This window comes from Blennius ocellaris, assembly GCF_963422515.1.
Source record: "Blennius ocellaris genome assembly, chromosome: 17".
In the NCBI taxonomy this organism is placed as follows: Eukaryota; Metazoa; Chordata; class Actinopteri; order Blenniiformes; family Blenniidae; genus Blennius; species Blennius ocellaris.
The window spans coordinates 13135963-13208051 of NC_137666.1; the positions used below are offsets into that span (position 1 = coordinate 13135963).

Genomic DNA, 72089 nt, shown 5'->3' on the forward strand with positions numbered 1-72089 from the left:
GACACCGATTTGACTTGCTACACAAACACTGCTGAATTTCTGTAATGTCAGTTAATACATGAAATGATATAACTTTAAATCTTTTTAATGCACTTTGAGGTAGAAATGACAACATTTAATTCAGATTTTGCAAATAGAAAGTGCAGTGAAACAATGGGTCAAAGTCTGATGGGTTACCAATCAGACTGTAAAAACATGTTGCTTAAAGTTAATCAAGAGACAACTTCCAGGTTTTTCTGAACTTGCTGAAGGCGTTCCTCACCACACGGTTGACCTGCAGGAGTTTTTACCTGAGCTGCAGTCTTTGATCGCATACTTCCACCTGCCCTACGACACAGACAAACTCAGGACCTCTGCAGATGAGACAGAGTTATTCAGCATGGTAAATCTGTTGAACTCCACTGTAAATCAAATGTTTTGAAAAAAAAAAAAAAAAAAAGTCCACCAGCCTGAATCTCTGCTGCGCTTGGATCAGGTGTGGAAGGAGTTCAGAGTGATCTTCAAGCGTCAGGAGCAGATGGGGATGTTTCCTCAGTACGATGCGACAGACATCAGGGAGAGTGAGTGGGGGAGGAAGAGCGCCGACATGGCTCTGAAGAAGGAGGCAAACTGGATCCCCTTCATCCAGGTAAGAGGTCGTATAAAGGAAAACGGAAAAAGTAGGATTTCATTCATGAGACAAAATATATTTGTTGTCATTTGTACATCGCAGCTAAAATAAGTCTCTCTCTGTTTCCATCCTTTGTGTGATTATTATTGGGCAGCAGAGCAGTTCATATTGACAATGATGTGTCTTGTAGGTGAAACCCAGACGAGACCCGTGGCAGCAGAAACTCCTCACGAAGCTCAAGGAAAGCAAATCTGTCGAGGCGCTGCTCAAAATGCACTGCAGGTTTCTTCAGGTAGCAAATACTCTACCCTTAATCAGCATCTTTTCTCCCACATACCAACATGTAGGTCACCTTTCAATCCAGAGTGTGGTGATTTGGGTCCCCGTCTTCCTCTGTCTTTAGGATGTATGATATTAATTGTTTGAGGTTGACTCTGAACACGATGGGTTTAATTCCTCAATGCAGATGAGTAATTTCCCCACGAGGATCATATGGTTTCTTTATAAACACCAAACAGAAACGTTCAGGGGTCAAAGGAGTGACAAACCGCTTTCTTGGAGAGTACTGATTCTTTTGAAAAGTGTCCTGATCTTAACTGTTGAATCAAAAAAAGCTGACCCCAGTTTACTTTCTCACCTTGTCATCTTCATCAGGTCTCTCAACTGCTCCATGTGGCTGCAGCCCTCAAACAACACGCCTCTCATGTTTGTGACCCACAGTCCACGTCCGTGTCACACTGCAGCAAAGCTCAGCGACAGACGATCTCTGAGATCTGGAGCAGTTTTTACAACACTGCCATGCTCGCTCAGGTGTGTGTCAACCGGACTGTGTTGCTCAGGTCAATGTGGAAAATATCTCAGTTGTCTAAAGTTGAATAAAAATGGTATTTGGCTCAATAGGAAACACACAATCAGTCATGTAGATCCAGACACACTGGAGGCAGCGAGAGGGTGAGGAGTCGACCCTCAACGTCAGCAAATGAAAGGTGAGTGTTATTTGTAGAAATATAAATGCCATTATTTGATGGCAGGGTTTTGTTTTTTTTAAAGCTTTAATTCATTCAATGATTTTATGATTATTTATCAGTAAAGATGGAATATGTCTCGTTTTGTATCTGTTCGGCTGTTGTGATGTGAAGACGACATTTTATAATGTTCTCTCTAAAGAAGCTAAATGATGAAGTGTATCATGCTACGTCAATTTTACCATGTGTGTTGCTTGGTGTCGACTGAGGATTTTAGCAAATTGTACCATATCGCAGAGTTTCACAGCTTTAGCATCTCTCTGCTCTGCTTCTTCTATAAATGCCTCCTTGGATTGCAGTCTGCAGGTTTTGGGTCTCGATGATGGTTTGGAAGAGGTCAGCTCAGATCCGGTCATGACCAGAGGAGCTTACCTGTCTCTGATTTTTCTGCAGCATCTGAAACTCAGAGAGCTTCAGGTGAGTAGAATTTGTGTCCCGATGTGGAAGATCTCATCTGCATGATGTTTACTCAAAATGTTTTCTGAAATACGGTTGAAAATCTCACTGCCACTGTGCTCCGTTATCTTCTTTGCCCGTCTGCAGCGTGTCTCTTTGGGGTTGCTGAACTACCTGCGATCTGTGGAGAGGACTTTGACATTTGACCTTGCAGGCCTGCGGCTGGAGGAACAGGAGCTGTGCAGCACGGCGGAGGACACGAGCTGGATGAATGCAGCCAGAGGAGGAGACGGGGAGCCGGGAGGCCTCAGCTCGCTCCAACACATTCACAACTCTCCTGTTGATTACAAGGTAAACCAGACCCAAGAGGCCGCTGGAGAAAGATACTCCTTTCCCATCATGCATTTCCTTGAAGCCATATTTGTGTAGCTGTTAGCAGAAATTATAGATTGCAGTAACACTTAATGGAAACTTTGGCTCGGAAACAAGACAGCCATCTTTCTTCAGGCTGAGAAATCTTTAATATGATTATTACTGACTGACTTTTAGAATTTTCTTCCTCTCCCCTCGCTCCTATAAGTACTTTAATTCAAAGACAGGTGCCGCCGAGTTGATTTGACACTGGGATAGAGGCAGAGCACACTGGACATTCTATAACGGGGTGAACATAAAGACGCACATAATTCACATTCACTCCAACAGTGTTTATTACCAGTGCAGCCAATTTCTCTGCCATTGGAAGTCCTTAAAGTCATCAAATGATGTTACACAGACAAAAGGTGAGTCAAAAATCATACTTAATACATTTAAAAGTACAACGTTCCCCCTGGTTGTTGGCTATGGTGGAAACATTAATGCTTTCAAACACATTATATTAATAAAAGCATGAAACATGAAGTCCAGGAATAAAAAATAGTCTTGAATTGAACAACTGATGTCTTCTTAAAACTAATGTAGCCTGATGCCTTTTAATCATCTCTCAAAAGCTGGAATCCATCATTCTTCATATAGCTTTATCCATTTTGGGGTGATGGAGCTGATCCAGCTGATCCAGCAGTAAAAGTAGGGTCCAGTCACAGCGGAGGCTTTGAGCTTGATAGATTAACTTGTGACTTGGTGCACAAGTACAGTGATTCTCACTTAAAGAGAACCCAACTGCCTTCCTAAAATGTGTGAAAACTGTTTATCTTTAAGGTACATTGCTCCGAGTTCATGGAGTTCCCAGACGTGGAGAACCTTCATGATTTCTACAGCTCAGAGGATCGTTTCGTCCACACCCAGGACCGGAGGGGTTTTTACATCATGTACGACGCTGCTCTCAAGGACCTGGAGGACCTGAAAGACGAGCTTCTCCTCTTCGGCTCGCACATCATCCAGAGGAGCCGAATAAAGATGACAGGAAAAGCTGAAGCAACAGGAGTGGATCATGTTGCTGTGCTTCTCGACTTGTGGACCAGTGAGGCTGAGTTTCTGGAAAGCAAAGTACAGGTAGAGTGATGAACGAGAACATGAGGTTTTCTTCTCGTTCCCTCGTCTCGCGCCCATCAAGAACATGCATTGAAAGCCATTTCGTGTGCTGTACCCGTGTGCTTTCTGAAATTTTGTGCAGCTCTTGAACTGTTACTTTGAGGCCTACCAGCATGCAACAGGGACTGAGGAGAGGTTCGCGTTGGCTCGAGTAATCACTGACATCATGTACAGGAGGCCACAGCTGGATCTGAACCAGGGTTACTTTGTCCGAGCCTACAGAGCGGAGATCGCCTGTCTGCAGAGCCACCAGCAACTCATCCAAAATATTCTGAACCATCAGGTAAAAGATCTGGATCGACTTGCAGCTACAATTTGGGACAAAAACGCTTTATCTATTAATCAAATATTTCACAATTTTGACTAAACGAGAGAACAAAGGCTTGTAAAGTGTTGTAATGACTTTTATCATCATAGGAAATGTTTAATCTACAATAGTTTGTCGGTTTATAATAAATATAATGTTTATATCTCTCAAAACATGATTTATTCATGTATGTATGTATGTATGTATGTATGTATTTATTTATTTAGCCTAGTAGAAAAACAAGACACAGGTGGAGATTTGAAATTTTAACTGTAAAAAAAACAAAACTGATCTAAACATTTGAAGCCTTCATTTACGTTCATGGTGCTTTTAGTCAATCAAGTCAATCGATCAAATGCATAGGGGAATGTTTGTCAGTTAATTAAATGTGTTTGGATTTAACATTTTCTGCCTCTGCAGATCGAGACACAGCGGCAGTATCTGGAGCGTATTTGGAGAGGCGAACGCGAAGGCTCCTCGCCCGACTTCGGCCTTCCACCAAACTACGTTTCCAAACATCTGGTCTCACTTGGCGGCAGCAGGCAAATAAACCCAGCTGTTTTTCAGCTTTTGTCCTGCAGAATTTCATTATTTTGTCCTCCCCATTCTTGTCTACATTCCCCTCTGCTGTTTGTTTGCAGCCCCGCGCTGATGAACACGTTCCTCCTGGAGGTTCACCCGTCCCTCTGTCTGGCCTCTGCAGTCTATCGGGGCTTAGTTCAGGCTCACGCTGAGCTCTCTCAGCTGCGCCGAGCCACGAGCGTCGCTGACAAAGTCGCCCTGCAGCAGAAGCTCCTGAAGCAGGCTTTGCAGAGCTGGAACAACATGGCTTCACCGGGAGCCTCCTACAGCCCCGAAATACAGAGAGATGTCAGTCGTCTCATTCATTCGACTCAGATTACGTCACACAAAGAAATGGAACACTAAAATCCAGTTTTATTCCTGCAGTTGTTCTCAGGTGTGTTTTTTGATGACCCACTTTTGGTCCAGAGTGTGGGCCTGACCACAGTGGAGTCTGCAGAGGGGAGTGAAGTGAAGCAGGAACCAGAGAAACAGCTGCATGCTGTGCAAACTTTTTCCAAGCTGCTGGAGCTCGTCACCCTCCGCCATCGCCTGCTGGAAGCAGCCGCAGAGACTGCACATCTGGCACTGTAAATTTAACTCTCACAGCAGGGTGGAAGGGCTATTTGCACAGTGTTCTGTACATTTGTTTTGACATACTCTGACTCACGCATCTAAGAATACAGAAAAAAACAAAAACAAAGAGGCACTCCACCATCCAACAAAGACATTTTTGTTTCTGTTCCTGGAAGTTCAGATTTTGCATCTGTGAGAAACATTTTATCATATTTTGTTTACTTCAACACATTCATGGAGTGTTCCTGCCATTTGCTTTATTCCCTATATCAACATTAACCGTGGAAAAATGGCAGTCAACTCAATTAAAAGCCAAGGCAGTGACGACACGTTTACATGATGTTTTTCTATTTTTGATAGTAACTTTACACATTTTACGAACATAACACAATAAGACATCATTGTAACCTTCAGACTTTTTTTTTTTTTACAGATTGTATAAAAATGTTGCCTTGGAGCTTGGCTTTGATGAGTGTCACCTGTATCTGCGCCCGCTGCAGTTTGAGGTTGCTGAACAGAAAGAGCGAGTCCAGCAGAGGCCTGCTTTTATCACAACAATACAGGATGATGATAGCTCTGTGGACAGGTGAGAAACAATAGAGTATACCTCATTTATGTCACCTAGTATTCTTTTATGTGTGGGGAATGTTCTTGGGTTTCATTTCTTACAACTTTCCAGGTGTAAAACTGTGATTCTCCTTGTATATCAAACTCAGATTCTATTAAACTAAGTCGGTTTAGTTTGATGTTGAACAGATGTTTGGGTTTGTTTTATACAGTATGCAATCCACTATGATATAAAAGAAATGAAAGTGCTCTGTCTGCTGCAGGTTCACCCCGTCTCACCTCCCTCTGAGCATCCAGGAACTGGACGAGAACCAGATCGGGAGGTTCAGCTTCAACTCAGAAGATTCAGTTATCCAGGTACGATCAAATCAAACAAGAGCAGTCATTAGCTAACGATGTACAACAAACGAAGTCTCTGAGCTGAATCCTCACTGGAGGATTTCTTCCAATTCACTGTGCAGCTCATGAACAAGCAGAGTGTAGAGAACCTACAGGTAACTCTGGCCTGTCAGGTGGTGCAGAAGAACGCCTTGATGAGTGCAGTGAAACTGGCTTGTCTTTGTTGCTGGGCAGGAAGTGGCTCTTCTTCAGACGAGGAGTGCCAGGTACAGTAGTGAAATCCACATTGGCACACTTACAGTTGTAAAGAAGTTGTACTTCAGTTCAATATGATCATATTTATTGTAATCTACCACATCTAAAATGCCTCCAATAAAAACACCCATTCATGCATTCTGTTATAGTTTGCTCACGTTAAAGTGCATATTTACACACTATTTTGGAGATTGGACCTAATGGTGGAAGATCCTACATTGCAACACCAGATCCACCTCTGGGGGCACTGTATGCTGTGAAAACCTATTTTTGAAATGTTGTAATCTCTCAATGTAAATTTTCAAAACCTTTTTACCACAGCTGCAGACAAAATGGCTGAAATTTGCTCCACGTTGACCAGACTCAATCAAATACCACTTCCACAATGATTACTAACTGAAATGAAACACCTGGGTGCTCACAGTGTATTTTGTAGTTCCACATATATTAGGTAGAATTTTCTGTTTCATTTTTAGAGCGTGGACAAAGATTTAACATCTCCAACACAGTTTTCTGATAAGACCGAAGGCCTGAAGGGACATTCTTCACTCCCCAAATCCCCAAGAAGAGCTTCCATCTCCTCAAAGAAGAGGCAAGTTGGTGACCTGAGGAACAAAACACCCTGGTGGTGATTAACGACTATATTTAATAAATACTGTCTAAATGGTGTTCATTTCTCCAGGCTGGCCGAGGCTTTTGTGTCCATCCAGCTGGAAAAAGTGGGTCTGCGGGACGAGATGCTGAATTCATTTCTGAAGAAGAAAAAACAAGCAGTGGGGGTTTTCATAAAAACTCCAGTGAGTGGACTCCCAGGTGATGAATGTGATCAGCTGCTCAAAAAGTAACCAAATCTGCCTTTTTCTGCAGGAGGAAGCGGCAAAAATCAAAAGGGAGCTCATATTGGACTTTCTCAGGAAGTATGTTCCTCAAAACACTGAAAACCAGAAACTCGGCAACATGCAATCTCACAGGTGCTTTACATAAAATCATATTGGCTGTATAACGGACTTATACTTCCACAGGTTCAGCACACATACATCCCTGCATTGTGTCAGAGCACAGATTGTTACATATTACTACAGCCTAACTTCACTTTTGAATGACATCCCCTCCATTCGTCGGTCCCACTTCACGACTGGTCAAGAGAGAAAGCCTGAAGTAAATTTGGTTTCAGGCGGTGACCTCAGGTCTGACCACAGGTAACACTGGCTTTCATTCAGTGTCAGGAGCTTCATGTACATGCAGATTTAACATAATCTTAAGCAAGCTGTACAACAATTTACAGATATGAAATGTCCTATGACAAAAGATAAGTATTACAACCTGTAAATTCCAGAATAAAATACCTTCAATACAACTTTTTATAAACTTCTCTTCAACTTACATGTTTGGATCAGCTTTCATTTACAATTTGATGCTAATAATTCCTATTTTAACAGTTAGTAACATAATAACTGCCAACAATTCATTAAAATAGTGAAAGAAAATGTCATAACCACGAGTCAGTGTCTTGCTGAGATTGTATTTTAAATGAATGAATATGACCAATATATCCAATCCTGGCTTTATTACATTGAAAAATGTCCAAATTATTATAACATGGAGGTGGAAAATACGTTGTTGGCCATTATTACACTTGTAAAATCAGTAAAAGGCATAAACTGTTTAATTATTGCTTCATTTTGAAACTGATTATTTCCTGAAATCAAACTTTCTCATTCACAGGCTCTTTCAGCGTCGACCGCCGCAGCTGTCATGTGCAGACGGTAAAACTCTCCTCAACCTGTGGTACATCCCCTACTTCACTGAAGTGCTCCACATGTTTAAAACGCTGGATGTTTCGGTGAGACTCTTAAATGCATCATTTAGACTCTCACAGGCCGTGCTTGATGTCACAAGTTGCTTTAATTTTCCGGGTTATCTTGAGCCTTTCAGGCATATTTAAAAGAAATGTTGCATCACAGGGCTGAGAAAATCTGTGTTTTATTTTGCACATATTTCACCAACTTGTTTTATTGTGTTTGTTTCCAGCTGGTGGAGAACAATTTGTCTTCATTTTTGCAGTTTAACTACCACATGTTTATTTTCTCACACATTTATTTTCAGTTATTTCTCATGTCACCAGGCATGTGTTGAAGCTCTCAATCACACGCTGCAGATCGCCTCGGCGCTTCACGACAATATTTATTATCTGTTGAGTTTCTCCGAACTGGGGAGTGGAGACGACTGGCGCAGGAGACGAGGGGACGCAGCAGGTTCACATCTGGCTGCTGACTGGGGAGGCCCTGAAGGCATCGGTAGGTTTGATTTACAAATGAAGCGTCACAGTCTTCCGAAAGGTTAAACTTTAGCTATATCAGTAAAAAGACGAGGCACCAGTCATCCATTTGTTTGTGTGAAATACCTTAATCTGTCTGCTTAAACTTTGCTTCTTGGTATAAAAGTTTTTAAATATGGTCTGGCTGCAATTCAGAGAAATACAATGAAAGCAATGTCCTCCACAAACTTTAAAGTGTAAAACCAAGACTTTAGGAAGTTTTATATCACTGTTTATGCAGAAAATTCAATATCACACTATCAATAATCTGACAGTGTGCTGTTACGAAGCCATAAAATGTATCACAAATAGCAGGTGAATATAGTCTGTTTTGAGAAACAAGCATGAACCTCCGTTGAAACATTATTTTCTGCCTCCTCTTCCTCTTCGTCTCTGGGTGCTGCACAGCGACAGAGCTGCAGGAGATCCAGCGGCAGGTTGAACAACTGTCTGATCCCAGCAGTCTGCAGACGGTCGGCCGTCTGCTGCAGCTGCGCAGGCAGGTGGTCCTGCTGCAGTTTGACACGGCCATCAGAAGCCTCATCAGGTCAGTCGCTACGGTTAAAACAACTCTCCAACCCTCATATTACTTTACCATTAATGAGGACAATTAGAAGAGTTGGAATAATGCTGTTTATCTCCCCCACGTGTTCAGGGAGGCCTTGCTGTCCTCTGGTGACGTTGCTTCTTACCACAGTGTGAGTGACAACATGGCGAACGCTCTCCCACTGCTGAGCAACAGCCTGCAGGAGGATGCGTTCAGCCTCATGTTGCCGGTTCCTCGACCTCTGGACACTCGGGGTTGTGAGGTACTGACAGCCAATCTCAGCGGACTGTTGAAAGTGTTAAAGGACACGTTAGTGTGAGGAGGATAGAGATTCTGTACTTCTGGCACAATGCAGGCGCAGAGGATGTTTGCATGGAGGAGTTTCCTCGCCTGTCACGGGCTGCTCCCTCTGCGTGTTTGGGACGTCCCACCGATTCAATACTGCATGCAGGTGCAGCACGAAACATGTCTTGCTTCTGCACTTCCGTTGGCGGTGATGCTGCCCGGTAACCGTGTGTCATAATGAAATGCCGTGTTTGTTACTGGTTCGCAGCTCTGTCTGAGTGGTCTGAGTAGTCGCAGCAGACTTCAGGCCAACGCCGCCATCCTGGGTGTGTCCCTGCTCATGGAGGACGTCCTGAACAGTGGACAAGAGGCTGAGCCGCTTTCTCTCCGGGGCAAAAATGACCACGACGTCCTGCCCAGCGGCAAAGCGCATGAAGTAAAAGTTGTTGCGGCTCTGCTTGCAGATGCACCGGTGATGATTGACAAACACAAGTTTTCATTATGCTGTGTGTTTGCTGCAGGAGGCTGAAAAAGCCTCAGCTTCTCCATTGGATCCCATCAGAGTCCAATCTGTGCTGAAAGGTTTCCTCCTGCTCACCAAGCAGCTAGAGGTCTTCAAGGAAAACTGGGCCCAAGCTCGTTTGGGCGTGCAAACCTTCAGGACTGCGGCTCTTTATCAGCAGTTTGTGAAACTCTATAGGTGATATAACACATTGAAGAACAATGTGTGTTGTTTGTTTTTTTTAAATGCTTTGAGGAAAATAGAGGATAGTTGCAGCATGTTGTCAGTGCTTGTTAATGTGATGTATAAGCAGTATAAATTGCTTGATTAATGGACAAACTCCATTCTGATCCTGATCCTCTCTCAATAAGATCAAAAGATCATGAAATGTGTGATTGTTGTTTTCAGCTGTAAAAAAGAATCAGCTTTGAATCTGTAATGTAACACCTGAGAGGTAAACATGACAGGAATTCTTTATGTTCTCGACAGAACTGAAATATTTTTCCCCAGTATGAGAGCTCTGGCTCATCAAATGGGGAAAGAAAGAGATTACGAGGTCCTGATCTCAGGGCGCCAGTCTCTCCTGCCCCCTCCTGGAGCCTCGGAGGTGGACGTGAAAACCTGGCAGGTTGGCGCAGAATCCCTCTGACTGTGCGCAATCTTCACGATGACAGATTATCCCTCTGAGAAATGTGTCTGTGGCAGCTTCGCCTCCTGATGGAGAGCGCAGAGTGCGACATGATGACGGCGGTGCAGAGGAGGATCAACAGGGAGCTGACGCTGGCGGCGGCTGAGCAGACTCGGCATCACACCTGCCTCCCCACAGGTATCTGAAAAAGCATAGACTTTTAAAAAAAGGAAAAGTGGGCTGATGCTTCATCCTGAGCTGAGCAATGCAGTAGTGACGTTACAACAATCCTTTGTGTGTGCCATCAGAGATGTGGAAAAAAGCCCCTCTGAAGCACAGTCTGGCCCCCGAGCAGCCGCAGATGGTGCAAACCTTCATCCAGCAGCTGATGGAGCGAGCTGAGCTGGCAGAGGGAGAGGTATGAGAAATAAACACACCAAATGATGGAAAATGATGAACCTCTGCCAGCATGCTGGAAGGTGTTTTCTCTTTTGGTTCAGGTTTCTTCTGGAACAATAGTAAAGATTTCCTTTATATTCAGTTAATCTGTGAAAACACATTGAAAATCAAAACAATCGTTTTCTGAAGTGCTCTGTATAGTCTATGTAATTATTGTACTGCAAAGATGAGCACAGACTCATGTTTATTGTATGCAGGACATGCTTGTGGTGGTTCCTTTACCTATATGAATATATTGTGTTAAAAAATTACAACTTGAGTCAAGTATATCAGACAAAATACAAGAACAGTAGCTCATCAAACATAATGTAGCATACTGATTTATTGTAAAGACATATAACAAGACAAGGCAGCTTCATTTGTGTAACACTGCAGTTCAAACTGTTGTTTGTTCAAAGATTTGACATTGAGAAAGGTGTGTAAGGATTAGATCATATGGATATAATAAAATAAATCAGGAAACACTAATGTAAATATTTATTGCATAAAAATAAAACAATCAGTGTCTGCATGTACCTGAGATATCTGGTTAGTGTATTCATATTGAGCAAAATTTTGTAAAACTCCTGACTCAACATCTACTGAAGTCCTGGTTTGTCATCTTGGAGGCAAAATATACAGCAGTCATAAACTATGAACTAGTTGTGATGAACATTAAAAACCCTAAAGTTAAAAAAAAAAAAAAAATACATCATACTGGACAAAGATGCATGACAAAATGAATCATGCAATGATTTTAACAGTTAAACATGAGCTGAAAATAGAAGATAAAATATAGTGCAATGGTGTCAAATAAGAAATATGTACGATTTTACAATGAGGAATGAGGAATAATTTATTTCACTCTCTTATGTGTATTCAGATTGCCTTTCACCTTCAGTGGACTTACCAGATTTCTACAGGAGATATACATCATTACAATAAAGTGCAATTATGCACTTAAGAAACAATAGACAAACAATTGCAGTGCACTCATGATTGCAGTGCCGTGCGTGTTGCTATCGTTCACACCCTGATAACAGTCCTGAGTGTTTTCTGTTTCAGGTGAAAGTCTCACAGCATCACCTGCAGCAGTGTCTGAATCACCTCACCTCCTCAGTGATGGAGCGTGAGCGTCAAAACTTCCTGTTCTACTCACAGTTTTATGAGCATATCCTGCAGCAGCAGACTGAACTGCTGTACCACAAAGAACAGGTACCCGTGTGTTCAACACGGCTCGCCGAGAGGTCAAATTTTGTTTAGGTTGCAGTTTATGGAGATGAGGGAACGTGTACGTTCACATGTGGCTCGTAGATTAATCTTTAACTCTTGCTATTAGATTTAGTGAATTCTTTTAGATTCATTGCTGTTAAATTGTTTAAAATGTGCAACGACTGAGTAACTTTCATTACCTGGTCGCTTCAATATTACTGTGTGTTTTTGGTGATATTGAGAAACTGGTGACAGACTGCAATGGGAACAGTGTGTCATGATTAACTCAAATCTACATTTTTCTGCAAAACACATTTTAAGGTAGGACATCGGTGATTTGGATTTAACTGACATTTTCAGGAGTCCGTCATGCATCAGTGTGACACACACCTGATAGTTACAGCTGACATACAAAGATGGTGAAGGTATTTCTATTGAAAGCAGGATGAGTCCATCTGTCTTCTATACGATTTAACCCAAATTCAGGGGCACGGTGGTGGAATTGATACTTTAGCTGACAGACAGTCACATTGGGGGGTCACTGATACACCTCAACCACGTGCTGTTGGACTGCAACAGGAAACCAGAGTACCGGGAGAAAACCCACCCTCCGTGGACAACATGGAAACTCCACACAGGAAGGAGAAAGGCCTGGAACTCATTTATTGGATCATTGCTGTATTGATAATATTACTTAATAACAAAATAATCCTCTCCCTCTCGGTTTTCTTCTGGTACTCTGGTTTCCTCCCACAGTCAACAAACAACATCTGAGATTAGTTATTGACTCTAAACTGTCCCGGGGTTTGTACCAGTGACCTGTCCAGGGTGAACGTCTTCATCCACAGTTAGCTGAGATTGTCTCCAGTTCTCCCCTGACCCCCTTAAGATGGATGGATCAAATTAATATAAAATTTAATTAAAAGTCAGGCCAAGGTCGACTTTAAGTTTGCTTTTAATGGAGTCTTTCATGCATCTTTAATGATTTTACTCATTTATCTTTTTCACCTATCCCCTACAGGATTTGAAGAGTCTTAAAGATGCTCAAATGAGTAGTTCTCACACCGAGGTATGTTCACTTACTCCATTTAAACACATGTGCAAAACTCCTATTTTCATCTCAGGGTGGTGACAGAGTTTCAATATTTTATCTTTTATGGAGCACTGTGCTTTGCATGTGAGCTAAAATCTTGAATTTTGACGTCTGCAGTTCGTGGTCCCATAGACGTTTGCACTGTTTTAAGTGAAATAAATAATCACAATCTGTCAGTTTTAATAAGCCTGAGTTTATTCCTCTTACTGAATCGTATCGATAGCTGACCACATAGTTGTTACGGCAATTCATTGCAACTTGCACTGCAGACTCAAAGTTCAATGCACCACCAGGACGTCAAGTTATAAATCCAATCTACACACACTGACAATCATCATAAGCACACACACACAGTGGGTTCAAGACACACATTCTCTCTCTGAAATCATGACAGAAAACTGGATGTACTATTCTGTAGTGACCTTTAGATGGCAGTGTTGTGAAGCAGCTCATATTTTGAGATGAAACCGCTCATTGATCCGTCCATCCTTTACACCTCCCTGCAAGAGGCACCTTGAGGAACCCTATTAGGATTTCAGACAGTGTTTAATTAAAAGGCTTTCATTACATTGTCATTAATGGATCAATGTCAGGAATCTCCCTGCTGCAACGCCTCAACACCCAAGCGTCAGTGTGACTGTGACAGGAGACATCTTTGTTTCTTGCAGATGCTTTTCTTACCCTGGTAGAGAACGTTGGTATAAGTCATGTTATATTCATTGATTCCCGTGTATCTTTCCTATGATGGATGACAGACTCAGAAGAGGTGCAACTGTACCGAGTGGAAGGAGACTGGCTCACAGGTTGTCGCTGTAGAAACAGCTTTGAGGCAAACTGCTGCGTGTTCCTCCCGCAGGCGGCAGGTTTATGTCGTGAGATGATGTCGGAGATCTCAGACCTGCGGACTCAAGTGGCTCACCTGAAAGAGCAGGAGAGGACTTCAGAGGAGCGGCTCAGCTTGAAATACAGAGAGCGCTACGACCCCGTGGTCCGACACCTGTTCTCCACCTGCATCCAGCTACAGGTCAGACATCTTGACCTGGTTCTTAAGTCCAGAAGCTTCAAAGACACCCGAGGCTCTATTTCCTGATCCTCATACTCCGACCTGGATTGGTTATAGGGCTGATTATTCCGTTTTTGGGATGTTTGTCGTTTGTGTTTCAGGCCCGACTGGATGAGTATCGTCGGCAGATGGAGATGGACGTGAGTGTGATAGTGAACAAAGTGAGAGGAGAGGCGGTGGAGAAAATCATCAAGCTCAAAAGTCAATACGGCTGCACAAGAGACAACGATGGACTCCTGCTCACGCAGATAAAGGTGCAAGGGTAAAGATTATACAGTCTGACAATCCTAAAATCTAGAAAACACTCATAGCTGATTTTCTTTCAGAAGGAAGAAGTCCACGAGCTGAAGCTGGAGATCAGCCGGCTGAGCGCTCTGCTCTGTAAGCTGAGGGCGCTGAGCCGCTGGAGGGAGGCGGTGGATCTTCAGAAGCTTCACAGGAAGCTTCTTCGGAGTCAGCAGGTCCGAGCGGCATGAAGCGATACTCACATCCTGCTGGAGGGAAACAGTGACAACACCCAATCAGTCCCAAGCTCATCATGAAAAATGGTCCCCTTATTGGACACTTTCATCATTTTTTTTTCTTTCTGTGATTTCTTAAAACATACATCTACAAGTTTATGTACAACACTTATACAGTTGAGGTCAAAATTATTAGCCCCCCTTCTGAAATTTTTTTTTTTTTTTTCAGATATGTCCCAAGTGCTGTTAAACAGCTCAATTATGGTTTTTTTAGCACAGCTTTTCCAACCACCTTAGTTTTATTTTAGATGCTTACATTATTTTACTTTGCACACAGAAACTATATTTTTTTTCACAAAAAGATATATCTACCAGAGTCTTTACTATGCAGCTCAATACTTTGAAAAAAAAAAAAGAAGAAGGTAAAAACTTCAGATAAAGTGATCAAAAGATGGCTTTAACACTTCATTTTGTTGACACATCCTCACACATTGTCAAAAAGTCAAACTTCAAGTAGTGGTTTTTGTGTTTACAAAGTTGTATTGATCATTGGCCTCATGTCTTTTTTTTGCAACAAGCATTGATAATCAACAATCCTGATAAAAGAATAAGTACATGAAAATAGTTGATAGTGAATCAAACTGTAAGTTAGGGGTGCCAAACATAAGGTCCGTGGGAGAAAGTTGGTAAGAGGCCTAAATCTGGTCCACCAAGCAAATCGTAATTATTTGTAATTGTAAATTCATACATCATAATATATCATACTCATATATAATGTTAGTTGTAATGTTCTAATGTAATTCATTCTTAGAGGTCAAATACCTCCTACATTTATGTTATCATATATTGCCAAAGAAAGAAGAAAGAAAAGAAATGTGATTTTAAATGCAATTAATAATTTCACTGATATGATGTATTAATAAAAATCACAAGGCAAGTGTACAAAAAACAAAGAATGAACAAAAAAAAACAAAATACCTTCAAATAATAGACTAAATTAGCCAGAAAATAATAAAATATCAGTGTTTTTTTCGTTCTCTTGGGAGCCATTTGTGACTGTAATGTGTGTGTCGTTCCCAGCTGGAGATCTCCAGTCGCTCTGAAGCTGTCAGGGTGAAGATGATCTCCGAGGAGAAGGTCTTCCTCCTGCAGGAGGAGCTGGACGTCGCCCGCCGGGTGTTATCACAAACTCGGGCCGAGTGCAGCAGCACCCAGAAACTGCTCAGCAGGAAGGTAAATAAGATATGATCTTCACTTTACAGTGTCCTCATTGTGTGTGTGCTGATGCTCGCAGACGTCGGAGCTCCAGGCGGCCCGGCATCAGTCTGCACAGGAGGCCCACAGCAGGCAGGAGCTGGACTCATATCGAGTGCAGGGTCTGGAACAAATGAGAGCGGACATGGAAGACAGGGACAGGCAGCTGAGAGCGCTCGGCGAGCAGCTGGACCGAGACGGCAGGACGAACCGGCTGCAGAGGCAACGCAGCGCCAAGCAGATCCGGCAGGTCGGAGCACGATTCCCCCTCTCAGTGATGTGTGTCTTTAACACCATTAGAGTGGATTTCTTCTCTACTACATTTCTCAACTGTCACGTGATTCCTCTATGAAGTTTGTACTTGAAATTAATACAGTTGATGGAATAACAATGTCCAAGAAATATACGTTTTCATAAGAATAAATGTGTTTTTGTATTGAAATTAACTGTAGATATCTAATAATGTGTCTACTATGTGATGTTGCACCCTAGTTTACCCTCTTCTCATAAGGACTTCTGACAAATTTTGTAGAAGGGACTGAGTGCAGGCTTATGGTGATATTCTAGATAGATGGATAGATAGATAGATAGATAGATAGATAGATAGATAGATAGATAGGAGCTGAGTTTGATGATGGTGCTTCCAGGTGACGGGGCAGCTGCAGCTGCAGAGCAGCCTCAAGCAGGAGGCCTTCCAGCAGGTGGATAAACTGCAGAGCCAGCTCAACCACATGGAGGCGCTCTGTGGAGGGAACTCGACTGCAGGTATAGAAACCTCCAAGGCATCATTTTAGGACAATAACAGTGATGATCAGATCAATAAAACGCAGAATCCAGTGTGAGAATCTTCTGAGATTAAGTGACGAAGCAAAGTAATGCAGTTAAAATGGAAAATAAAGGAACCATGAGGTAGAAAACCTTTTTTTTTAGGGGATTAAAATGCAGTTTTAAGATGATGGTTACAATTAGGGTCTGTGGCAGGGATTGATTAAAGGCTATTAAATGCATTGGATCAAAGGGATCACACTTAATCGGTGAGGTTTAAAATGTCAGCTCCCACACTGACTGCTATATATTCGAGAATTATGATGGCATTTTGGAGCTATAATCAGTTAGTATAAAGTTAGTATTTGCATCATGGGCAAAGTGGGGTTGTAGTGAATTAATTATAATGGTTCCTAACCTGGGTTATTATAGGCACCTGGGATTTAAGTCCAAAAAAGGGTGTGAATTTGTGAAGTTAAATTCAGGTTAAAGTCGGGGAGAGGTTGAGACACGGTAACAGTGGTTATGTGTTAGGTTATGTGGACTAATTGTAATCAGCAGGCAGAGACATGTATGAGTTATCTATGACTAGAATGGGTTGAATGCACGTCAATAGTTTCCCTCAATAAAGTATTATTTCTTCCTCTGGAAAAGGATGGAAAATCAGTGAGAAGAAAATAACAAGACGAAAGAATGCTATGTTCTGATATTGGCTGTCACTGTATTTTTCGAGCCTCTCCGGATCCGGTCCGTCCTGATAGATCTGTTCCATCTGCCTCGAGTAATCTTGACATTTCTTCCTCTGCTTCTCGTCATATTTGTTCTTTCTCAGGCCAAAGCCGGGCTTATTACACGCTGTCACTCAGCAGATTGAGCACCAGAAGCCCCTCGGCAGGTACACGACCCACCGCAGACCCACTGTGCTCTTCATCGAGGAAGAGAATCCCGTCGTGCCTGATGAACCTGCTCATGCGGTTCACAAAAGAAGCTAAAGCCAGCTTTCAAGACGTCATTTTAAACTTTAATATACTTTATTTATTTTTTGCTCTGGGTCTCTGTGTTATTTCTGCCTCAGGTCCACACAGGAGCGCTCGGCAGCAGCTTGGCAGCTTCACGACCTACAGCACAATTCAGGACTTCGCAGGAGAGTCGAGACACGAGCGGACTGAGACATCGAGGGGCCGCTCGCACACGAGGGTGAGACGGAGCTGATGCAGGAACAAAACAGCATTTAAAGAGTTTAATTCTGCAATAGCAACTGTGGAGCCCTTTATTACCACAACCTAATCTTTTATTGGTTATCTGTCGAAATGTCTTGAAATGAAGAATTCCAGCATTTGGATGTTATTAAAGAATATTTAGTTTTATTTGTTTTTCTTCCAGGATCCGTCTCGCCTGCGTGTCCGGACTGCTGAGGTGTCGCTACCGGACCTGTGAGGTGCAGTTTGGATTCTGGAGCAGCTCGTCTCACCTGCTGACACTCTGTTTATGTAGATTTACAGCTTTATGTTTATCCATTTAGAAAGTCAAACACATTTAAGAAAGTTTCTGCTAAAACACTTCATTGCTCAATTACTATTTGTTTATTTAAAAACAGCTACGCGTGCTATTTTGGTTCACATTTATGATGTCAAAGTGTTCGATGTTCAAAAAGTGTAACTATTAAGGTCTTTCCAAGTGACTTTCTCATAGTAAAGTTCACTATTCAGTGTTCTCTAATTTCATAAATCCAATTAAGGAGCATAATTCAATTACCACAAATATTTTTATTTTTTTTAAAGAATTGAAGTTGTTTCCCAATATGAATCCTTTTCTGTAATTCAGACGTGATGCTTCAAGTACAGTTTGAAGATTTTCTGATATCCTCATATGAGAGGTAACATCTAAACTGCATATGTTTCTATTCGTTTTTGCCAAACTGCATCTGCAATAGTCTGATTTAACTCAGCTTAGTGTCTCAGCGGCCTGGACAGGTCGCCAGTCCATCACAGGAAAAACACACACTCTCACTGGAGAGATTCTATCTTTGCTTTGGTCTGGAAGTGATTTTCAGGCCCTCCAGAAAGTTGGAGGAAGTCCCAGGGGACAGAGATGTCCGGACTTCTTTGCTCTGCCCATAGAGAAATGGGAAAGAAGATGGATGGATGATGCATCAGCAGTGTAAATAATATTCCGTTTTATTTTTTGGCTCTCAAATATGAGTAAAAAATTCATTTGTGTCCATCTTCTATATGGTTTCTCCTCAAATGAATGTATGTCCCCTCAAAAACAAGAAGCAGCGGTAAAAAAAGGAAAGAAAACATCAAAAGGTAAATTGTTTGGCTTCAGTGTAAACATGTGACACTTTCAAGAAAGAAGACAGGTTGAAGGCTTTTAAATGTGTGATGTGCAGTCGCAGTGTTCTAAGTTCTGCTCTTCCAGAGTGACATTAGTGTGATTTCCCAGCATGCTCAGCTCTCCTGCGGCAGCCCGGTAGTGTACAGGTAGGACACGGTCCCTGCCTGGATCTGGAAGGTCTGTCCCTGGATGTGGTGGCTGGAGATCTGCTCGCTGGTCTGGCTGATGGAAATGGGCTGGCTGCCCTGGCTGCTGACGTGAATGGCCTGGCTGTGCTGCCCCCGGCCAGCCTGCCCCACAGCCGGGCTCTCCCGAGCCAGCGCCACCTGCTGGACGGGCTGGTGCATGACCTGCAGCTGCTGGATGGGCCGCTGCGCCAGCTGCAGCGGCTGCGGAGGCCCGTGGTGCGCCTGCAGATGCTCCATGGCCTCTTTGCTCAGAGTGATGACGTGCATCTGCTCGGCCTGGTGCGACATCTGCCCCTCCAGCATGCTGATGGCGTGAATCTGAGGGTCCGCCGCCTCGCTTGGCGTGACCAGGGCCACGTTCTGCAAGTGTCCAGACGACTGGGTGAGGAGGGTGAGTCTTGAGGACTGCGCTGCCTCCCCCTCCGTGCTGATGAGGCTGATCTCCTGCTGGTCCTGGGCCTGCACGAAGTTGATGTTGTCCACGTCGGCTGTCACCACCAGCTGGATCTCCTGCTCCTGGCCGGAGGGCAGCTGGTACTGCTGCAGCTGCAGGAGGTTTCGAACCTCCTCGTGCGGCGCCGCGCCCGCCGCCACCTCGTCTGAGGAGGGCTCCGCCGGGGCGGCTCGCTCCTTGTTGTGGGATTTGGTGTGTGTCCTCAGGTTATCCAGGCGTGTGAAGGAAAGGCTGCAGAAGGAGCAGGTGAACGGTTTCTTCCCCGAGTGTGAGGCGACGTGACGTCGTCGTGCGCTGGGGTCCGAAAACGACTTGTTGCAGATGTTACAGTCGTACGGCTTCTCACCTCTGCAACAGATATTTCAAGTGGTTATATTAGAGATTGGAATGACCAGGGTGGAATTTGCAAAAAAACAAACAAAAAAACGCAAAATGAACAGAAAAACATCATATAATAAATATGAGGATTATTTACTGACATATTTATAGTTTTCATGAATACAGAAATTAAATAAAAACATTTTTTAAAGATTCCATCAACTAAAGGGAATACAGTATTTAGTTTCCAATGTGGATTTAACATTTTATTCTAACGTCTGTTTTATTTTGATAATATTAGATAAAACTGATTTCACTTTTCAAATCTATTACTTTCCTTTCCGCACCACAGGAGTGATTTAGCCCACGGATGTGCATGACAGTTTAAGCAAAACTTTACTCTTTAATGTTTTACAGCAAGCAGATATTTTCAATTCTCAAAAAGCCTTAAAATCGACTGCTCACTACTTTCCAGCATCAAACCCGCTGCTCATAAAATAAAGCATTAGGAACTAAAAAGTCAAACATCAGGCTACTAGAAAGCAAAAACAATGCAAACAGACTGAGATCAAAACTGCTAATTACATGCTGGATATGAAACTGCTGATAAAGGTTTTTCCTTGATAATCACCTCAGATGCTTACAAGGTGTAAGGAGGTAAATCTCTCACCTGTGAATCCTGATGTGAGTCTGCAGTGTGCTTTTGACTGTGAAACATTTCCCACAAATGTCACAGGTGAACGGCTTCTCACCTGTGAACATTTTGGAGAGAGAACATTTAATAAGCAGAAGCTTTCCTGAGAAAACAGCAGAAATATGGAGGCTTCGATTTCACCTGTGTGAGTTCTCAGGTGTTTCTTCAGCTGAGCCGTGTCCATGAACTTGTGGTGACACTGAGCGCACTCCGGTAAGGACTTTCCTGTAAAACAATAGTGCATCTTCTCTATAGTACATACACCGAAAAGCTTCTCTTGTGCCGTTTTATTTCTTACCTGTATGAACCCTATAATGGCTTTTAAGTTGCCTCTTCTGCGTGAAGCACTTTCCACATTTATCGCAGTCGAAGGATTTTTCCTCTGAGGAAACAAGTGAAATAGTCCATTATTCATGTGACAGGATACTTTAAACTTGAGATAAAGACTATTCCTACACTAATTACAAAAATGAGCATCAGCAGATAAATGAGTCCCAAAAGGAATTTTGCTTTTATTACATCAACAGATGTAAACTCTTAAATCTCTGAACTTGTTTCCTTCTGAGTGAAAAATGAGCCAAATGTAGCTCAGTTTAACAGTTTTATAAATAATAAGCCCGTTGTAAAGAGCTTCCCAATTTCAATGCAAGGAACAGTTTTCCATATCTGTATTGTTTCTGGCCAAAATATGCATTTTAGTACAAAATAACATTTAAAAGTAGGGTGTCAAAAGTTTGATTTCTAAAAAGAACAAACCACTTAAACTATAGCATTAAGTTACCGCACAAGTATTTCTTTATATGTTTAAACAGCCTGGACTCAAAATTCAATCATAAAACATAATCATATCTTTCTATAAGCAACACACTCAATGTGCTTTTATATGCCAATAAAAATATTCCTTTGATCGTGTATAAATAGAATAAATGCAAAAAAAATACTCCAGAATTAATTGTATGAATGATGCCTTGTCTGACTTGAGAAAAAAAAATCTAAATATAATTTAATAACAGTTCTAACAGTGTTAGTGGACAAATGAATAACTAAAAAAAACAAACAAAAAAAAAAGTCATATATTTATCGGACACCATGTGGATTTTTTGTTCTACCTGGAAGCAAACATACAGTAAATGCTTGGAGTCGCACCTTTGTGCAGGTTCATGTGCTCCTGCAGGGAGTGTTTGGTGGAAAGCGCTTTGGAGCAGATGCTGCACACAAACGGCTTCTCCCCGGTGTGCATGCGCTGGTGGTCCAGCAGCGTGTGCTTCTGGGTGAAACTCTTCCCACACATTTTGCACTGGAAAGGCTTCTCTCCTGGTGGGGAGGAGAGAGGGAAGTGTTGTTGTTTTGCTAACGAAAACAAATAACAGCATAAAATAAATAAAATAAAACTTGTCCTGGAGTCGGGTGGGAATGTAGAGAGAAAACTCAAAGATACACGGCAAAGAACAAGAACTCAATGAGAAATACTCAGAAGACAAACTTGAGGCAAGTCCTCCAGTTTGGTATGATTTCACTTGTATTTCGCCACAAAAAGACAACATAAGGGATGAAGAGTCACGGTGAGTTTAAAGTTTTTTTCTCCTTACATCTAAACACAAAGATCTGTACTTTTCCCTTCTTGTATTCTTCAAACTGGTTCATTCTGTTAGTTCAGAGTTTCAATGAAAGATTAAAACTGTCCTGGCCCGTTGGCTCATGTAGAAACCGGCTTAATACTTGAATCAACGCTTTGATACAACCGGGTAGATACAACCCCCATCACGTTGTAACTTCAGACATAGAAGACAGATTATTAGACTTTTAGCATATTTCCATATTCGTTCAACGACTCTTATTCAAATAGAATCAATTACTTGTTAAGTGTGGAAGGAAACTTGGAGAAAACATGCAAACGTCACACATAAAGTCCCCAAACCAGGCTGTTCTCACAGTGCTGACCTCTGCCAGCCGAGCGCAGATTACCTGTGTGAGTCCTCTGGTGGACCTTCAAGAACGGGTGGTTTTTGAAGACTTTCCCACAGTCCTCGCATCGAGCCTCAGTGTCGGGGTATTTCTTCTTCCTGCCTCTCTTCCCCGTCTCTTTGCTTGCTGCTGCATCTGCGCCCACCTTGTAGCCTTTATATTTCACCGGTGGTCTGATTTTGCGTTTGCTCTGCCGACTCCGGGGCTCCACGGGGTTAAAATCCGCGTCGGCCTTCGGTTGAGTCTCGAGTAAATCGCCGAGAATCCCGTCGTCCGAGCTCTCACCGTGAGCCGCTCGCCCACTTGACTTCGCCTCGGGCACATTTGCGTCTTTCCTCGGCCGCCCTCGTTTGGGTTTCAACACGCCGGCTTCCTCAGCTTCGTCTGGCCTCACGTCGTGACCCCTGACCTCGGCTGCAGCGAGGTCAGTGAGCACGTCCACGAGGTGGTTGACCTCTACGAGACGAGCGGCGGCCAGCAGATGCGGCGTGCCGCTCACCTCCACCGACACCTGGGAGCTGTAGATGAACTCCAGCACTGCGGCGAACGTCTGCGGCGCCATGCCGTCCAGTCGGTAGGTGGGCTGGAGGTCCGGACGGCCCCCCGTGAAGAGGAGCGAGAAGAACTCGCTGCTGGCCGCCAGCAGGGCTCGGTGCGCCTTGAAGTGCACATCCTCCACAACAAGAGTGACGTCGCACAGCAGGTCGCTTTTCCGGAGACGTTCGAATTCACTCAGGATGCTCTGAATATGTGACTCTGAATGAAGAACCAGGAGCGAAGAAGATTCATTTATGGCTTTTTCAGGCATCTTCATCTCATAAATGACCACATCTGCTCCTGGAATGAAAAACACGGGCGCATGTTGGAGAGTTAATTGGGAAAGGGAGAGGTTGAGATGGTTCGGCCATGTATGGAGAGATAACAGCGATGTAGAGAATGTTTATTCAAGTTCAGAAACATAAAGAACAAAAAAGTAACACATTGCTGCATATTGAAAGTGATCAAAATAACACTTGTTAACTCAAAATCTAATTGTGCTATTGCCCTTCATTTAAAACAATACATTATAGTTATTATCAATGGTTGAACAAACGTTTTTGAGTTGTATTGTCATAAGATAGAAAACGTGCTTTTACAAGTTCCAAAATGTTATTATTTGTTTGTTAACATTATTAATATTACTGAAAAATTCTATAAATATATTGATAAGCAAATAAAAATGAAATTCTGCAGGTATTAATCAATGTTTCTACTGATAAAAAAAAAAAACTACTCTTTTCATTCGCTTTATGAGAAGCAGCAATTTTGTTACAAGGCAGACAACAAATACTCAATTTAAACGTTGAACACGGGTTACGCTTGTTTTAGCTCTGGTACATGAGATTCAAATGCCAGCTTCTGAAAAGCGTCTCTATTCTGCAGAAAACGTGTTTTTGTGGTGTTATTTAGCAGTTGTACATTAAATGAAGGTTTCCCGAGTGTTTGCAGGAGTTTGCAGATCAATGCAATGCAGGTTAGCAGAACAGGCTAAACGCTTCAAACTGCACGAAGCATCCGCCTGCTAGGCCACAAACCGGCCACAACCAGCAAGAAACAACCAAAAGCTTCAGACCGAAGAAGCGTTTTGAACAGGCTGCTTGGGAAAACGTGTCCGTTCGTAACGAGCGCTTTTCCTTTAAACACCCTCAAACCGCAGCGTAAATTAAAATAGTGATCTTTTAGGACCTTACCTCTGCTGGACAGAAGAACGTGAAGTGTATGGTTTCCTATCGCGAGATTTGAGCTTCGGACGAGATCTGTTTTCAGCTGATCAAGTTAAGCTGGGATGGTACTACTTCCTGCTTTGGCAATGAGCTCCAGGCTATGACATGACTTGTGGATCAAATGTGACATCGTAAGTGACGAAAATGCCTGTGAGAACCCGTTTCAATACTTCCTTTAAGACGCGAAATAGGCTGTTAGGGGAACGTTTATGCACGGAAATGTATTTATTTATTTTTTTTGTATCCTGAAATTTGTTTTGGGTTCGTTATAATCGTTGTGTTTGGTGGGAAGACTTGTTTCAGGACCTGTGCGTCTCTGAGTCTGCATACATATAAACAACTATGGGAGACGGTGCACAGTGGATCAGCTGACTGAAGGTATTTATTTGGTGTTTTCTTTGAATTCAAGATAAAGTCACTTGGCAATGATAAAAAAAAAAAAAGGATAAGGATGTTTTGTGCTATTTTGTAAAGACACTCTTACAGAGGGTGAATACGCGGGTCTTTATTTCCCATGTAAGCTGCACTTTGCCAATTATACTTCGGACTTTGCAGCCAGTGTTAGAAAGCAGTGTCGTAGTTCAGGTTGTTTTGTATCATTAAATCAAGTCCATGCTGATCTCTCACAACACGTTAAACGTGGAAACACTAACATGCAGGTGCAAGTCAGGTTAGTTTGTGGAAAGGTGTATTTATTAATGCGTCCAGGTTTTCACTGTTTTCACTGTTTTGTTATGTTTGTAGTAGATTAAAAGAGTTCGACTCATCAGTGAGACTATAAAAAAGACACTTCGTGACCGTGTCATACATTTTTGCAACCAACTTTGTATAGTTTAAAAGTCCTTGGATGAGAAGTGGGCCTTCCTGTTGGTATTGCATAATGGATAACCAACATTATATTACACCAGAGTTAAATTTCAGCTCCCCGTCAGGATAATGTGCATCAGAGCAGATGTTCTTTGGGGCACTGCCACATTATAAAAATGTTGCAAGCTGATGAATCTTTGCTAGACTGGACAGTCGTAGTGAGGGAACTTAATGATTAATATATGTTAGGATAACGTCTTCTCTGCTTTCTTGTAGTTTTCAAATATTTTTAGATATGATAAACAATCTAGGAGTTATGGTTATGAGAATTGTGCATGTAAATAAAAGATGAAATAAGTTTTGTAACTGAATCGCTTCTATTGTCAGCATTATCTTTACAACGCATCATAAATCTGTGTTGATAACTTGGCTGACGTCGTCACCGGTTCTTCAGACTGGTGTGATCTAGACTTTAGCATGTGTTATGTAATGTGTCATTACATAGAGGAGTGTTTTGGATTAAATTGGGGCTTTGAGGTGTTTTATGGAAAGGTACTTGTTGTGGATGACCTTTTCACGGATTATCTCTCTGCAGAGTTCAGTTTGAGCTGCGGTGGTGCCCAGGATGAAATCTGTCCGGGTTGCAGTGGTGGGAGCTGGGGTGATTGGATTCTCCACTGCAGTCTGCATTGCCGAGGCTCTCCCTTCCTGCTCTGTTACCCTGCTGGCGGAGAAGTTCAGCCCGAATACCACCAGCGATGTAGCAGCAGGGATCGTGTTTGCTACAGCGTTTCCAGGTAAGGAATTTTTTTTTAAAATATTTCTCACTTTAAATTGAGTAAATCCATCATTAAAAATGCACAAAATATGTTTTCGTTTGATGCATTTCATTGTTTTAACATTGCTTCTGGCATAGAATCTTATACCAAAGTGCATGTGACATATTTGTAAAGATCATTCATGTGTGGAATGAGCAGCAGAAGTAGGTATTTGCGTTGCACCAAAAAGAAAATCTACTTTGTTTGGTTGTTGAATGACATTAAAGAAACAGAACCTCAAAATGTGGAACAATTTAAAATGAAAATAATCAGACTTGTGGTATATGATTTATTGTATTGAGTGTTGTTGCAATACAGAAACAACCACTACAAAATACCTGCTTTTATGGATGTTTGTGCAGCTTATACTCCAAGTGAGCATGTTTGACATGACTTATCTTCCAGACATTCCCTTGGAGAGACAAAGACGATGGTTCAAAGACAGTTTTGATCACCTGTTGGCTCTCGCTCAGTCTGAACTCGCACCAGAAGCCGGAGTGATCCTGAGCTCCGGGTAACAGCAGTTCTAAAAATCACATCACGACACCAACGCACCTCTCCAGCTTCTCACATTTCGGGATTATGTTTCTTCAAGTTTCCAGATCTTCAGGGAGCCCCCAGCTGATAAAAACCCGCTGTGGTTGCAGTTTGTGATCGGATATCGTGAAATGAGCGATTTAGAGCTGAGACGTTTTCCAGAACACAAGTTTGGGCAGGCGATGACGACCGTGAAATGTGAATGCTCCAGCTACTTACCGTGGCTCGAGAAGAGGTTTGTATGTGAGACTTTAAAAAAAAGTTTTTTTTGTTTGTTTTTTTTTGTGCTCGGGCTGAATTCTAACAATATAAATCCTTGTTTCAGGTTCAGAAAGGCTGGAGGAAAATTAGAGCAGAGGAAAGTCAACAGTCTCCACGAGTTGAGTAGCAGCTATGACATCATTGTTAACTGCTCCGGTCTGGGATCCAGAACCCTGGTGGGCGACACTGAGGTGTACTCGGTCAGAGGCCAAGTCTTCCAAGTGGAGGCCCCCTGGCTGAAGCACTTCATCAGAGACGGCGACGGGATGACGTACATTTACCCCGGCACGCACAGCGTGACTGTGGGCGGGACGCGGCAGCAGGGAGACTGGAGGCTGCAGGTGGACCGCGGCGACTCCGAGAGCATCATGGAGCGCTGCTGCAGGCTGGAGCCGTCGCTCAGAAAAGCTAAAGTGCTGAGCGAGCGGGTTGGCCTGAGGCCCAGCAGGAGGAACCCGCGGGTGGAGAGGGAGGTGGTGCAGCTGGGGGGCCGCCGGGTACCAGTGGTCCACAACTATGGCCATGGGGGCTGGGGAGTCAGCTTGGCCTGGGGTACCGCACGGGATGCAGTGGGGCTGGTCCGGCAGTGCCTTCAGGAAATGTCCCCGCAGGCTAAACTCTGAACACGCTGGGCCATGAAATGCTGATTCTACTGGAAGCCAGCAACGCTCACAAGATGTAACTTACTGCAAGACAATTAATCAACAAATCAAATTGAACTAAAATGAGATATTGCAAAAATCGGTGTAAGAGGAGTGTATGGAAAATAACTATTGCCAACAGGGTGCAGGTTTTATAAGGATACATCTTAATAATTAAAGCTTCATTTCTATTTCTCAAAGTTTGAATACAAAATCACTGCAAAGCATTTTTTTTAAATTAAAATGTTTATTAAATTGTGAAGTGATAAAGTCATGGTTTTTTTGCAAATAATGTGTGTATAAAACATTAATATAAAGGTCCATCAAAACAAATTGTCCATCATTTATTTCTGACTGAAATATTTTAGTTATCCCATGAACTGACATATTTCGAGCTCTTTTTGTTTTAGTTTTAATAATGTTATAATAATAATGTTAATAATACTTGAAACTAAAAGAAAGTTTAAATGCAAGTTTGTTTTTATACAAATTACAGTTTAAAAGTGGTGTAGTCTGTAATAAATGAATGAATAAAACACTAATGAGTGAATTCTTGTTATGAATTGGCTTTGTTTGCTTCCTGTGTTGATGCTTGTGTAACCCCTGGACTTCGATCAGACAATAAAACTATTAGGCTCGAGGTCAACACACAAACACTTTGCGACACACTGCGATACTTCTGCAAAACAAATAGAAACCCTACGATTACATTTGAATAAACCTGCATCTCAAATATCCCGATAGAGAAGAAACATTATGCTTGCTTCAATGCAAACGTCAAACTCATTTCACATAAATCATTTCAAAATACAGACTGAAATTATTCACAAAACTAATACAAACTGTTCTCTTTAAAGCAGACAGTAAATACATAAGTTAAGATTTTCCTGACTGAGGGGTCTTATTCAGGTTTCTCATTGTAATTCAGAGCCGTTCTCTGTTACAGAAGTAATAAAAGGCCCGCCCATGTTAGGTTAATGTCCTGAGGGTGAACTCGGGGCAACTCCAAGACCAGGAGGCTGAAACTGTGTGAGCAATAAACAGTTTTTTATTGTTGTTAAAGAACATACAAGTTTTACCAATCAAACATTGACTTGTACATTTAGGGCCCCTTTCATATGAAGTCTTGCGACTCAGAAAGTTCTCAATCAAGACAAGCTTTCCTGTTGTCTGACTTGAACCAGAGTGATTCATGAAGCACAGAGGAAGTGACATCATTCTGGATTGAGAAACAAGATAACAGATGAGTGTAAAGCGTACCGGCCTGAGCCTTTCAGGCCGATCCATGAATCCAGACGTGCTGAACATCTGCAGTCTGCACAACGTGTGAGACAAACAAGACCACTTGAGCAGGAATTCTCCTGTGCGTCAGTTCCTGATGATGATTATGATTCTACCTCCTGTGTGCATGAAGACTATTCTGTCAGACAGAAAATAATGAGCTCCTCTTGAGATTCACATCACTTTCCAAACTCTCCACCAGTGGCGACCTGTTGGCATCTCTTTTCCTCCATTAGCTGTTTATTCATTTGGCTTCACAAGTGTGAGTCAGCAAGTCATTAAAACATCCACCGTCGCCATTCCAGGATCCAAAGCCGGCTCCTCCAGTCTCAGGATCAAGACTTCACCACCGCAGTGGGTGTGACTGTCGGTTTTCCCCGCCATGTGTCTTTATTCTCGTCCTCACAGACCTGATCAACCTCTCCCAGACTCCTTGGCGGCAGGAATCACTGCGAGGATTGAACATCCCGGAGAGGTGGCGTGGTGCTCTGGGGAGGGAAGATGGCTGGACTCGAAGCCAGACGAGGACCTGCTGATGGCTGAAGCTGAGTTTTTCTCCCTTCCTGGAATAAATAAACGGGAGTTTGTGCAGGTTACATAAGGCGACTTGTTTTTGTCTTGGAGCATCAGTGCAGGCAGAGATGGGGGAGAAAAACGTGAAAGAGAAGACGAGGAGGTTTTAAATGAGTCCTACGATGAGTGATGGATGAAAGGAACGCAGTCGGGTGTGGTAAAGCATGTAGCAGTTTATTCATCCCACTCAACCATGACAGAAACACACTTCAAGAAAAATGCAGAGACTTCAGGCTCTAAAACCTCCTCGGTCAGAAAGTCTTAATCAGACTTGAACCTGTTAAACATCTTACAGTAGCAGTAACACTCTGCATTTGAGTGCATTTACAATTATACAAAAAGCCAAATTCTAACAATTATATTTGTACTTCTAAGTAAATATTTAAATTATTCTGCATTATACAGTTTTCAGGCACGTGATAAAATATTGTGCAACATTTTTTCTTTTCTTTTCTTTTTTTACTCAATTAAAAAAATATACAAAGAAACAGCAGAATTTGACTGTACATGCATGGCGGATCACACACCTTTCACATGAACCTTAGACATTCAGAGCCCTCATTTACAACAGGAACAACTCTTTCGACACTTTGCGGACCGAAGCCAAACCCAATAACCACAGTAAGCAATGATACAGCCATGAGAAAAAGCACGTACTCACAGAAAATAAGTACCGTGGTTACCGAGAAAGTTTTTTTTTTCCCCTCTCTCTTTTTTTTTTAAGCTAAATTAAGTCTATGGTTGTTTAAACACTCTCATCACACACCGGTTCAACAGTCCCCGTTTTAAGTAAATGCAAAAACCACCACACTACCTTAGATCTATTTGTGTGGAGCGCTACGAGAAGAGCGTACAGACTCTGACAGAGTGAAAGTGTCACTGCTTTAGTAAACATCCCCATGTGGCGCCGTCACGTTCAATCTTCTGTTTTCTCCGTTTTTAATACTGACTGGCACATTTTATTCTTACAAAAAAAGAAAAAGAAGAACAAAGGCATGTCAGCTTTTACAAGCACTGAATGGACAGAAACAACAGTTTGACAGAAGGAGCCCGTTTGAATGCATTTTGAAATCTGATGTTTGGAGTTATCGGATAAGAGAATCAACATAATGTAGTGAGTTTTGTCAGATTTTGCCCCAACGTCTTGAAGCATGGATACCCGTTAATGTGATTTACTGTTTTCTATTGATTATTATACTGCTGCATGTGTAAAACAAATGATGGAAAATGAAGGGGACATGGGAAGATGAAAGACAACAAACACAACGTGCAGCTCAGAGAGTTGACAAAGAGACATCTGGAAGCGAAGAGGGGATGCATTTCAAATTAAAACACCGAAAGTGACAGGAAGTCTGACTCACTTATGTACTCCGAAACAAATCTGATGATGACCTGAAACACATCATTTCTGAAGTGCAGGGAACCATGTCAGATCAGATTATTATGATTATCTGATTACTCCCAGTAATTGCATTTTAATCGTCATGTAAACGGGCTCCGTACTGCAGAAACAGAAGAAAAGCATGACTGTGGTTAGAGAGATCATGACAATCCGGAGATCAGTGTGACTACAGCAGTCCTTCCAGAGGGTGAAGTCTGATGTCGGGAGGTGAGAAGAACCGGAGAGTCTTTGGAGAGGCCGGAGAGGGCCTGAGGGAGAGGGGCAGAGTTCACAGGCGAGTCAGACTGTCGTTACCGTTCTCCAGGTTCTCGTTGCTCTCGTAGCAGCCCGAGTCCCGCGGGGAATCTCCCAAGAGGCCACGCCTGTCCTGCAGCAGCTTCTCCTGGGAGCCTCCGCACTGACTGCTGCGCTCCGGGTCACTGCTCCCTGCAAGACCACAAGACCAGCAACAGGGGGCACAAGATCACATTTCATGATCCCAAAGAAGGAAAAGTTTTCATTTTGTATTTTTAGACGTTCGCATGAAAAAAACAAAAAAATGTGTGCTCTGTTGTTCTGTATGAATGATTCACAGGCTAAGGAGAGGCTTGTGTTCCTGCTCGAGCTCACATTCATGGAAACAAACATGTCCCATCTGCTTAGTTTATCAAGCCATCCTTCTTTCTAGTCCACATGGGGTTGTGGCGGTTTTCTGGAGAGCAAAAAAAAATAAATCCCTGTAATCTTTGTTCCATTGCAACTTCCAGCTCTTCTGAAGGGATCCAAAGCCACTCCCAGACCAACCGAGAGCTATAATCTCTCCAGAAAGCCCCGGAGTGGCCCTGGTGCTCCTGCAGGCTTCAATCCAGTCTTATTTTTGTAAAACACAGGGGTTTATTTGAATCATTAAGTAATGTTGGTGGATTACATTGCAAAGATACTTTAAGACTGTTCAGCCTTAAAAAAAAAGGAAAAAAAAAAAGCTTTTTCAGGAGCAGATGAATGTCATATGCTTCATGGATAAAGATTTGAAAAGCACTGAAGAAAAAACTCGACAGTTCTCTCCAAAGTGCTATAACATTGGCTGATCTGTGGTTTTATTTCAAATTGTGCCTTTGTGTTTCAGCCTGCAGAGAGTGAAACTCACCATCGTACTCCTGCAGCAGCTCCACGGCAGTGAGCAGCACAGCTCTGTGCTGCGGGTCTCTGATGTTCAGCTCGTCCAGGTCCTCCTCTTCCAGAAGCTTGAACGTGTCCAGATCCTCGTAGCCGTTGAAAAGGAAGGTGGGGAGATGGTCCTGTTGAGAAGTAAGATCAAGCGAGAACAATCAGCCTGTAAGCTCGGTAGAGATAAAATCCACAAATATCGACCAGCTCTGCCAAGAACGGCTTTAACGTGTGTTAAACTATTTAAAGAAACCACTGTTACTTGAACATTGAACTTAACCTGATCGTATTGAACAGTAGTTATGAAGCTTGTTTACGACATACTACATTTTCTACTGTCCATAAAATGATTTTGGTTGTATGTATATCTACCTCCCAATAACAAACATAATGCTTAAACACATTGATGGTCATCAGCTTCAAGGAGACGTTTACTTCGTCTATGCTTTCTTTAGTGAAATTTGTTTTTCTCCTGTAAGGATCTCAGTCTGCTTGTTTCTATGCACCCAGGATTTGATGGCAACAATCACATATATACTGAGGAACTGTGCGAGCATAGCGATGTGGTTTGTTTTGTTGAACCAAATGTCAAAACTGTCTAGGCAACCATCATCCTATTGATTTCAGATTAATCATAACATGAAGATGCATTTATACTTTAAAGCACACGACTCTCAAAATGTCTTATATTTGCCTCAAAAATATCAAAATCCTTTTTTCCCTGATTTGCTTCGTCATTTAAGATTTTAATATATTAAAAACTACAAAAACTGATTCAAAACGCACAATTAATTTCTTCCCATGTTTGCAGTGTATGTGTATGTTTATGTGTGTACGAAGGTTATTACTTTGAGGTTGATGCGATCGAGCAGTTCCTCCACAGAGGTGGGTTTGGGTTGCCGGGCCCTCCTCCTCCTGCGTGTCTTTTTGGGCTTCACCTCCTCTTCGTTCAGAACGTCCACATAGATGAACTTGAAAGTGCCAACTTTCCCGTTGAGCATCCCCATCCACGTGCCCATCGGGGGCTTACTGATGATGTCGATGACATCGCCGCTCTGTAGGGTCACAGGGGCGACATTCAGTTTCAAGTAAAAGAGACCCAGGACCCAATAGTGGGGAACCAAGATGGATTCATGTTTGAGGCAAGCCTGAACTGTGTGATGGCGTGTCGTGCACCTTCAGTTTGAGCGAGTCGGTGTCATACGGGCTCGGGGTGAAGTCAGTGTGAACCAGTGCTCGTCCACAGAAGGGTCCGCGGTAAGGCAGCTCGTCTTCCTCTCCATCCTCAGACTTCACGCTCTCTCTGTTGCTGTTGGAGGAGTCTGTGGTTCCCACCGTCTGACCACCTGCACCGAACACGCACAGAATAAATGAAGCCTTTCCGTCAGCCTTCGCGGCTCAGTCAGTATGTGACCAATATTTGAGGAGAATGCTGAGGATTCATGTTCCTCTTCATTGGGATGTGTTAACGCAGAGACTTACTCATTGAACTCTGACCACTGAGGGAGCTCCTCAGACTCTCCACCGACCCTCCAGGCTTCAGTTTGGGCTTCTCCAAAGAGTCAGAGTCAGTATGGGGGGAGTGAGGGCAGCTGGATGTACGGTCTGGGCTCGACTGGGACACGTTCGAGTTTAAAAAGAAAATTATTAATCCTCTCAATATAGTGTATTGTTAGTGCACGACAAGCTTTAATAAATGAATACCTGCTCAGAGACAGAGTTGTAGTATCTCTTGGATATGTGTTTCCTCATGGTTTCCCTCACAGATTTGACCTTCTTGCCCAGTGAAATGCGTGACGTCGGTGGAGACCTGACACCGTCTTTAGCTGCGCCATCTCCATCTTTGTTCTGGTTACAGCCAACAGCAGAAAAAAAAGGAAATAATCAAGCAATGATAAATCTTTTAAAAATTTTTTTCAAAGAAATAACCATGAAAATAGTTTTTAACAAACACATACACATTCCTCCAACCACCCTTATATCCCCAGCAAATCACACCATTCATATAAGTAGAAATTAATTGCTTTATTTTGATTTTGTTATTAATTCTCTATTCAACTTCTATCGTCCTTTCTGTGCGCATTATGTCCCTGTCATATTTTCTGAATCCAAAGCAAAAGTATGTAAAAATAGGAGTTGTATCATACGGTGTTATCGTTGTCCGAGTTGACCGTGTGAACCAAGCGGTTGGTGAGGTCAAATCCCCCGAAACTGCAAGCCCTCTGTGGAAGTAACAAGACAAACACGATATACTGAGTACCTGTTGCCAAGTACTAATTGACATACAGTAATTTTGAGCTGCAACATTGGAAAGAATAATAATATCAACAGTAACTTATTAACAGATGTTAATAACTTTAGGGGGAACGTTGATCATATACAAAAACCAAATTAGTTAGTGAAAAGGTTACTTTATACTCAATATAATAATAATGGCTCAGACTATATCAGTTTAAACTGGGATGACACAATGCAGTGCATCGCCTCCATAAAGTAAGGAAGTCTGAACTTCCACAAATGTCTTAAAACAAAGTGATAAAAGCAAAGAACAGTGATAAACAGCAGATAATTCATCTCGTAAATAATGAAACACGTGTTGAATTTACTCAGCACAAAACATTGTGAATATTTTAGCTTTTTTTTTTTTTTTTAAGTATAATTATTGTCAGGACCAAAGAGTTGTGAGGTATTTCGGCCATTCGTGAAATAATATACACTATAGATTGATGTTATAACACAAATACAAGAAGTCATTTATATGCCCGAAACAAGACTCACAAAAGCCATTTTTCACACTGACCCGGCAAATTATAACTCAACACACTGTTTTCGAGGATGATGTGAGCGTGTCTAATGGGTCAGCGGTCAGCTGACGTTCTGATCACCAGCCGTGTGAAGAGTAGGAAATATTGCCTCAGCTCAATCACGTCGTCCATTATCACATTATCATTATGAACTGTTGTCAATAGGGACACGGAGGGCTGAGACTGTGTGGAATCCTTAGAGAGAATGGTGCTAAACTGGCACCGTGTCAGAAGGGCTTCTTGTTGTTACTCAATTCCTCCTCAAAGGCTCCTCTGTACTCACCCCGTGGTGGCTGAGTGGGTTGAGGACCTGGTGACGGAGCTCTCCGTCGGTCACCGAGCGTGCCAATTTTGGCTCCTCGTTATTGCATCCCTCTGTTTCTGAGAAAGAAGAACCGCTGCATTCAGCCGCCTCCCTCTGCTCTCCCGCTTCACCGGCCCCCTGGTGCACAGGGCTCCCATGTGACTTGCCGAAGGCCTGGAAGGCCTTGTGGCTGCTGCAGGTGTCCAGGCTGCTGGACGACGGCGACGTGGTCAGGCTGTCAGAGTCCCTGTCGTAGGTGAGTTGTTCCTGCAGAGCTGAAGCCAGCGAGTCCACAGGACACGTCGCAGGCTTTCTCTGCACGCCTGAATACAGAGAAATGCTGGGATCCCCACAGACAAGACCCTCCACATTCATGTTCTCTGGAGGGTGAAAAGGAATGAACATAAACATCCAGTAAAATGTGGTGAAATTGAACTATTTTAAAATTGCATGCTAAGACAAGCAGATGGTCTTATACAAACTTCTCTATTTATTTGGCTTGTGCAGCACTGTGTCAGAGCTAAATGTCTCAGAACTACCTCCAATCTGCTTCAAATCATGTATTAGACAAACATTCAAACATTATCTTCTTCTAACTGTGAAATAAGGCAGAGATTAGTTGAACTAGTAAAAACACATGTTAAATACTTCCATTACTGTGTGTTCACTTACTCAAATACTAATTATACCTTGCATAATGACAGATATTTTGGTATCGACTCTTATGTAAAAACCTCGTGGTTATCTTTGGCATAACAATACACCCTTTAATTGTATTGGTAAATAACTGCAACCTGCCTCGTTTGTAACGTGTAATTTCACTCTGTAGGGCAGTAAAAAGATGAACTCTGTATTTTCTAAATGTATTCAATAGAAGCTGTGGATCACCGCGGGTTGTTAGATGCTTTATGATATTTGGGTGCTTGTACCTTCTCCTTCTTGCTTCCTTGACTCGTCAATCTTGATCAGCTTCTTCTTGACTTTGCGAGTTGAGTTGACCAGTTTATGAAGCCTCTTGAATGTCACTGCTTCTTCTTGTTCGTTGTCTGAGAGGTCACAGGGCTGATGAGGGAGACCAGAAGGGGTGGCATTTCAACAAAAACGCTGAATATTATAATAGCAGTTTGCAGGTTAACGTCATAATCTGTCTGTTGACCAATAATTCCAGTTAAAAAATCCAATATTTTCAGTTGGAAACAACACTATTGAGCTGCACAGACAGATTTAGCTAGTGAGCAAAATGACTATCAGGAGGTTTTTGTTTTTGTTTTTATTCTCCATTTCTAATAACTCAGCTGTGGACCTGCTTAAAATGGCACTGTGGATATCTTTTGCAGAAAGTATTTGTAACTTTGCACATTTATAGGGCAGATAACAACGCAGGTTGACACGTGTGCTTTGGGTGATAACCGATTCAAAAATATCTTCTAAACAAAATGCTCGTCGTTTCAAAGATACCGCAGCTTTTTTGACTGCTATCCTCTCACCGATGACACAATTTAGCTTGGGTGCTTATATTAGCTTGCTAATAATATTGAGAACCAGTACCGAGAAACAGCACCCCTGAGACTTGCTCATTTTAAATGTCTAATCACAGATGAGACTTGTCAGCATCTTGTCCATTGGAGCAGCAAAAGGGTTGATCAAAAAGTGAAACAATATTTAAGCTTTAAGTGGTTCGTGATACTGAATAAGCATATTGTAAACACATCCAATTAGTGGAAGTTCTATATAAGAGAAAAGATTTTAAAAAAGCATTAAAAGCAAATAGAAACATCACATGAATAGGCCCAAAAGAGAAAGTGAGAGACGCAGAGCTAAAAGAAATAGTCAGCCAATCCAGACAAATCTGAAAAATGTGCCCTGAACCTGAGCCCCATAATCACCCCACCCATGGACAAAAGAGCTGCGGCCTGCATAACATTGCCCGTCGCTGAATCCACCCGCTCACTGCGGTACAATAGGGGGTTAGCGCTTTGACAGCGATGAATAGGAGTGCGTCCAGCGCCCTGCAGTTGGAGAGAAGGCCCTGAGCTGCAGGGCTTTAGAGGGGCCCCAGTTCATCGCTGGGACAGGCACAGAGCGACAGAGAGAGGCACTGTCAACAGCTCAGCAGCCTTGGCACGAGCAGATCAGAGGCTGTCATGCACAACACACGGGCTGAGGCAGTGATTCAGCACTAAAAAGCAACTAAGATCCCCCCCCACCCCCCCACCCCCCCGGGAGCTCCAACACTTACGTTGCAGCCGAGCGACTCGTTTGTGTTGGGACTGCAGGGGTCAGCCCACTCTGTCAGGTCGGACCTGCACGTTTGTCTGTTTTGGTTCTCGAACTCCTTCAGCTGCAAAACAAGAGGATGAGCCTGCTGGTTTGTGATGGACTCCTCCGCTCTATTATGTGTGATCTCAGTGGTGCGTTCAGCAAAAGCTACACATTATAATACTTTAAAGGAAAGTACTTTCATCAAACTGTTTACTTGTACAAATGAAAACTAACTTTCCATCCAACTATCAATTAATACAACTTTTATTCTGCACTTCTATACCACGGGCAATTTGGAGGCGTCGATCAGCCTCATATACGATACATGTCTAAGTATTTGGAGAAAACCTACATATCCAGAGAGGAAGAACATGCAAACAAATTGGAGTACTGTTTACTTTATAAAATAAATACACAATAGTAGACAGACCAGTTATAAAATTAACTGCTTGTTCTGAGTTGAACCATAAGTGTGAAAGAGTCTGTGTTTGTTTCTATATTTAAAATATATCCTCAAGATCCATTCAACAAAATTCTACAAGATTTTAAATAGAACATTTTTAAGATATCTTCATCAAAAAAAGAGAGACGCAACATCCTACCCGTGCCAGGGCTTCCTCTATAGAGATCATATTCTCCTTCACCATCATCATCAGCTGAATGCGCTCTTCGTCACTCATGGTAATTTCACTGGCCACGAAACCGACATCATCACCTGCAAGATAGCAACAAAACAATAACTAAGAGGGCAAAACAGAACGGATGATTTCAGAACAAAAGATGTATTGGGACGTGAACCGGTTATTAGAGAGGTGATCACATTGTTATTGCTTCTTTAAAACTAAACATTAAAAATGAATGACAGTTACAGAAAACATCACTATTCAGAAAATTGCACACTTTTTGCAGGGACATGAGAACCATTTATTGTAAATGAAAGCTTTTTTTTAAAAGGAATCTTTTTAAAAACATACCATTTAGAGATTTTTTTTCAACTACAGCATGCATAACACTGTAATTTTGGTATATATATATATACATATATATATGTGGTGTTTATTTATACATAATTTAAAATGGACCACAACGATGAAAGCACTTGATTTTAATGAGTTTCCTAAAGAGGGAATGAAACGTAAACAATATTAAATAGTTTATACAGCACACTTGTTATGTAACATACCTTTGGATATCTGGCGCATCACTCCCTTCTGTGACTTTTTGAAACTCTGCCAAAAGGACTTGCCTTTTCTCCTTCCATCCCATCTTCCTGTTATAATATAATCGGCTTACTTTAATACAGAGAAAATATAGGCCAACCATATTAAACCAAAGCACAACAATTAAGAGAAATCAGCATATTTGTATACTAAATCAACATAACAGCAATTTAAAATACTTTATTTCCTGCACAGGTGTTGCTAAACAGTGTCTAGCAGCTGTGAGAGTAACATTAGACAAAAGTGCAAAGATTTACACCAACTATACACCAATATACTTATTAAACTTTAACTCACCTCCTGATCCATCGTCTGAGCTGGATTTGTGCACAGGAAACCTAGAAAAAAAAAAACAATGAATCGATCGAATTGAATCGAAGAGCTGAGATGTGGCATCAAACCACTGAAGAGCGCAGTACCTGTTGTCCAAAGTAATTTTCTTCATTTTCCCTTCTAACCCACCATTTCCTTCATCAATTGCTCCTAATCTCCTGACTTGCGCCAGATTAAAATAATAAAAGATTAAAAAAAACAGAAGAGTCAGAGAAGCAGACTGCAGCTCATGACAGCGGCATCACAGTGGAAACAAATCAAAGCAGATGGAACAGACTGGCCGCTCTCTGCTGATGAACAGAGGTCAGCGCTCTGCAGCCATCGCCGCAACAATAGAGCCTTTTTCTCGGGGTTTTGCAGCCGCAGCAGCACTAACGTCGCTTCTGCATTCCCCGAACACTTTCACCCTCCTCTCTCTCTCTCTCTCTCTCTCTCTCTCTCTCTCTCTCTCTCTCTCTAAGGCTGTTTGTTGTGTGTTTTTGTGGTTTTACCTCAGCTCTCTTCTCTTCTCTTTCAAACAAGTCTGAGTGCAGTTTACCTGTGGGTCTTATCTTATTTAAACAAAGTCCAACCTGGTTATTAATTATTAATGTTCTTTTACTTATCACATGTTTGTGGTTCTTTGATTTGTATTTTTTTTTTATTATTGTTTATAATCCAGTAAGTGAGCCCATGAGTGAGTACCTGTCTATGTCTGTGATGCTTTTACTTCTTCTTCTTTTTTTTTTAAATGTATCTGTGTGACGTGACAGATGTCTTCTCCTGCAACTGCAAAAAAAATCTACCTACAGATACTAATAATGTCACCTTGACCTCTGGTTGTTCAGCGTGACACATGAGAGACTTAAAATGATTCAATTGACATGTTATGCTTAAAATAACTGGCTGGGCTTCATTTTCTGCTAAAATACATTTTTAATTCAAATGCTCATATTTTCAGAGAGTACAGATTGTGGGTCCTGTGTGAGTACATGATGTTACATTCAGCAATAGTTTTAAAGCTTCCAAATGTCAATATACAGTAAACACAATATTATTGAAAAGATGTTTACTCATGCAGGTTTTTGTTTTGCTACGGAGTCTTTCATGGAGTCCCCTGAAAAGACTTAAATACATAATTACTTATTAAACTCACCCAATCATCACAGCTTTGGCTGCCTCTTGTGCTCACATTTATTCATGTTTTACTTTTGCTTTGTTCTTAATTTATTCTGTTTCTCACATTAGCCAGAGATGATTTATACTTGTGAAATACACGTGAAATTCCGATTCTACAAATAATATGTGAGACAATGTCTGGATTAGTGTGATTCTGTCAAAAAACAGAACAAAACTGTGTAACAGTATGCAGTGATCCCACTAGGGGGCAGTTTAAGTTTAATGTTCAAACGTGACTCATACAAGGAGACTAAATGATGCTGGCCAATTCCAAAATTAGTAAAGTGTGATATTGCTCAATATCCTTTTTCAGAGTGTCGTCGTGTCTTTTTAACAAATGTAATCAAACCAATGTGCTGCTGAGTCATTATTTGTAGCCCCCATTCATCTCTCCAATGACAAGATGTGACTAATTGTTTAATCCCTCAAGACAAACAATGGCAGGAAGGGAGGAGGTTCAGAGGTCACACAGAAATGCCTCATAAATGAGTGTTTGGGGCAACAGGAAACAAAGGAAATGCACATGTGGAGAGGGGTGATAATACAGGAGGAGTATTCAAGGTTCAGTGTATGAAAGCACAATACAAAGCTTCATTGAAGCAAGTAATCTTAACAAAATACAAAGCTCAGATATAGTTAATAAATCATGGAAGTCCTGGTCCTTCAGCTCTTCACCTCAGATCATCTGAATATTAAGGAATATGTCCTCAAATATAAGAAAGGTTTTTATTTTTTCGAGAAATATATCTGCATAACAAAAGGACAGGGGCGAACGAACCTGGAAAGTGGTGTAGCTGACTTTTCATACAGCAATGACAAGTCAGCGACAGATACTGGTGCTGACAAGCTCTTCAAAGGCTTTCAAATGCTGCGTCTCAAATTGTTTGCCTAGCAGGATCATACATTATGAGAAGAGCAGGTGTTCAAAACCACCCAGGTAGGAGATCTAAGCGAGGTACAGGCGGGGGAAAGGGTACAAAAAAACAAAAACTCCGTGTTGTGAAAGTCCTAACCCTAATCCAATGAGACAGATCTGACATGGGAGTCACTCCTTTGATTGCAGACTTCCCAGTTCCACACAAAGCTGAGTACAGAACATCTGTTGCTGCCTGGCACGCGTCTAACTCCTGCCGCATGTCACTCGGTTTGGATGTGAGACGACCCTCATAAGTTTGAACCATGTCAGGAAGGAACGTCTGAGAAGCTTAAAAATGTTTACTCACACATGCCCCCGTCCCGCTACGGGGTTTTTTTTTAAATTTGTTAACGAGTGCTGCTTAATTAATTCAATGTCTTTTTCTTAGCTTTGTTTTAAAACCATCGTGAAACAGACGATTGCGTTACAATCACAGTGGTCTTCTATTCAAACCAAGATAGTACTTCGATTGTTCAGTGTTGATTGAGTTGTTTCTCACCTCCTCTCCGTCTCTGGAGTCGATGTGGTACTGCTGAGTCCGAGGGATTCCTTACAAAGAAAAACATTGTGAATGTGAACACATTGTATTCCAGTAGTACCAGTCGGTACCATTCACAAGCATACTTTTTCTCATGGCCATTTTATACTCTGTTGCTTTCCCACTAAAGCTTGTGACATACTCTATTTGTGCGTGTGCGTCCCTTCACGGTATTCTGGGACAATTATATGCTTCTACCTTTAGAGCTGGATGGTTCCGAGGGAGTGATTGCACATGTATTTCATCATGTCGTTAAAACAATGAGCACATTGAAAAGCCTCCATTACTCTCAAAAGGCAGGGCTGTGAATATATCGCTCCATGTCTTAAAGATAGATACATTTGGCTCCTATAGAGCATGCCAACTGTAAACCTGAAGCGGTTTATACTTAAGTACAGCAACACAAATCCTGTTTGTCACTATGTTTAGGGATTCATTCCCAAACATTCAACTGACGTCTCAAGGCCAGTTCCCTGTGTGTCACAACCAGTTTAATGTAACTTTGCGGCCTGGTGTATTCCTTTTTGCTCCAGACAAACCATGATGGGCCAATTGCTCGGCCGGCTGTGAGCCTGTCTGCTGACGCACAGGAGAGGAAGTGTCCTCCTCTGGGGGTCTGACACACTCGGAGCTGGACACTCACCTGGATCTGAGAGCGGAGCTGCAGTGATGTGGCCAATGAGTCAATCTTTCCCTGCAGCACACAGGCAGAGGACGTGGATAGGTAAATTATAATGTCATCACACCATAAAAATAGACATAATAATAATAATTTAGCCATTTAAATGAATCAGCTGACCCAAATTGTGGAATAACCCTGGCAATGTGTCACCAGTTATGTCCCCACCCACTGTTGCACACTACAAATAAAGAACCCTTTGGACATGACTAAAACAATGAAAACAATGTGTTTAAGGCTTGCAAATAAGCACAAAAAAAAAAAAAATCCTTGTGAATTTTGAATCATAGCTGGATAATTTAAAAGAAACCAGCAAAAATTTGCATAACAAATAGGTTCACTTTGACTTTTTCCTGGATGACTGAGCTCTTCACATAGAACGTGTGGAGCTCCGTCAAGTAATTTCAGGCGCTTATATTTCATTCAATAAATACTTTTCAATATACCTCCTTACATGGCCCTATTTCACAAGAACAATTTACCCAATTTCATTAGATCCTCTTCGTCTTTCACTGCAGCGAAGCAACTATTCTTACTTTGTGTAACAATCTATAACTTTCTGTTCTGTCTGTACTTTCACTTGTTTTGGCCAAAGTGTGCTCATAGTATGTTATTTCTGCTCTTTATTCCCATTGCCATCATTTTTAGCAGCTATCATTGTAAATTTCTGTTGTCGCTTCTATGATTGCATTATGTTGGGACCCCCTCAAGAACAAGACACGTCTCTAGAGAGTCCTGCTTCAAAATGCACTTTTAAAACACACACAAGGAACCACACATTGAAGGGACAGTTTTACAAGTAAGGGAAACAGTGTATTTGCTTGCATGCTTAAGCGTTTGATGGGAAAATCAATATGATTCATGTCTGTATTGAATGAAACTGCCAGCCTGTGTAAACAAACATGTAATTAGTTGGTAATTAGATTTTGAAAGTGCAGGTTGGCAGATTTTGTCACCTTGTGACTGAGCAAGAGCACTCAAAACTGAATGGGCAGATGTGAGAGGGACATTCATCAATATCAGCCAAAGTAAATTAGCATCTTCAAGATGATGTGATGAAACTGTTAATCCATCTGAAGAAGATAACCTTAAGAACCGAGTGCTGATCAGGCTACTTACCAACTCTGCATCTTGCTCCACTTTGCGTCTCCTTAGCTCCTCCATCCTTTCACACACGTCACTGAGGGAGGTGCCGTAATACTGAGAGTACTCCTCGGCCAGGTCATCAAGGTTCCCTACCGAGCCATCCTGCGGGAGATAAAGAGAGATTCAAACATTCGCACTAATATGACCGGAGAGGAAATCGACGCCCCACAGAGGCAGGGTGAGATACCAGACGACAGGCAAACACAGTCATCGCCGACCACTGTCATGATAAGCCATTGTTTCAAAGTTTACCAGTGTCACCAGCAACAAAGGCATCCAGGAAGCGCCGAGATAAAGCTCCAGGAGAGTGAAAGAATCAGAGGCATCCAGCTGTGCCACGATCTTCGGCAGTTTGATGTCTTCCTGCAGCGTGACCCCCGTTCACCTCCTCGGCTCTCCTCAGGCCTGACCCCCGGGCCGGGAGAGGCACGGTGTGACGCAGATGCAACGCTCACTGCGCTCTCACAGTCATCAAGATTCGACTCGAGAGGCCACAGTTCAGTCTACCGTAAATCACAAGGAGTGGAAGCACTCAGTTGGAGGATCGCTCTCTCCTGGATGTCGCCTCTCCTTGTTTCCTTCCATTGTGAACCCTGAAACGTTACGTGTTTTTTGCAGAGTACCGAGAACACAAATCACAGACTTTTTGCTGAGGTTTATGATCTTGCGACCTTTGGGCTCAGAATCGTCACATAGCTGCTCTTTGACAAAGCAATAACCCTAAATCTGCCTTTCAATAAAACACATTGTATTCTTTTGTTTCGTTCTTTGCAGGAGAACACCTTCTCTCATGATCACTTTTTTTGTTGAAGTGCAAACGTCGTATACAACAATTACCCAGCACACGTTTGTGGCCCCTGGCCGGGATTTAATAAAAAAAAAAAAAAACCCAAACAAAACACTTCAGCCAACTATTTGCAGCTGGCAGTAAAATTTGAAGTGATATCCCTCTTGTACCTGCCGCTACTGCTCATAAACACATTACCAAAGAGTCTTCTATATGCGGCTTCTGGGGCCCGCTGATGCAATGGCTCACCAAAAGGTCACTTTCTGTCCTCCACTCAGGGCCTTCCTGACTGCAGGCTGCATGTTCTCCCTGAGCGGCATTGCCTGTTTTTGGCTTTTCTGGCTTCCTCTCTCACTCCAACAATGCATGTCATGTTAATTTATGACTCAAAGCCACACAAAATGAATTTTTTTTGTTTATTTGTCTGGTGATTTTTCTTTCTTTCTTTTAAAAAAAAAATAGGTATATAATGTAGACATCTGACAACATCTTTCCTCAAAGGACATTAGGGTGGACTTTGTAGGTGACACATTTTTCATGTTTCCGGTTTGAGTCAATATGTTTGGTGTCTTTTGCTGGTTTCAGGCTCCATGGCTCTAAATGCAATGCTATGTCACCATCTGATGCTAACTCGGTCTGTGCGGAATTGAGCAGGAAGCACACAGTGGGTTATTAGAGGTTTATTTTGTTGAAAACAGCTGCTGACTGTGCCTGGAAATGACGGTGTGAGCGTGGAGAGAGCAAACCAGTGGCAAAGCTGCGGGCGCAAAAACCAAAACAACGCGAACGATGCTACAAAATTCAAAAAGTGGTGGTGAGGAGGAGGACTGCTTGGTCAAGTGGCAGTTTTTCATCGGTATGAGTAATTTCTTTATGACTGTTTAAACATGACCAGGCAGACTGAGGTACATAAAAAGCCTTATTTTTTAAATATATTTTCTAATTATAATATAATATGAATTCATTATGTTGGTCTTTTGTTGTGTTGTCGTGGCCAACACTGTCTCACAATGCAATTATCCGCAGTTCAAATCCAGGCTGGAGCTTTTTCTGGGTTTGCATGTTCTCCATGTGGTGTGCATGGGGTTTCTTCAGGTACTCAGGTTTCCTCCCACAATCCGAAAACATGTTGAGGCTAGTTGGTCAGTCTAATTATCTGTCAGTGTAAATACGTGTCTGTGATTGCCTGTTTCTCTGTTTGTCTTGCAATAGTCGCCACAAGACCTTCCTTCACAAAAAAAGTTGGACACGTATCCATCAGAGCATTCCAGTAAGAAGCCAATTTAAAACATCTTAAGATAATACAACATGGATGAATACAGTTCAGCATGGAGGACAGACAGTACATCATGGTACATTGTCATGACTTAGGAGTGGACCTACAGGCACGAGCTGTGTCAGTAATAGCCACAGTATGTTCATAAACTGTCTCATACATCATCGTTATGATTATTTTGCTTCCCTCATGCCACCATACGCTGAAGGAATGCAAATGTGCCTGCTGAAAACAGTCCTCTGCAGAGAGAAGTAATACTGTGGGCTCACTTGTCTCATGTCATGATAGACTGTGACTGGCCCAACTGTCCAGAAAAGAGGCCCATTCATTTAGTAAATGACATGCCCCCGGGTTGAAAACGGCCCCGAAAATCTGGCTGCTTTTCATACAGTGAAGAGACAAGGCTGAGAAGCGCTGCACTGTGCCTGGCTGCAACAGCTCTTCTGCTTCCAACTGCCACTAATCCACATAAACAGCCTATTGTTACACAGCCACATGATATCGCATCGCCCTGAGTGCTTATCAGACATGGTGTGTGTGTGTATACATCCCTATTACGAGAAACAAAAGTGACCAAAATGCCTCAATGAATTAGTTTTGAGACTCTGGGTGGAAAACAACCCGGAAAATATTCCAGAGCGCTTTGTATTTGTTCTCAGTCTCTAAATGAATACTGTCTGAGCCAAAAGTGCAGCATGAGGCATCAACCACAGAGGCTTGAAAAGGAGAGTGTGGAGTCACATTTCTCAGGCGATGAGCATCTCACAGGCAGACAAAAGATCCACGTGCCCCCGGGGCCTTAAGTGCCTAATGAGTGTTTTTACAGTTCCTCTGTCTATTCTCACACGTTTAAGGAACCAGACCCGGGTCACAAAGTATCACTTAAGGGTTTGCTTTCTCCTGTTTTAAGCCAGACATGTCTGGATGTCAGAAAAAAAGTATTAAACTTCTTGATGGAAAAATGGTCTTTTCAAGTCAGCTTCACTTTGACCTACAGTGAAACTCTCCTGTACACACACAACGCACATCTGGACTGATGTAACTAAGTAGCACCAGTAACTACTAACAGCACGTTGTAAAAAAAAAAAATTATCTGATAAAAATATAATAATGTGTGTTACAGTCCACAAAGTGGGCTGTAACACACATTATTGTATTTTCCAAAAGATATATATTCACAGCCATCACACCCAACATGTATATACTAAGGCATCATTTAAATCAGTCTCACAACTTAATTTAAAATGAAAATGCAACTAAATGACTGTTTGCAGAAAAGCCCGTTATGAACATCACTAACTATGTGTGAAAAAGGGTCGTTTACATCCTAAACAAAGTAATGACTAATAATGATTAATAAAAAAGAGTAAACACATCAAATGGGAACAAGCCCTGACTTGTCTAAGTCTTTCCTGCTAAATAAAGGTTTTCTTCAACTTACACTAACAGCAAGACACAACATTTGCAATTCAAACAACGAGTCTCTCTTTTGAAAACATAGCTTAAGAAAATAAAAATCCCCCCTCCTATAAACCTAAAGCGACCAGCTTTTAACCAGAGGATCACATTCCTGTGCATACATAAAAATACACTCACCACAAGCAGGCATCTGGTTGCCAACAACAGCTATCCAGTAGTTGCTCTTTAAGTTCCTCCACAGATCTGTGAGTGAGAGGCTCAGTGTTGGAAACTTAACTCACTTGAGAAAGTTGGAGGACAATACATCCTGGAGTGGAGGGGAGGGGTTCTCACCACGCATAAATTAGAGAGGGAGCTTGGCTGGGGGGAGGCTGGAAGAGGAGGAGGAGGAGGAGGAAGAGGAGGAGGAGGAGGTGGAGGAGGGGATGGGGCAGCTGTGAGCACGTTTGCTGGTGCTGCTGGGTGGGGCGCTCAGCTCTCTCTCCAGCTGCAGCCCACAGGGACTGTTTGACTCACTTGTTCAAATAAACCACTGCCTCTGAGTGTATGAGAGTGAGCCTGCATGTTTACGTCTGTGTGGGGTTCCAATGGTGTGTCAAGGCAAATGCTCTCCTTGAGAGACGTTGTCATCCAGGGGTGTCAAATTTTAGTTCAGGGGCCACGTGCAGCCCAATTTCATCTTGAGTGGGCCAGACTGGTAAACTAGTGCCGTAATAGCCTTTGAATTTAAACTTTGATGATTTTCTTTGTTGTGGCGCAGAGTCTACAGGATGAAAAGGTCTCTAAGTCTCACAAAACCAAACAAATACGACGGAAAATGACTACAATCTACAATTTTAATGAAAGCTTCAGGAGCAGAATACAGTGAAATGTCCCAAAAACTTCTCTGACTATAGCCTATAGCTGTTGTATTTTACATGTTTGTACAGACAAGGCTTTGAGGCTAGTATGATAGCAACAAGACAACTATTTTTTCATAGCAACATCACAGATATCTCAGCTCAAGTCTCAGTGTTGTGTTGTGTCCCCCACAAAAAAAAAATCAATGCTTTCATTGAAATTTTTATAATTTGCTTGGTAGTTTGGCAGCTTCTTGTGGGCCATCTTCGGCTGACGGGACTTATGTTTGACACCCCTGTTGTAGCCTGTCGTCTCTGTAGTGTTGGCCCTATTCAACCCCCTCTTTCCTTACCCTCCATAACCCTGAAAGAAAATAATACTCAATGACTCCAGCATTCACACAATAAGAATAAAATACATCTTTCACAACGTGGAGGGTCAGTGAACTCAAATAAGTTGCAATTGTAGTTCCACGCGCCGACCAGCAGGTGGAAGCAAATAGCAACATTATATCCATGCGGTTCCTTTGCTGTGTGAGGCTCTATCCTTTCAGGGCATGCAAGAGTTAATGTAAGAGTTTGAAAGCCAATTAAAGTGGACACTTTAGGTTGAGTGTAATGTAATATATTCCCAGAAGACCCAGCTGGTTATTCTTCTTCCTCTGCTCACTGGCATCGCGTGTTGCATGTATCAACACAAGCATCCTCACATATTCTTAAGGTATTAACTAAGCATCAGGGGGGTGACCCCATTTGCGTGTCGTATTAGTCGGTGAGATTAAGTGTGGAGAAATAACCCTCCCCATCGCCGCCAGTGATCTTTAATAACTGGCGACTGACTGGTGGACATCAAAGAGCAGCAGGGGGGGAAGAGAATCAGTCAGATCTGTGGCAGGAGGATGCAGATTATGCTGATCTGCAGATGGATGGAGATGCTGGAGGGATACGTTCAGGGTGAAGCGCCAAAGGGCTGAGGCTGCTCAAGCCAGAAAGGGCAGTTTTCCGCCTGGCTACACAGCAGCGGGCTGCTCGTCACCTCGGCGCACAGGAGAGGCCGGAGATGGATGCCATTCCTCCCTGTCAGCCATCTCTGTCAGGTTTACCGACGCTGTCTGTGCCAACTTGGAAATGTCTGATCTGAGCTTTGATCTCTGAGGAGATTGCTCCATGTCCAGAGGATTCATCAATGTGTGTCCAGTTCAAAGCCGAGCATCAATCGACTGCATTTCACAATAGAATATATATGAATATATTTGTCCATGAGACATTGTGTGCTTCAAAATGTAACCTTAGCAGTCAGTATGGTCAGTTTTATCAAGTCCAGATTTGGATGCTCAACAAACATTTAGGAACATTAAGTCAATCAATGGAGATTTAAACCTTATTTCCACTTAGACTGCAATCACAACATGTACAAAGAATCAAACTGGAAGCTCAGGGATATTCCTAATGAAAAAAAGTAGCAATACCTGAAAAAACTATATTATATTAACATTTTACAGATAAGAGAAAATAGATATTATGATTCCATACAAGAGGTTTTGATGTATTTGCTAATATATATTTCAAATGGTATTGTTTCTGTACTTAATTCTTTTCAAACAGTCATTATTGGCTTTTTTAGTCCCATGTATTCTCAGGATTGTTATTGCTTTGCTTATTTTAACTCAACTTTAAGATGGTGTTCCCTTAGTTTACCTATTTGTTGTAATAATGTTTTCGAAAACTCTGGTGGCACAGAAGTTAAGGTATAATTGTTCATGCACAGTTAATAGACTGCTAAAGCATGATTTGCATACTTAAATACTTAAATATTGTGATGTCAGGTTTGGCTCTATAGCATCAATTCACAAAAACACAGATTTTAATCCATTGAAAATTTTTCCAATCAGCCAATCGTTGCTTGTTATATATGTGTGTCAATTATGGAAGTTATACTTGAAGTCTTGTCTCACTGAGTTTTTTCATATAAATAACAGTGAGAATTGAATATAACTATAATCAGCGTCTTTTACTATTGAATTAAGTTGATAAAGGAGGTCAAAGGCTGCGTAAGACGGTAGCGTTTGATGATGACGTTGGATCTTATGGAGATACAATGGTTTTTGTGACAGAAAAAAAAAGATGTGTATACATTCAGATTTTTCTTTATATTGTGATCCATTCAGAAATGAGAAATTGTCTCGATATATTAGTTCTGTTATTTTTCATGTTTTTTTTTTTTTTATTCTTTTTTTTTGGTTGGTTTGTTTTTTTGTTTGTCGGTCCTGTTCAGTCCTAGCGTGCCACCTTGTCCAATTTGCCTGGACTTCTCATCTGTGTCACTTGTGTCTCTCTTTGCCATTTTCCCTCCAGGCTTTGGATTTGGCTTCTGTTCAGACTCTGGGTTTTTGTTTACTTTTCCCCTCTTGAATAAAGAACCTCTTTGAATTTCACCCTTGAAGTTTGCATTTGGGTTTAATCTGTTCCCAAAACCGAATATGTGAACTATATTCTATTTTATCTTCTTTGAAAATATAACACACCGACAGTTCATATTTTATGTAGAATTTAACATGATTGGATTTAATTACACTTACATATGAAGGATAATCTGAAAATACAGTTTGCTATGACATTCTGTGTCCAGATCTGTGAGAACTTGAACTCGTCAGTATTATACTGAGAATTTAACTTGGATTTAAAAATACATATTTTAACCATGTCTAAATTGCTACATTTTAAGTCTGCAGGTGGTGTCACGGGACTCCAATGTTTCAGAATATGCAGTGTGACATTTAAAATGAGAACAAAAAAAAAAAAAAAGAAAACTTCTCTTTATCTCTCTTGATCTGAACTGTTAGGAAAAACTGTGCTGGATCAGAAATTTTGCATGGACATGAGTGTAAATATAAAACGCAGCAAAATCCAACAAGGGTCGCACATGATAATATTTCTGTTTCGTAACTGGAACCTGTGTGTCAGATTGTGGAGGTTTTTTTTTTCAGAGCACCCAAGGGCCCGTTCTAGACCGACAGCCCCGGAGGCCCCTAAAGAAAAAAAGCAGGATCAGTGGAGGAGCTTTTCCGTTCATGTCTGAGTTGTTAAGTGGATTTTGACAAGTCCCAAATGAAGGTTTGATGGGAAGGGCTGAACTGTGACATGCGGGTTGTCAGTCACACATACACAGATGGCACATTGAACACCTGGTCTTGTTTGAACTGCATTAGCGAGGTCGCCAACGCAGCGCTCTGCCTCCACTTTTCATTCTGTCAGTCAGGGAGCAAATACGTCTCCAGGATGATGGAGACAAAGACTGCATGTAAATGATTTTACAGATGCAGCACTGGCAGGAGTTCGCTTCCAATTTTCCAAAGGACTTGGAACTGTTTTAAAAGTGCAAATGGATTCAATAACAACAACAATATCAAGCAGAGTGTGAATACAACCATTGATTTGACCTCTGGATTTATGCCATGAGGTTAATCGATACCTTTATTAGATGGATGATTACTGTATATGTAGAGGATGCACAACACAATGTGAGAGATTGTTTGTTTACAGATGTCACTTTAAAGACGAGACACAATTTGGATGGTTCCAATTGCATTGAGACTGTTGACAAGGTAGACCGTTCGATATAGAAGTAAAGTTATTTTTACAGTGAATATTTACCCATACAATTTCACCAATTGGTCCCGAAATTCAAATCAAGTGCTGTTGAGTTAAATTTGAAGAAATTGCATCATAGTACTCCTCATATATCAGATTTTTATGAATGGGACCTACATATAGAGCAATATTGCCTGTGGGCCCAGCTCTTCTCGGGTTGGCGGCATTAAAAGCAGATTAAAAACAAAATTGTTTTGTCCTCAGGCATTCAGCAAAATATAAAGATCATGCCACAAAAAGAAACCACCCAGCGATCCAGATTAAAAAAGGACACAAGTGAAACTCTAAAGAAGATTAAGAGTTCAGACAGGAGGCAAAGAACAAACCCTTTGTCTGTGGTACTAAATCTTCCAAATGCAGTGGGGATTTTAAACATTAGCTGTAAACGCACAGGCTGGATTTAGACACAGGAAACCTTAGTCTCCAAAAATCATTGAGCAATAAAATGTAGCACAATTCACATTTGGAAATATGTATAATCTATTACAGAAACAACATTGTGAATTGTTCTACAGCTCAACTTCCCCTGACGGTGATTGGTCCTATTCCCTGAAGCATATTCGATTCACTGATCACATAGTGAATCATCTGCCTTACATTTCAGTTCAGTTCCATAGATGTGAATTCTATGTTTATTGAACTCCCTCTGGCGGAGTGTTTGTGGTCTTGGGCAGCGTGTAGATTGTTCCCATTCTTCAAAGCATGTTTAATTCAGTGGTGCTGAAAACAAATATGAAGTCCCCCCCTCCTTAAAAAAATCACACCCAGAAAGACCAAGTGTATTTCTCAGTCATAAAAGGACCTTATGAATGATTCGGGGTTGGTAGAAAAGCAGCCTGTGGATTGTTCATATTCCTTGGACCATGTTTAATTCAGAGGTGCTGAAATCACTTCATCTGCCCAACACCCCGGTGCTCGGGTAATTACCCTTGTGTGACTGGGCTGCGGCCCCCCCTGAGATGCCGCTGCAAGCTGCATTATCAGTGAGGCGGCTCGGCTCCCACAGGACCACAACATCCCCTGATCCTTCTCTGAGACATGACGCAGGAGTCAAGGGCAGCTGTCAATCATGAAACGTAAGATCATGGGGCCTCGGAATGAGGTCATTCCACATGGTGCCAAAAACAAGTGAATTGACCCAATGAGGGAGGAAAATACCCTCGGGGCATTTCTCCTGAAGCATTTCGTGGGAAGAACATGGTGAGGACGGATTCACTTAATGTTGGAAAACACCGCGACACAAAGCAAGATGGCCAATGGAGGACGGGGGAAGATCGTGAGGAGGAGAAAATGAATGAATGAGTGAAGCAAATAAACACCTGAGGGAGCAACTTGATATTACGGCTGTGATTACGTTTTATTTTGGTTCACTTTGCATTCACATTTCAAATCAATGCAAAAGACGGCAAATGGAAAGTTTTAGTGATGTAGCTAATGTAACACAACTAAATTCCTCAACAATGCTGTTAGTTTCATCAGTGCACCTGGAAGAGGACCGTGGTGGTGTTATTTACCAACTGAGAGCTTAAATTATGCATCAAAGGCGTAAAATAGCGGAAACAGACTCGTTTTATTTAGGGTCGACATATTTTTCCATGTAATCCCTTCGTACTCAAAACGAAGCACACGAGATTTGGTTGGACTCAAAGTAAGACCAGCTCTTCAAGGGGTTTTCAACTGCCTTGTTGGCGACTTGCCAATTTGGATAGCAGCGTTCACATTTTGACAAATAGCTCACACCACACCAGAGTGTTTGTTTACATGGAGCGACGCTTGCCCAGTGTGAACAAAGCTTACGATTCACTGGCTGCTAACAACTGTGACAATAGCGAGAACTTTGTACCCTGAACTATGGGGGGGCGGGGGGGGGGGGGCTTCATTCAAGTGGCCCGAGGAGACACTAACAAGCAGCTGGATGGAGTTCATGAGAAGTCTTGAGAGGCTGCTACTTGTGGACAAGTGCAACCATTTGGAAGTGCCAAGCCTTTTTCCTTGATATTTCTTTCTTTTTAATGGACATTGATGTTCAGTATGCTTTCAACTTCTGTCTTGAGTGGAAACTGGCAGGTCTCTCGTGACTGACAATTGGTAGGTCACGGCTCCTGACGCAAGACGGAGACTCAATCAAGGTGCAAGTCAATCATCCAGCTGCGACTTCGAATGAAAGCTTACTGCTTAACATGAGCACTAAATAACATGAGCACCAAATAGTCTAAGCTTTACCCAAGATTGGACTGTTTCTCAAACTTGAGGTTCTTCATCATTTATTTAGTAAAAAACTGTTGTGAGCATTTATAGGATGTACTTGTATTGGTGCATTAAATTAAGGGAAAACGCACAAGTTCTCAGTATTACGCCGCCATTTTACTGGTCCGGCCAAACTGTGTGTGAAGTAAGCCTGAGCAATAATGCAGTATTTATCTTAATACTTGATATATTCAATTGTTGCTGCTACTAGAAATGTCTTCTTTTATTTTAATGATAAAGTATTGGCAATCATTGCCTTTAGCTATACAGGTTTATAATAAAAATATTTGCTGTTAAAACTGAGCACGGGCTGTGGTGAATGCAGTATTTATTTGATCCGAGCAAGACTTCTGTGACTATGTAGCATATTGAACCAGAAGTTGTGATGAGTGCAGTCTGTTCTTGTAGCATTCACAAGTAAACATGGCTTGCATTTGATCCTCACTGGAACATAGTGGCAGAGACCACCTTTAACATGGCAGTGACCCAGCTTTCACCAAGAGAAACACTACATCTGAACTACATTTTCCGGGGCTAAGAAGCAACACTGATATCATACTGGAGGATTCCTGGGGATCTTTCTAAGATGCTCCTAACAACACTCTGCCTCACTTGCGCGTCAGAGCCAGTATTTCCACTAGACTTGTCAGGCGGGGCTCTCCTCTGGGAGATCCATTTCTCTGTGCTGCGTCCTCCCACTGCAGAGATGAACTTCAGATGTTCAGGAGAGCGTTCACACTGATTACACATGCACACTCTGACAACTGCAGACACACCGGCATGGCTGCTGACAACAAATGCTGTCCCATTCGATTTGCCTCCACCTATAATCATACAGATGTTCAGTCGTCAACGTCGTCAATCCCGAGGACCTCCACCTCTCAGCCAGTACACCCATTAATGGAAGTTAACCACGGCTAGCCAAGCGTGCTCTGACATCATGAGAATTGCATGAGGATCTATAGTGAGACTGAAAGCCGGATAGAAAATGGATCAACGTTGAAGAGAGCTGTTGCTCTCGGTGTTTCACATCTTTTCTGACTGTGGAGATTCCTCACCATTTTTTCTTTCTTTCCATGCCTGGAAACATGTTGGAAAACAAACCACAGTGAAGACATATTTTTATATTCCACTGTTTTTACTTTTAATGCCAACTTAAAACACCTTATTGACACAATACCTCAAATGGTTAAAAATCAATAATCAATCATTTGCTCAACATTTGACCTCAATCATCGAACCAGGCTTGTTTTAGCAAGATGTTTTAACACTCTCGTGTTAAAATCGGTCTTTCCTTATTGGATGCATTGGTTGGTAGATTTTTACCACAGCAACCATTATATCAATATGACATTTTCAGTCTCCACAGCTTTAGTCAGCTTATACGAGCTCCAGTGGTTTATGCAGATCATCTGAACAGCCATGTTGTAAAAATATCATATATACTTTAATAATGCAAAATGGTTAAATCGCATTAAGTCAAGCATAAGCACTCGGGAATAAAAAATTCAATAATCATATTCATACATTTAAAGTCTCTCTTTGCAGTTGGCTCTATAATTTATAAAGCGCCGTTTGTGAATACATTTCAAAGTATTTGATAAAAATAAATAAGGTTTCTATGATGACCAGAGCCCCGCTAAATTTACGTATCAGGATGGACATCTTGGAGACAACAAATCTTTTTTTTTTTTATAAAAACACAAACAGAAGGCTTAGTTGGACTCCATATGGAAAAAAAAGATTCACTGGTAAAACAATTTTCAGAAAACTGCTGACATTAGGAATTTCTACTTGGATCTATATCCTCTCAGGTCACATCATTGTGGGGTGAAGCCTGTGACACTCACTCAGGAATTCAAGCTGTAATGGCCCATGAATCATTTTCACAATGTAGACCCCTCAGTCCAGCCTTTGCTTCATCACATACCACCCCTCCTTTTCGTAAAACTCCACCTCCTCCTCTCCGTGTCTGCGTTTTGCTCCCTTTATTCAAGTCCTTTTGGCTTCTTGTCTCTTTTGTCCCACTTTTCTCTGCTTTGTTTTTGTCTCTATCCCACTTCCTTCAAGCCAAACGTATTTTTATTATTGCTTTGTTGCAAACTGTCTTCGCCACTGCGGATGACAGCAAAACGCTTCCATTCGCTTCATGATGCGTGAAACTATTTGCTGTGCTCCATTCACAGAGGTTCGAAAAAATTATTTGGGTTTTTTGGACATGGGTGATAACTGTGGCTTTTTCCTGATACGTTCACAACAACTACAGAAAGATCCCTTGTGTAGAGTATTTAAATACAAATTAAATGTGTATAAACAGAACAATCTATAAAAAAAAAACCTTTTGCTGCATTTTTTCCACTTAATAATTCTTGACAAAACATGTACAGAGCATGAGGACACAGTTATTTGCAACTTTTTTTTTTGTAGTTTTGTAAGCAGGAGACAATGATTCTGATGATGTTTCCAGAAATATATTGCACACCCTGTCACTTCTGGTCCACATATTAACATTTTGTTATAAATGAATTACTGTAATCGCCAGGTCCAACTCCTCAGGAAAAAAGACATGATATGAAAGAAAAAGTAAGTTCCAACCCAAAGTCAATAGAATAAGCATACTGCAATTTAAGTGTATAACAGGCTGTTGAAAAACCTCTGCAAAACTGCAGTATAGTATGAATATTACTAGCCTGTAGTAAGAGGACGTGTGAAAAGAGGAATTTTGCAGGTAGATATAATTCAATGATTTTGTTTATACGAAGGTAGAAAATAGTGAATAATTCCTGTTAAAACCTTCAACTCTGGTAGTTTATTTGCAAATTGTTTTAATGGTCACAAACTGTAAACAGGTGAAGTTATTTATTGCAGATAATAAGGAGGATATCGACCATTAAACTACAGCTAAACTGTGGGGGCGCAGATTCTAAACACTCCAAAAACAACGCCTCCACACAAAAAAGTGAATGTCCTTGTCAAAGAAGATATATAAAAGGCTGCACCAGTATCTGTTGCTGCTTATAGAGGAGATTTCACAGAGATATAATTTGCATGTAATTTCACAATCAGTTGCAGACAAAAGCCTCATTAAAATGCAGATTCAAACGCAGTCCTGTGATCCTCTCCCGCATTGAGCTGCGTAATTGTGTGTGAGATGTAAATGACCCTGGTGGTGAGTGGGTGTGTTTACTACTGCGATTGGCATACATAAATAACTCACACATGGGGGGGCCTTTTCTGATACGGTTAGCATTGACATGCAGTCAAGTCCAAAGCCTCTTTTAATAAGCATGTTCAAGTATCCAAGTAACGTCAGCAGTTTCAAACCAGTGCAATGTGCTAATGAGTATTGATGATGATCAGCCATACTGTGTTTTCATTGCGCATACCTCGAGGGAGTATGTCAACATTTAAGAAACAAAATCCAACCGGAAGGTAACCTGACAGCTTGAGCTAAAGCAAAAGGCCTCAGAGGTCATTCTTGCTTCCTACGTCCATCCTGCAGGACCAGCTGATACAATACCTGTGGTGGAGTTTCCTGTCATTCCTCATAGAAATGCACATTCTGCATGTCTTTGTAGCTTCCCTATCACAGCCATCATCAGAACAGCTACATCCGCTTTTTAATGTTTGCTTTGTGCAAACAGGTAGAGAGTTGATATAAAATAACCGCCAGCAGAAGAATGCAGAAGTTGTTCAACTGCAGGAACAAAGTAGCTAGTGGGATTTTGTGAGCAATTCAGCAAGAAACTGACAACTGGGCACCAAACAACACAGTCCACTAAATTTGGTCCAAGAGTGTGTCTGAGCAATTTCATGCAGCTTAATCAGAAAGTGTTATTAATTTTCCCATTCGGCTATTTTTTTTTTTTTCCCTCCGTGAATCTGAAAGTTAAACAAAGTCAATACTGCAGTCTGGGTTTCCTATTAACATGGAGCCAAGTGGAGCACGTTTGATTTCTTTGTCCTTCTTCCAGTCATTCATCCATTTAATTTCAGCTCTATTGATGTGGGGGGGGTCTGATTATTAGTTTGGCTAAAGTAGGAAAAGAAGCCAAAAACACACAAGCCAAAGCCAGAGCCTTCGTAGGTATGAGTGAGAAGTTGTTTCTGGGGCTCACAATCGGCACGTGGCAGTAAAACTAGGTGTGATTACTGAAAGTGTTACGACAGACAAGTCGTATTCACACCTTGAGCAAATGTGAGTCAGGATGTGAATTGGGACAAACTTCTTGCAAGTTTAGATAAATATTTAGGAAAATGGGAAATAAGGAAAGCTTTACTTGCCTTTGCACAAAATAAAATTATTATTTATTTTACGGAAAAACAGCTCCCACAGAGGTGATATGGAGAATAATCAAACTGCCAGGTACATCTTCCATATTGTGATATCAAAGATATGTCAAATGGTCCAAGACTTCCCTCCTTTCTGTGGACCTTAATGTGTATTTCCATGACTGAAGTCGGGCCACCACTTACACTGGTGCCACATTTGCAAGCAATCCTTAAAATAACTCTGCAGTGCACTTTGTCCACTGGGCATCATTAGCTCCTACACTGACGGTGAGTACCACAGATGTTGCTCAGATGTTGACATCAAGGGTTTATGGAGTGCAACTGATTTCATCAGCTGCACTGTCAGCCAAACGGCTCGGTCTTGAGGTGCTTCAAGATGAAGGCAAAGCTGCAACTGTGGCAGTAAGAGAGTAAATGTACCCTCACTGCTGGTATTTCAAGCACAAAGTTGAATAGAAATTGTTCAAGGACATTCACCAGAACACAGTCACAGTTCGTGGCAGTGCCCCAAATACTCTATTTTGGAAAAAAATCTGGGTAAGGAGGGCGCTGGTAAGATTCACTTGGATGATCAGGGAAATGAAAATTCATTTGAAAACAGATGGGACATTAGTCTACAAAGGTGCTTTGAGCCCATAAATAAATAAATAAATGCTTAAACGTAGACAATACAATCCGACTTCCGCAGATATTAATCCTATTAAGTGTAAATAAATTTAAATACATAAGATAGAGGTTTGGCATGTGATTTAAGAGGATTCCACATCAGCTGGATTTCAGAGTTGCACAGCGGTGCAATAGCACAGTTGTATTAGCGCAACAAGATGACTTGTTGTAATTTTCTGTCTGACAGAGCTTATTCTGTGTGGCATTGGCACTGGACTTACACAGGTTTTCTCTAGAGCTCATCCAGGTTTCTCCAAACTATCCAAACACTCCATCTTCATCTGTGTGTTTGGATCTATATTTGCGACAACCTGTCCAGGGGTTACCTGTTTTGGCTGAGTTTTTCTGCAGTTTAGGCAGTCTGGATACATCTGGTACAGAACATGAATGACTGGATAATTGGTTTTCAAAAATAAATACAAAGTTTCATCTTTACACAACAACATTTTGGCAATGTTACACAGAAACTGCAGAAACACTGATAATGATGTCACCAGCAGCCAGGCCATGAGTTGTCACTATTGGTTGTTTTTGTAATAGAACTACACACACACACACACACACACACACACACACACACACACACACACACACACACACACACACACACACACACACACACACACACACACACACACACACACACACACACACACACACACACACACACACACACACACACACACACACACTGTAAACATTGAAAATGGCGAGCATTCAAATGAACGGACGATGAAGTTGGATTGCTATTACAGGTGACTTCAACTATAAAACCACCGTGTCCCAGGAGAACATTTTGTAGTGGGAATCATGACACTCTGAACGCTGCCATTGTTGTTATTGTCTATTTACTTGTGTGTGTGTGCAGAAGAACTATTTACTGTTACTGTTGTTTTTCCTCATTTTCAGGGAGACGGATTGATTTCAAAAAGTTTGACATTGGGAGCCGCTTGGCAAAAGTTGTGTTTTCAGTGGCTTCGAGCTCCATTGTCATGTTAATGGACACCCAAAATGCACGTTTGCTACTTTCAATGAAAAACTTTGTTGTGTTAACAGAGCCTGTGTATAACTAGTGATTCAATGGTGACTGTAGGAGTGAATATGAGTGTTTCTTGTTTGTCAGACTCTCTGTGTTTGCCCAAAGATGGAGTGGCTACTTATCCAGGGTGCAGCCTGCCTTTACCCAGTCTACTCTTTTGGGATTGACTCCAGCTTCCAGCTACTCTAAATTAGATAACGTGGAATAGATGATGGATGGTTAGATAGTTGCTTATGGCTCTTTTCTGTAAAACTCCAGTTTTGAGTAATAGAACCACTAACACAATGTCGACTCCATGTATGGGACGTTACGCCTGATGGTCGTGAACAGCTTAGAATCATGCTTTTTTGCAGAGTCTGATGAAGTATGGATGCGCCTAAAGCATGCAGTACAAGCAGGATTTGATGCACTGCCTTATGGTGGATATCATTCCATGCACTACATGTAGGAGGTTCACATGAAACTGTCTGACATTCTCCAGGATAGTGTTACCTACAGTAGTCTGTAAGACTGAATATCTGTGAACTCTAATTCATACATGTGGCCAATTATAAGAGCAATGGACTTACTGTATCGTCTCCTATGAGGAAAGAACACGGACAATTAGGAACAGAGCAATTTCTGCAGCGTCGCAACAAAAACTAAAGAAGCCATAAATGATGTCAGAAAAAGTCATAAATATGTCGTTTTACAGGGCTAATGAGATAATAGATGAACACAGTCACGTTTCTCATATAGCCTTTATTGGCCACCACGGAGGCCATTACGTGATTAATGTCGAATCAGCATCAGAGAAAAACTGCCTGAATAATGGATACAATGCATCAGATGTGGCCGTAACCTTGGCAAAGATACGAGGACAAAGTGGGAGAGACGATCTATATGTAGCACACTTTGTACACAGCACAGAGTAAAGACACTAATCCATCCTCACACCTAAAAGGCACCAATCAATCTGAAGCCCTCTGTTTACCTTCCTACACCAGAACATTATATATTTTGATAGTCGAGCCTTTGAATAACAATTAATTTCCAATTGGAGTCAGAAATGCTCAATGAATGGAAAAAAAAAATTATCATGCCAAGGACCCGAGGAAACACGTAAAAGGAAAGGTTTTTGTTTTTTTAAATCATCTATGCAAATTTTGCATAGATGATTAAAAAAAAAAAAAACCTGCCAAAATAAAGAAAGTCTTTTTGGAGCCAAAATCCATTGTGTGAAGCGAGGCCAAAAACCAAGCAGCTATCGTTCACTTCATGGATTTCTATCCATGGTTGAATCTGTGTGGACTCTGTCTGTGTCTCTTGTCATCCATATAAAATGTCTTGCACTTTATATCATATTTTCTGCGAGGATGACTCCAAAGAGGAACTTAAAAAAGAAAAAAAAGAAAAAGAAAAGTTGATAGCGAAATGTCAGCAGCTTTAAGCTCACATTCTTCTTTACGGAAGCTGATCCGTGGGATCTGTCGTGGATCTGTTTCATTAAGAAAGTTCAGAACATCAAACTTTTCACTCGGGGACAGTGTGATAAACATCCCCCGTCAGCTGCACGACCAGACACTCGTGCATATTAAAATGAAAACATGAAAGCATGATTAATATTCAGCCATGTGTATTTGAGCCAGAGCGAGAGAGACGCGGTCTGCCTGCAGGCAAACAAACACTGACACAAACCAGGCCTCTTCCAGGAATAAGTGCAAAGTCAGAAGATGCAGCGCACTTGAGGAATCACAGGCAGCCTCACAGGTTGAACACTGGGCTTGGATGCATGCTGACAAAACTCAAAATGTAATGCTTGTAATGCTTCAGCCTGCCATGTTGGTTTCCAGTCAACAAGTAGAACTGAACATCAGTTACATCCCTGTCAGTGTTTTCACTGGGGAACCATATCCTACAGTTTAATTTTTGTATTAAAGATGTCATTTCTGCTTCACCAAATACTGTGAGATAGTGCAAGAAATTATACTACTATGTGTCACATTTTGTCAGAACGAATTGATTTTTGGCCTTGCTCAACTCATCCCACATCACTGCTGATACTAAGGACCCTTTTACAAGATGGCTTTTTCAAGTGCAAACACAAAATCTTTGTTGCATTTTGGAAAATGTTTGGGCTCCGGTGGCGGTAATGCTGCTGCTTTGCATGCACACCACGACAGTACTACACAAGCGCTACTGGACAATAACAACAATGGCTGCCTCCAGAGTGTTATGCACTCCCACTGCATATTCTCATGGGACTTGATAGTTTTATAGTTGAATCACTCGGAATAGCAATGTTGAGGTCTGAGGAAACTGGAAAGCATTCCTCTCCTGCTTTCTGTTGACATCTCCAATCAGCTGCTTTTGAACGTTGTCACAGTATGCTATATGACAGTGGCATTTCACTGTCAAGGAGAGGCCAGTGTCTTCACTTCTTATCTGTGCCACTGTCCACGACCTTTTCGCTGAACTTAAAATTCAAATGCCAACAGGAGCTTGACATGGTTGAAAACGGTGCCACAGCAACTCTGTGACATTTAAGAAACGTTCTACAAGATGTAACCTGTCCTCGTGGATAACAGTTGAAGGGTGGTACGCAGCAGACCGAAATCAAAATGAGACCTTTCTTAGTCAGGGCTCTCTGTTTTCATATTTTTTACAGATTCCTTATATTTTATCAGCTTTAGATTCTTAGCTGGGGGGGGGGGGGGGGGGGGGCTTGCACTCACACTCGTGAATCACCCAGACCAGGAAACACCAGACATAGAGCCAGAGGTCTTGATGTAGTACGCTGGCCTGATTGTGCCATATGGATTTTCGTTAGCTTGTCTGCACTGATCCCTGTGAAAACTCGGCTTGCATCAACAGGCCTCAGTATCTACTACAGCTGTCATGCCTGAGAGGATGACTGCATCTGGCTGGAAGCACAGTGGCTGGCACGGCGGACAGTGGACGTAATGAATGCATTAGCTATTGAGCATCCTGTCACTCGGCCAGATCACACTCGGTAATGTATAAACCAACATTCACCTGCCCCCAAGCGCAGTGTCACTGAGATAATGACCACCCAAAATAGACGAGTCCACCAGTAGTTGAATAGTACTGGTAGTCATGGCATAAAGTTCTCAGTGAAGTTTGGACTTCAAATACACAGCAGCCGATTTTGATATTAATACTTGAAGATTAATTTATAGCCTTATTTACCCCAAAATCTGTGTGATCTTAGTTTCTCCTCACCAGGCTTCTTCAAATCCCTGTGAACATTTCCATAAATATGAGCTGAGGATAAGAGCTGCTTTGATCGTGTTGGTTTTCTGGTCATACTTCAAAGGTTTATATTCTTATCTCCTCGCAAGGAACTGCTCACAATGAGGTTCATGGATGATGCCATGTGGATGGGACACTGCTGTTTGTCATTTCATGAATGCCATCCATCTCTTTCATTGTAGTGTGATGATCTGCATTAGACCATCCAAGTAAATACAATACGATGTGGACTATGTGTAGTAAAAATAGCCACTGTCATTCCCATTCACGGATTGAGAAAATGAGACCCTGCAGATTACGGCTCACTTCAGTTGCTGCACCGTCCCTCTCAGCCACTTTTTCCTCTGCTGGATCTTTCCAATATACACAATATCCGATTCACCTCAAACACTGTCTGTGCAACTCTGAGATCGAAGCCTTTCTGTCCAAAATAGGCACAAAATTAAATTCAAGCTTTAATCATATTGCATGCGTGTGTACATGGATGCACCACTGCTCAGCTCTTTGACCGGCTGGCCTCCAGCATACGGGTACAGCAACACAATGCTGGAATTTGGTTGACAACAAAAACAGTCAAAAAAATTCAATCAGTTTTAATCTCGTATGTGATTTCACTCTCCACAAACAGCATTTGACAGCAATGTGAGACTAACTCCTGAGGACATTTGCTTGTAAACATATGATCAGTGTCTACTTGTCAGGCCACAATGACATGCATCGTTTTCATGCCAGTGTGAGTCAACGTGAGCTGCCACGAAAGCCAGCGGGGTGTGTGTGTGTGTGTGTGTGTGTGTGTGTGTGTGTGTGTGTGTGTGTGTGTGTGTGTGTGTGTGTGTGTGTGTGTGTGTGTGTGTGTGTGTGTGTGTGTGTGTGTGTGTGTGTGTGTGTGTGTGTGTGTGTGTGTGAGAATGTGTTTGTTGGGGAGAGGGGGGCAGCTATAGAACAAAAAAAATGGTTGGTATGGCTGCTAAAGTCAAACCTCATAGAGTTGTCTCACAAAATATAAAAATCAAAACCTAATGGGGGCGGAATGACTTGGTTGGTGGAGCGGTCATCTCCCAATCATAATGCAACAGGTTCGATTCCCATCTCTGCCTACCTACATGCCAAAGTGTCCTTGGGCAAGACACTCAACCCCAAACTGTGTGGGTGAATGCAGTGTGAGAGTGAGTGGTTGGTGGTGGTCGAAGGGGCCGATGAAAAATGCAAGGTAAAGTGTCTTTGATTGTCCATAAAAGTGCTTTATTAAACCAATGCATTATTATAAAACAAATCAATCCTGATATGGAGCTGTGTTGTCCTAAACATGCTCTAATTATTCTAAAATACATTGACAGGAACATGTCTTATTTTGCAAGGCTGAAGTGAGACGACCCTTGAAGCTATCATTGACTCCTGAGTGAAACTCATACATGATAGAGGAGCCGAGTGGCTCGATTTAAAATGTTTGCTCCTGTTACTGAGATACTTGTTGCCTTCAGACTAAACAAAGCTAAAGCATCTCAGAAAAATATAACAGCTTCTACACTATTAAATAGTAAATGTGACTATAAAGTAGCAGAAAACCCCACAGTAAGATCACAACTCAGCACATGTAGTAACAGCTCAGCCTGTAAATACAGGAAAATACTCAAATTCAGGATTTATTAAACAACTGAGAAGACAATATTAGCATCTTCAAGTCAACAGGACTTTCTCCATGGCACTATTGCATTAAATGCCCCTGGGTTGAATAAACAATAAGCAGTTTTGTTTGTGTGTTCGGTGTGCAACAAATCCGCGTGCAGTGTCAAGTGGCTCACGTTTTCCAAAAGAAAAGAGAAATGATGTGGGAGAAACCAAAGCAAATGCAAATGTCTCTGAACAGCTTGGAAAGTGGCTGTCACCAATTATAGCATGAATTATTGACATAGTTTTCATCTAATTAAAAAGCACACTGAAAAACATAGATCTCTGCCTGTCAGAAAGGAGAATGTCGAGACCTAATTCTGTCCTACCTTTTAAAGATTATATTAAATCGGACGCTATAGCAGAGCCACAATTAGACGAACCGATAGGGATTGATTTAGCTGTGCCAGAGGGAACTCCCTAATCAAATGGTAATTGATTGAATTGAGCCAATTAATTCCACACTTGCTGGAGCATCTCTGCCATTACAAAATGAAAAACGCAGAGTGCATCAAGAGCAGTTCAAACGGAGCCCTTCTACGGCAACATTTTAATTAGTACAAATTTATCTGAGGACGAAGCAAGCCGTATCAACCAGTGATTTCTGTCAGCTATCTTTTTTTTTTTTTTTCTAGCCGTGTTCAAAATAAGCTCTGTTCACATAAGCTGTATAATATCGTCATGTTGGCAGTGTGAGACAGGGATTTACTCAAGCTACCATGTTTGGCCCACTGGAGTGCTAAATGGTATGAGTCGGTTTGGCCATAATGCATCTCATTTAACATTTCACTAAGCCACTTGGCACACGGCAGGATGTTTATAACATTAGTGGCTATCAGGCCTTTCTGGGCTTGTTCTTTTTTTTTTTTTGGCAGCCTTGCAGGTCCTAGATTTATTAAAAGACAACTCCAAGATGCAAACTCTGTGGCATTTGGGGAATAAGCACAGATATAGCCTAAAGATAAGCCTGAGACAATGCAGAGAGGTTATGTTTAGTCCCCGGAAGTTAAATATTTGACACACCTTAAAGTTGACATCTTTTCTACATTTCTTTAACACTGCATTTGTGTAGAAGTTTTCAAGGTTTAACAATTCAGCTATTTCTTGGATTTAATACAAGTAATTTGCTTAATACGTTTTTGGTGAAATGTATTAAGTGCTCACTCAATAAAATACACCACGTATGTGTGCAGTTCATACACTCTGACCCTTGGTTTGGTGGAGTCTGTAATACTTTTTTTATATGAATACATCTCACTTTATCGCCTGAATTCAATCGTTTTCAAATTAAATTGCACGCAAAAAGGTCCAAACATGCCAAAAGAAGAAAGACTAAACTCAAAAACAGTGACAACTCTTCCTCTACTCCCTCCTTACAAGAATCTACAATAGACATTGAGACATTGGATTGGAAGCACATGAGAATAGCGCTCTCAAATCTGCCAACGCTACCATGTCATGAAGTCCTTGAACTTCAAAGGTTCCCAGGAAATGTCATGGGGAGAGTGATCAAAGTGCAGTAGTTGTAGTAGCACAGACACAGAAAGACAAAATCAATATTTCAAAGCAGAACGTATACTTCTTATGTGTCTATGCGTAGCCACATAGAGTGCAGCAATTTGGTTTGCCCTGATTCTTTCAGTTGATGGCGACATCCAACCGAACAATCTCTGAAACCTACTCTAACAGCACCATCGCTTCCTCAGAGCTTCTCAGAGAAACCTTCAGATGTATGAACTTTATGAGTTAAATCCATTCACACATCTTCAATAGAGTCTTTCGTGATTTCATTTCAATGTTCGCTCGCAGCCATCAACTTCCCCAGGAGGCACAGCCTGGACCTCACAAGCTTTTGGAGAGAAATTGCTACTGCATCACCAGTGAAGCAGGAAAAATCCATCCATCCATTATTCAGACAAGCTACCACACGCATTCGTCATGATGTAAAAGATATGCAGCACATTGATGAGACTGATGAACAGGAATACAAAGAGAAATCACTGCTGGTCTTAGGACGTTATGTGAGCCTTCACAGAAAATGAAAGAAAACAAACTGGTGATTGCTTTTGCAAACAGTGAGAAACATGAGTCATATTATTGCTGATTAGCTAAATCAAGGACCACAGAAGAGTGAAATGTACAGTTATTGCGAAACTTTATTGTTTATATCCCCTTTATCTTAGGGAGTCAGTCACAGCTGACGTTTTGAAAAAGACTTCATCCAATTGCAAGTGGGGCTGTAGCTGGACCCAGCTGCTGATGGGTGAAGGCAGGAAACAACCTGGGCACGTCACCTGTCCACCACTGGGCAAAAGCAGGGAGATACACAGTCGCACACGTTCACACCTTCAGGCAGTTTCGAGACATTGATGAACCTCAAACGCTTTGGGACCGTGGGAGGAAACAGGAATACCAGGAAAAAGCTGCACGCACACACGCACACTGAAACGCAGTTTCTTTCTGTTCTTCATAAGTTGCGTGACCTGGGCCTACTTTATTGGACCCTTTATACCCTTTCTTTGAAAGTTTGAAAAATAGAAATGATGCATTTTTGATGAGGGCACCGGTGAAATACCGGTAATGTAGTCAAGACCTGTCACATGTGGCACACAAAAGCACTTTTCTAGTCACTCAAGCATTAACTTAAATTTCGGGTTTTTCCCCTTCAGGCAGCCACTGTTGCCATGGCTATTAGAGCTTTGAAATTGGTTAAAGAGTGCACAATAAACTCCTTAATTATGTTAGGAAATGACCCCAGTATCTGTAGACAGCAGGTCAATGCAATTCATGGCTTGATTTGCTTTCTTACTTGCAATAATGCACACAGTCTACATAATCACTTGAAATCTAGAATCTACTTTCAGAATGGCTTACGGGCTCAGTTTCCATCCTGTTCATATATGTGCAAAAACGCAGCAGAAACCTTCCACAATCGGAATCGCTCCATGTTCTTAATTCTATGTGGGTGGGAAGTGAGCAGCACCAATCTGGAAACGTCAAAAATCCCATCACACCTTCCACAAGAGATGACTAAACATAAAGTCACGCTGGATTATAATAATCCACTGAGACAGGAAATAAAGGAGGCTAATGGTTGAAACCGTAGGCAAAACAAAGGAATGCACTATATAGGCCAAGCTGCTCCATTTATATTTTCTTTGACTGAATACATTATGTTTGGAGACAGTGCAACACTAAATGCATTAATTATTCCGCGGAAATCAAAAGCAAGATAATGAGGAGAAAATTAGCAATCGCATCCCTTTAATTTCACACGGCTTTGAATACTATGCAAATATTGCACAGGGAAAGCAGCTCAGCTTACACTTTGTTTTGGCAACAGTGTCAGATGAATTGTCATCTGAAATTCATAAGGGAGGAGGGTCTTAACTACTGTGGAGGAGAAGAAACGTGGAAAGTGGGTCATGATCTAAAGATACGGTCCTGCGCTACGGGAGTTTGATCCCTGGATATATATTTATGCCCATAGCCTCAGTGAAAGGTCAAGCAAATGTTGTTTCTCTATGTTGTGAATGCTCACGAGCATGGGCGGACCCGACTCTGATCCGACCAATAATACACAGCTGGATGGAGAGCAAGCTGTGAACTCTTCTTGTGCAGACGGCCGACGCATGGACACAGCTGTGGGGTCTGTGGAGAAGCTCCTACAGCACACCGCTCACGAGATAAACACAAAAACAAAACTCAAACTGATGAGGCATGAGGCCTTACTATCCTGCACACATTTTGTTAAATTATAGAATGACATTGAAATACGCATCACTACTGTGACCTTGTTTGCGTTTGGAGGGTCAGCTCTGCAAACATCCCTGAGCAATAGATCCACATTATGAAAGGAGAAAAACAAAATCATAAATTATACATGCAGTTTATTCCATTTAAAATGGGTCTATATACAATAAAAAAAATACTGTACATGCAATGGAACTTCATAGTAAGAGACTCAATCTTTCTTCTTTTTTCTTGCTCAATCTCCTATTTTCTCTTTCAAGTCGAGGAGCTGCTCTCATCTGATACCAAAAGAAGCGACAGCAAAAGACCAACTCTGACTTCCTGCATTTGATGGGTACATGTCATGACAGGGCACCCTGCAAAAGCTGAAACAGTGGAGTTAGTCTAATCCTTTGGGCCTCGAGGGCAAGTCACTAATGGGCCAAAACATCAAACATGTGGACTGGAAGCCTGAGATTTAATGTGGGTCACAAAAGCTTTCGAAACATGAAAGTAATCTATTGACTATATCAGGTATACCTGCAGGGTGAAGGTATGAAAAAAGCATCACGAGGCGCAATACATTGGCGATTAAAATCAACTTAAAGTTTGAATCATGACATGTAAAACTTCTGATTTTTGTTGTTTGCAGTGCAAAGGGAGGCCTAGACATACAAATAATTAAACTTCAACATAGTAAAAGAGCAGTGTAATAGCAAATTAGGCTGAGGTTTTTTAATTAAAAATGATTGCCCAGTGTCTCAGACAATGCAACAAAAACAAATCTAATTGCGGTTGTGGTGCAAAACTGCCTACCAAACAGGATTTTTGTGACGGAGGGCTGTTAATGTCCTTAGTTGACTTGCTGTTGCAGCTTGATTGAATTTTTCAAAGCTTGGATTTGACATGTTTTACGCACTGCTGTTAATTTGTGCAACTTCTGATCAGACTTTAAACCTGGGAGACATGTGTGTAACAGCAAAGCTCTGAGTTTTCCTAGAGTTGAGTTTTAATTATGACAGTTGCTCTCTTTAAAGATATTCTGCCATCGCGGGAGATTTCATAATAAAGGAGGAGGAGCCTCCCCATAGAACTTGAACCACAGTGTGCCCCCAAGCTCTCGAATGTAGCCAGAAAGACGTCTGGTGAAAATAATAGCAAAGTGTTTGGTACAAGTTGCTATGGCAACCCTGTTAGAAAAGGACTTTTGTGTCTATTACACTAACAATAAACTCTGTTTAGTCCAAATGTGCCTTTTAATAAAACAGTCATTATATCCTTCACGTACTTCTTTTGAGCATAATTTATTCCTGAAAATTGAAAAATCCTGCTGACTCTGATTTTTCCTGCTGCGACACGCGGTATAGCTCTCCGGCTATCAGGGAATACACACCTCATACTATGGAAACCACTCAGCAATGATTTTGTAATGTTTCATTTAGTACCTCACAAATACACCTCTTTATTTGAGGCTAGAGTTTTACTCAAAAGAAATAAAACAACACAAACATCTAGCCCTATAACAGCTTATGTGAATTAATCCTGCCTTTCATTCACTGCCTTCTAACGTCTGTGCTCAATGCACCAAATCACGGTGAACACATTATTAATATGTGCCATGTGGAAGTACCACTAATGCATTGGTCCGAGCATGCAAACAAACTATAAGCTGCATCTATATGCATGACCTATATTTCAATATAAATGCAAGACTAATAGATTACAATATCTCCAATGATTAAAAGCCTGTGTTGGTGGCACGTAACAATGTGTTTCAGTGGTGTACACAGTCAGGAGGATGGATTAATACGCTTAGCCCGAAGGTATAAGGGCATTATAGTCAAGTTGGTTCAATAAATCATGACAATATGTCAAAACGAGAAGCAAGGTATAAATAGCTTAATGCATCAAACTTTAAAATACCTGATTAAATTTACTTGTTCCTATCATGCAAGATGTCTAATTTACAGTGTCATGGAGGACTCGGAGGAAAAGAAATGCATCCCATATTCTCGGATTTACTTCTTTTCAAACAATCTAAATGATTTAGGCGAATGAATGAATGTGTTTGATCAGATTAGGATCCGTTTCATCTCTCAGTGGGCCTGATTATTTAAGACAACCGATATAAATTACATGAAATCTTTACATCATACTAATACCCTGACTCCAATCATGTAAAATGCAAAACGTGTTTCATGAATAAATAACAGAAGAAACATTTAACCACGTTAGAGGAATGTACTTTTCCTCTACTAAACGAGTTCTTCTGCTACACTGACGGAAAATACTAACATCCAACCTCGCTGATGTTGGCAAATACAGTAAAACAATGCCAGGTGGAAAGAGTGATGAGACTTTTGTCATGGAATATGACCAGGGTCACTGAAAACCTCCTTTCAAAGACTGTAGGCAGCTTTTTCACTTACAAACTTACAGCAGATCCATACTGTACAGTAAGAGAGACAGACGATTACCCACACACTCAGATTCAAACTATTTGGCTTCAAATATGCGTTTTGGGGAGAAATTTTATCCACAACCAGGGAAAGATGCAAACCACACAGAAAGGTCTCTAAGCTCACCCCGAATGTCATTTAAAGATGATAAATTATGTTCAACAGGAATATACTGACCCAAAACACAGACTTGTTCACCATTACTCGCCTAAAAGAGTAGTTGAGTAAGATTGGATACATGCTGAGCACCACCGTTGTACTATCTCATTTATTATATGAAAAAATATACGTTAAATATGATGGACTGCAAGCACTGGACTTGCATTTGCACAACTTTAATGTGCACAATAATTTGTTGAAGCATATTTTTTTTTAAATATATTCTTAGAGTAAATGCTTTAATAAGATGAACTGACATGAAAGAGAAGATAATTTGCGACAGTAAGCCGCCTGAACAGACCACCAGCAGCAGCAGCACCAGGACCTACTGTACCTCAATGTCCAGCAGAACAATTCAGTCATGCATCATAGGATTGTCTTCAATGTATGTCAGAAACGAGAAGATCTCCACTGCCTTATAAAAGGTTGAGATTGGATTGGATTGGATTAAAAACAGCGGCACAAGTGCAGACTTTTGCGCATCAATCCATACGGAGTCATTTCAAACCTTGTCTCTCGCTGTGGTTGCCTCTTTTGTGAGTCAGTTACAAAGCAAAGGGGGCTTTCTCCACCACAAAGTGATTCATATTCTGAGAGCAGCACCTAGTTTAACAAAGACCTACTTAGAACTGAAGTATAATAGCTGTGATGCAATGAAGGGCATAAAAGGCTGGAGGCAGAGTGAGCTTATAGAAAAAAACAAATGTTTACAGAACACAACTGGAGTAAAATGAAAAAAAAAAAAATCTCACTCAAAGATTTAAAAAAAATAAAGGATGAGATCATGAGTGGAAATTGTAAGTCTGAAATAAGCATGTAAATGGCGGATTGCTAGTCATTAACTATGTGCGCGTCTGTTAGTTTCTCTAGGCAAAGCCCCTCCAGATGTTCTTCCTCGGGATTTCACCTCAAAGGCAACATGAGAGCAGAACGCCATTCAGAGTGGAAATTAACTGGCGAGCTGTAGATGCACAGAACAAGTGACCTTACGCAATACTAATCTTGAATTCACACATATAGGTCATTACTGCCCACTTTACATTACACATGGGACAATGTCCTCTGCAAGTTCAACATATGCATGCACAGCTCTATGATGTTACACTGAGAGGTTAAGTACATGTTGGCACAATGCCAGCTGTGTTTTTGACGAATGCATCCATGTCGGCGGTACGGGAGCAGACTGCTGCTTAAGGAAGCCAGACAAGGTCCCAACCTATAGGCACGTCTATGTTTGTGGCATGTTAAGCTTTTGAGTGCTCTATGCAATACTTCTCAATCCGAACCCCCCTCATTCAGCACCATCTGAGCAATAATCCAGCAACATGC

At 41.6% G+C, this 72089-nt stretch overlaps 4 protein-coding genes across 4 annotated transcripts in view; 1 reads left to right on the forward strand and 3 right to left on the reverse strand.

Moving 5' to 3' along the window:
* Positions 1-19178: 19178 nt before the first annotated feature.
* Positions 19179-23492, reverse strand: zbtb24 (zinc finger and BTB domain containing 24; the record flags this gene model as incomplete). Its single annotated transcript, XM_080512641.1, has 6 exons — positions 19179-20055; positions 20696-20777; positions 20861-20944; positions 21018-21101; positions 21866-22033; positions 22685-23492. 6 exons carry the CDS (start codon positions 23490-23492, stop codon positions 19179-19181), a joined length of 2103 nt encoding a protein of 700 aa, XP_080368767.1.
* Positions 23493-24697: 1205 nt separating this feature from the next.
* ddo (D-aspartate oxidase) lies at positions 24698-27884 on the forward strand. Its single transcript, XM_080513478.1, has 5 exons — positions 24698-24825; positions 25850-26051; positions 26478-26586; positions 26668-26844; positions 26935-27884. The coding sequence occupies exons 2-5, from the start codon at positions 25880-25882 to the stop codon at positions 27491-27493; spliced, it is 1017 nt and encodes a 338-aa protein (XP_080369604.1). The 5' UTR covers positions 24698-24825; positions 25850-25879; the 3' UTR covers positions 27494-27884.
* Positions 27885-29238: 1354 nt separating this feature from the next.
* sash1b (SAM and SH3 domain containing 1b) lies at positions 29239-43484 on the reverse strand (the record flags this gene model as incomplete). The annotated part of the gene is given in 19 exon segments (XM_080512642.1): positions 29239-29275; positions 29277-29355; positions 31062-31193; positions 31894-32044; positions 32762-32968; positions 33090-33259; positions 33396-33528; positions 33618-33761; positions 34061-34135; positions 35001-35401; positions 35951-36083; positions 37261-37362; positions 37886-37998; positions 38467-38553; positions 38801-38841; positions 41410-41459; positions 42092-42142; positions 43247-43375; positions 43461-43484. Coding segments are annotated over 19 exon segments (2259 nt in total).
* An 8653-nt stretch (positions 43485-52137) lies between these two features.
* Positions 52138-72089, reverse strand: part of LOC308142295 (sterile alpha motif domain-containing protein 5-like) — a gene marked incomplete at both ends in the record, with an annotated part of 26244 nt that continues 6292 nt past the window's right edge. Inside the window, 2 exons of the mRNA XM_080512643.1 lie at positions 52138-52305; positions 54105-54203. Coding sequence (XP_080368769.1) covers positions 52138-52305; positions 54105-54203 — 267 coding nt within the window. The remainder of the gene's footprint in view (positions 52306-54104; positions 54204-72089) is intronic.

Bases quoted from the DNA above. Each gene is read 5' to 3' on its own strand.
- ddo (XM_080513478.1), top strand. From the start codon at position 25,880: ATGAAATCTGTCCGGGTTGCAGTGGTGGGAGCTGGGGTGATTGGATTC. The intron at 26,587-26,667 runs GTAACAGCAGTT...TGTTTCTTCAAG, and splicing joins GGAGTGATCCTGAGCTCCGG to TTTCCAGATCTTCAGGGAGC. The intron at 26,845-26,934 runs GTTTGTATGTGA...TCCTTGTTTCAG, and splicing joins TTACCGTGGCTCGAGAAGAG to GTTCAGAAAGGCTGGAGGAA.